Genomic DNA, 57159 nt, shown 5'->3' with positions numbered 1-57159 from the left:
CCCCCAAACCCCTTTTACCCCCCCAAACCCCCCATTTTCCCCCCCAATTCCCCCCCAAACCCCTTTTAAACCCCCCCAACCCCCCCCAAACCTCCCCCAATTCCCCTCCAAACCCCTTTAACCCCCCCAAACCCCCCATTTTCCCCCCCAATTCCCCCCAAACCCCTTTTAACCCCCCCAAACCCCCCCATAACCCCCCACATATCCCCCCCAAACCCCTTTTACCCCCCCCAAACCCCCCATTTTCCCCCCCAATTCCCCCCCAAACCCCTTTTACCCCACCAAACCTCCCCCCTTCTCCCCCCAAACCCCCCCATAACCCCCCCCAAACCCCTTTTACCCCCCCATACTCCCCCAACCCCCCATTTCCCCCCCCAATCCCCCCCCAAACCCCTTTAACCCCCCCAACCCCCCCCAAACCTCCCCCAATTCCCCCCCAAACCCCTTTTACCCCCCCAAACCCCCCATTTTCCCCCCCAATTCCCCCCCAAACCCCTTTTAACCCCCCCAACCCCTCCCAAACCTCCCCCAATTCCCCCATAACCCCCCTCCATATCCCCCCCAAACCCCTTTTACCCCCCCCAAACCTCCCCCAATCCCTCCCCAAACCCCTTTTAACCCCCCCATACCCCCCCCAAACCCTTTTACCCCCCAAACCCCCCATTTTCCCCCCCATACCCCCCCCAAACCCCTTTTAACCCCCCCCAACACCCCCCAAACCTCCCCCAATCCCCCCCCATACCCCCCCAAACCCCCCATTTCCCCCCCCAATTCCCCCCCAAACCCCTTTTATGCCCCCCAAACCCCCCATAACCCCCCCAAACCCCTTTAACCCCCCCACTCCCCCCAAACCTCCCCCAATTCCCCCCCAAACCCCTTTTAACCCCCCCAAACCCCCCCATAACCCCCCCCATATCCCCCCCAAACCCCTTTTACCCCCCCCAAACCTCCCCCAATCCCTCCCCAAACCCCTTTTACCCCCCCATACCCCCCCTCACACCCCTTTTACCCCCCCATACCCCCCCTCAAACCACTTTTATGCACCCCAAACGCCTTTTACCCCCAAAACCTCCCCCCGTCTCCTTCCCAAACCCATTTACCCCCCCCAAACCCCCCCCAATTCCCCCCCAATCCCCCCCCATACTCCCCCAAACCCCCCATTTCCCCCCCCAATTCCCCCCCAAACCCCTTTTACCCCCCCAAACCCCCCATGTTCCCCCCCCATAACCCCCCCAACCCCCCCAACCCCCCCTATTTCCCCCCCCAACCCCCCCCCAAACCCCCCATAACCCCCCCCACCCCCTTTTTCCCCCCCCCCCCCCACTTTTTCTCTCCCCAGCTCCGCGACCTGCTGGCCCCGGCGGGCTCCCCCCCGCTGCGCATCCTCCAACCCCGGGGGGGCCCCCCCGAAGTGCCAGGCCTCACCCGCCTCCCCCTGGGCCCCCCCCCGGCCCCCTCCCTCCTCGTCGCCTCCCTGGGGGCCCTGCGCCGCGCCGCCCCCACCCTCCTCAACCCCTCCTCCAGCCGGGGCCACCTGGTGCTGTGGGTGCGCCGGGAGCCCCCCCCCCAAAAAAAAAACCCCTCCCGGGGGTCCCACCTTGACCTTGGCCGACCTGGCGGGCTTGGAAGACCCCCGGCGCAGCGGGGCTGGGGGGGCTCGCCTGCGCGAGGGGGGGGCCACCAACGCCTCGCTGGGGGTGCTGCGCAGGGTGCTGGGGGCCCTGCGGCGGGGGGGGCGCCCCCCCCTGCGGGAGAGCCGCCTCACCCGCTTGCTGGGGGGGGGTCCCGAGCTCTCCGGGCCCCCCCCTCTCCTCCTCCTCCTCCTCGCCCTCTGCCCCCACCCCTCGGGGCTCCCCCAGGCCCGCCGAGCCCTCAGCTTCGCCCGGGGGGCTCGCCGGGTGCCCCCCCCCGCTGCAGATGGGGGGGGGGGGCAGGGAGGGGGTGAGTTGATTGGGGTTGGGGGGGGGGGTTGGGGAGGTGAGGGTTATGGGGAGGGGGTTTGGGGGGGTTGGGGTGGGGTTTGGGGGGGTTTGGGGGGGGTTTGGGGGGGTTTGGGGGGTTGGGGGGGGTTTGGGGGGATTTGGGGTTTGGGGGGATTTGGGGGGGTTTGGGGGGTTGGGAGGGGGTTTGGGGGGGGTTGGGGGGGTTTGGGGGGGTTGGGGTGGGATTTGGGGGGGGTTGGGGTGGATTTGGGAGGATTTGGGGGGGTTTGGGGGGCTTTGGGAGGGGGTTTGGGGGGATTTGGGGTGGGATTTGGGGGGGGTTGGGGGGGTTGGGGTGGGATTTGGGGGGGGTTGGGGGGGTTGGGGTGGGGTTTGGGGGGGTTATGGGGGGGACTGGGGGGGTTGAGGGGTTATGGGGGGGTAGGGGGGTTAGTGGGGGGCTATGGGGGGGGGATTGGGGGCTTACTGGGGGGTTACTGGGGGGGTTATGGGGTTACTGGGGGGGTTATGGGGGGGTTGGGGGCTGTGGGGGGGGCTTATAGGGGGTGGGGGGCTTATGGGGAGGGATATGGGGGGCACTGGGGGGGGCTGGGGGGGCACTGGGGACAAGGGGGAGGGCTGGGGGGGACACATGAAGGGGAAGGGGGGAGATGTGGGACAGGGGGGGACATGGGGGGGCTATTTGGGACCCCCTGACCCCCCCCCTCAGGTGCCACCGTGGCCAGCGACGCCCCCGAGTCCAGGTAGGGACACGGGGACACGAGGGGGGGACACACGGGGGGGGGGGTCCCGGTCCCCCTGTGCCACCCCCTGCCCTGTGTCCCCCCCCCCAGGACCCCCCCCCTCCACGCCCCCCCCGGAGGACCAGGCCCTGCAGCGCTGGCTGGAGGACGCTGAGAACACCCTGCAGGTGACACGGGGGGGGACAGGGGGACACGGGGGGGGGACACAACACCAGCACCCACCTTGGGGGGCACCCATGGGTGCTCAACGCCCCCCCCCCCCCTTTATTTCCCCCCCCCCAGAGGCTGAAGAAGCGGCGCCCACCCCCCTCCCCTCCTCCTCCTCCTCCTCCTCCTTCTCCTCCGGGTAAGGTGGCCCCAAAAAAAAAGCCCCCCCTCCCCCTAAATGTCCCCCCCGTCCCTAAATGTCCCCAAATGTCCCCAAATGTCCCCCCTCCCCCTAAATGTCCCCCCCCAAATGTCCCCCCCCTCCCTAAATATCCCTACGTCCCTAAATGTCCCAAGATGTACCCCCCATCCCTAAATGTCCCCAAATGTCCCCCCCATCCCTAAATGTCCCCAAATGTCCCCCCGTCCCTAAATGTCCCCAAATGTCCCCCCCATCCCTAAATGTCCCCAAATGTCCCCCCATCCCTAAATGTCCCCAAATGTCCCCCCGTCCCCAAATGTCCCCCCCTCTCCCCAAATGTCCCCTCCATTCCCAAATGTCCCCAAAGTTTCCCCCTATCCCTAAATGTCCCCAAACATCCCCAAATGTCCCCCCCTGTCCCTAAATGTCCCCAAATGTCCCCCCTGTCCCCCCCTCCCCCCAAATGTCCCCAAACGTCCCCCCATCCCTAAATGTCCCCAAATGTCCCCCCCTTCCCCAAATGTCCCCAAATGTCCCCTCCCTCCCCCCAAATGTCCCCCACTGTCCCCAAATGTCCCCAAATGCCCCCCCCGTCCCACTTTGCCCCCCAGGCGCCCCCTCCCCATCCTCCCTGGTGGTGCTGCGGCGGCGGCAGAAGGTGAGTCCCTCGAGGGGGGGCCGTGACCCGGACGGATGGGGTCCGTTGGTGTCCCCCCCCCCCCTCAGCGTCCCCCCGCTGTCCCCAGGGCTGTCCCCAGTGGGAGGCGGTGGCCGCCCCCCGGCTGGAGGCGGGGGTCCGGGCCCACGTCCTGCGGGCGCTCAACGGGGGGGACCCGGCGCAGCTGCGGGGGCTGGGGCCACGCCGGGGGGGGCGCGTCCGAGCCTGGCGCCAGGAGCACGGCCCCTTCCGCACGGTCAGTGCCTGTCACCTCCCCCCTGTCACCTCCCCCCTGTCACCTCCCCCCCTGTGTCTTCTTGTCACCTTGTGTCACCCCCGGGTGTCCCATGGCACCCCCTGCCACCCCCGGGTGTCCCCTGCCATGTCCCATGTAACCCCGTGTCACTCTGTGCCACCCCTGGGTGTCCCCTCCTATGTCCCACATCACTGTCACCTCCCAGGGTCCCCATGCATGTCCTATGCCACCCCTGGGTGTCCCCTGACATGCCCCATGTCACCCCATGCCACCCCTGGGTGTCCCCAGGCACATCCCATGTCACCCTGTGCCACCCTTGGGTGTCCCCTCCTATGTCCCACGTCACTGTGTCACCTCCCAGGGTCCCCATGCGTGTCCTGTGCCACCCCTGGGTGTCCCCAGGTGTGCCCTGTGTCACCCTGTGCCACCCCTGGGTGCCCCCGAGTGTGTCCCCTGTCACCCCGTGTCACCCTGTGCCACCCCCGGGTGATCCCTGCCATGTCCCACGTCACTGTGTCACTTCCCAGTGTCCCCATGCATGTCCTATCCCACCCCTGGGTGTCCCCTGCCATGTCCTGTGCCACCCCTGGGTGTCCCCAGGCACATCCCATGTCACCCTGTGCCACCCCTGGGTGTCCCGTCCTATGTCCCACGTCACTGTGTCACCTCCCAGGGTCCCCATGCATGTCCTGTGCCACCCCTGGGTGTCCCCAGGCACGCCTCATGTCACCCTGTGCCACCCCCAGGTGTCCCCATGCACGTCCTGTGCCACCCCTGGGTGCCCCTGGGTGTGTCCCCTGTCACCCTGTGCCACCCCCAGGTGTCCCCTCCTATGTCCCACATCACTGTCACCTCCCAGTGTCCCCATGCGTGTCCCACGTCACCCCTGGGTGCCCCTCAACGTGCCCCATGTCACCCTGTGCCACCCCTGGGTGTCCCCCAACATGCCCCATGTCACCCCATGCCACCCCTGGGTGTCCCCAGGCACATCCCATGTCACCCTGTGCCACCCCCGGGTGTCCCCATGCATGTCCTGTGACACCCCTGGGTGCCCCCGGGCGTGTCCCATGTCACCCTGTGCCACCCCCGGTTGTCCCCATGCATGTCCTGTGCCACCCCTGGGTGTCCCCTGACATGCCCCATGTCACCCTGTGCCACCCCCTGGTGTCCCCTCCTATGTCCCACGTCACTGTGTCACCTCCCAGCGTCCCCATGCGTGTCCTGTGCCACCCCTGGGAGTCCCCATGTCACCCCGTGTCACCCTGTGCCACCCCCGGGTGTCCCCTCCTATGTCCCATGTCACTGTGTCACCTCCCAGCGTCCCCATACATGTCCTACCCCACCCCTGGGTGTCCCCTGTCGCCCCGCGCCACCCCACCGGCACACCCAGTGTCCCCTCCCCGTCCCCAGGGCCACCCATGGGTGCCACTGTCCCCGCAGGTGGAGGACCTGGTGGCAGTGCCCGGCTTCAATGCGGCGCAGGTGGCCACGCTGCTGCAGGTGAGCGGGGACACGGGGGGGGTGGGGGACACCCGGGGGACCCCCGGGGGGTGACACGGGGGTGACGCGCTGTCCCTCTCCGCAGGCCAATGTCACCGCTGCCCTGGGGACGGCCCCGTTGGGCCCCGCCCCCCAATAAACATCCGCGAGACCCCACCCCGCCTGGCTGCGTCACCTGGGGGGCGGGGACAAAGGGAGGGGACCCCCAAGTCACCGAGGTGCCACCAAGGTGACCCCAGGACAAGGAGGTGACCCCCAAGTCACCAAGGTGACCCCAAGGTGACCCCGAGCCACCAAGGTGACCCCCAAGTCACCAAGGTGACCCCAAGGTGACCCCAAGACAAGGAGGTGACCCCCAAGTCACCAAGGTGACCCCGAGCCATTGAGGTGACCCCCAAGTCACCAAGGTGCCACCAAGGTGACCCCAGGACAAGGAGGTGACCCCCCAAGCCAAGGAGGTGACCCTAAGCCACCAAGGTGACGCCCAAGTCACCAAGGTGTCCCCGAGCCACCAAGGTGACCCCAAGCCATTGAGGTGACCCCCCAAGCCACCAAGGTGTCCCCAAGCTGAGGAGGTGACCCCTGAGCCACCAAGGAGATGTCCCCAAGCCAAGGAAGTGACTCTGAGCCACCAAGGTGTCCCCCACACACCAAGATGACCCCAAGCCACCAAGGTGGTCACCGAGGGGACCCCTGAGCCAAGGAGGTGACCTCCTAAGCCACCGAGGTGTCCCCAAGCCACCAAGGTGACCCCAGGACACGGTGGTGACCCCAAGCCATTGAGGTGACCTCCCCCAAGCCAAAGGAGTGTCCCCGAGCCACCAAGGTGTCCCCAAGCTGAGGATGTGACCCTGAACAACCAAGGTGACCCCTGAGCTACCAAGGAGATGACCCCAAGCCACCAAGGTGACCCCCAAGTCACCAAGGTGTCCCCAAGACAAGGAGGTGACCCTGAGGTTCCAAGGACAAGGAGGTGACCCCCCAAGCCACCAAGGTGTCCCCAAGCCACCAAGGTATCCCCGAGCCAAGGAGGTGACCTCCAAGACACCAAGATGTCCCCAAGCCACCAAGGTGGTCACCAAGGGGACCCCTGAGACAAGGAGGTGACCCCAAGCTGAGGAGGTGACCCTGAGGTTCCAAGGTAACACAAAGGAGATGTCCCCAAGCCACCAAGGTGTCCCCAAGCTGAGGAGGTGACCCTGAACCACCAGGGTGACCCCTGAGCCACCAAGGTGACCCCAGGACAAGGAGGTGACCCCCAAGTCACCAAGGTGACCCCAAGCTATTGAGGTGACCCCCAAGTCACCAAGATGTCCCCGAGCCACCAAGGTGTCCCCAAGCTGAGGAGGTGACCCTGAGCCACCAAGGTGTCCCCCACACACCAAGATGACCCCAAGCCACCAAGGTGGTCACCAAGCGGACCTCTGAGACAAGGAGGTGACCCTCCAAGCCACCAAGGTGTCCCCAAGTCTAGGAGGTGACCCTGAGGTTCCAAGGTAACACAAAGGAGATGTCCCCAAGCCACCAAGGTGTCCCTGAGCCAAGGAGGTGACCTCCAAGACACCGAGGTGACCCCAAGCCATTGAGGTGACTCCCCCAAGCCATAGAATTGTCCCCGAGCCACCAAGGTGTCCCCAAGCTGAGGAGGTGACCCTGAACCACCAAGGTGACCCCCACACACCAAGATGACCCCAAGCCACCAAGCAGGTCACAAAGGGGACCCCTGAGCCAAGGAGGTGACCTCCTAAGCCACCGAGGTGTCCCCAAGCTGAAGAGGTGTCCCCGAGCCACCAAGGTGACCCCAGGACAAGGAGGTGACCCCAAGCCATTGAGGTGACCCCCCCAAGCCAAAGGAGTGTCCCCGAGCCACCAAGGTGACCCCAAGCCAGAGAGATGACCTCAAGCTGCCAATGTGACCCCAGGACCAGGAGGTGACCCCACAAGCCAGAGAGGTGTCCCCAAGCCACCAAGGTGTCCCCAAGTCAAGGAGGTGACCCAAAGCCACCAAGGTGACCCCAAGCCACTGAGGTGACCCCCCAAGCCAAAGGAGCGTCCCCAAGCCAAGGAGGTGACCCAAAACCACCAAGCTGACCCCAAGCCATCGAGGTGACCACCAAGTCACCAAGGTGTCCTCAAGACAAGGAGGTGTCCCCGAGCCACCAAGGTGACCCCAAGCCATTGAGGTGATGCCCCAAGCCACCAAGATGTCCCCGAGCCACCAAGGTGGTCACCAAGGGGACCCCTGAGACAAGGAGGTGATCCCAAGCCACCAAGGTGTCCCCATGCCAAGGAGGTGACCCCAAGCCATTGAGGTGACCCCCCCAAGCCAAAGAATTGTCCCCAAGCTGAGGAGGTGACCCTGAACCACCAGGGTGACCCCTGAGCCACCAAGGAGATGTCCCCAAGCCACCAAGGTACACCTGAGCTAAGGAGGTGACCTCCAGGACATTGAGGTGTCCCCAAGCCAAAGAGGTGACCCAAAGCCACCAAGGTGACCCCAGGACAAGGAGGTGACCCCAAGCCATTGAGGTGACCCCCCCAAGCCAAAGGAGTGTCCCTGAGCCACCAAGGTGACCCCAAGCCACCAAGGTGTCCCCAAGCCACCAAGGTGTCCCCAAGCTGAGGAGGTGACCCCAAGCCACCAAGGTGTCCCCAAGCCAAGGAGGTAACCCCAAGCACCAAGATGACCCCAACCCACCGAGGTGACCCCAAGCCACCAAGGTGTCCCCAGGCCACCAAGTTGGGCCCAACCACGAGATACCGAGATGAGCCCAGGCCCCCAAGGTGACCTCCGAACTACCAAGGTGACCACAAGAGGTCAAGGTGACCATGGGCCACCAAAATGGCCTCTGAGCCACCAAGGTGACCACAAGAGCCACCAAGGTGACCGCAGGAGATCAAGGTGACCAAGATGGATAAGGAGATGGCTCCGAGCCACCGAGGTCGCCACGAGCCACCGTGGTGGTCCTCAACCCACCAAGGTGACCGCGTGCCACCAAGCGACCAGAAGCCACCGAGGTGACCCGAGCCATGCGATAAGTCCTTCCAGAAGCTTCTCCACACCCCCCACCCCATGCCGCGGAAGACTCCCCGCGCCCAGAGGACCTCCTCTCCATCCTACGCCCACCTCGGCGCCCGCGGGCCGCTTCCTCCTGCAAGAGGACCCCTGAGGGACCGAGACTCGGGCGTCGGAGCTCCTCCGCCTTGGGGGGGCTCCAGCATCTCCTGCTGCTCACCGCGTGGGCCAAAAGCTTCCGTTCCTCGAGTTGCCTCATGCAGAAGACCACTCGTTGGGACCTCACGCCCAAGACCTCGCCCGTTGGGACCTCTTTGTGTAGAAGACGTCGCCCATTGGGCCATCATCGTGCAGAAGACCTCGCCCATTGGGCCATCGTCATGAAGAAGACCTCGCCCATTGGGCCATCGTGCAGAAGACCTCGCCCATTGGGCCATCATCGTGCAGAAGACCTCACCCATTGGGCCATCATCATGCAGAAGACCTCGCCCATTGGGCCATCGTGCAGAAGACCTCGCCCATTGGGCCATCGTCGTGCAGAAGACCTCGCCCATTGGGCCATCGTCATGAAGAAGACCTCGCCCATTGGGCCATCGTGCAGAAGACCTCGCCCATTGGGCCATCGTCATGAAGAAGACCTCGCCCATTGGGCCATCGTCATGAAGAAGACCTCGCCCATTGGGCCATCGTCGTGCAGAAGACATCGCCCTCCTCAGCAGGTGCCGGTGGGACTCCATTTCTGGGCTTCTCCACCCAAATATCGGGTGCTGCAGTTCAGGATCTTGGCACCAGAAAGCTCCCGGAGCTGCAGAAATCGGCTCATTTTGGGGAGGAAAATGCTTTCCTCTGCACTCCCGCACGGCCTTTGCTCGTTTTTTTTTTTCCTTTTTCCCCTTTCCCTTTTTAAAAAATATATGATAATAATTTTCCCTTAATAATTATTTTCCCTTAATAATAATTTTCCCTTAATAATTATTTTCCCTTAATAATTATTTTCCCTTAATAATTATTTGTAATATTTGCATACTTATTATTAATTAAACTGTCCCCACGTGTACCCCTGAGCTGTTTCTTTCCTTTCCTTCTTCCCCTCCTCTTCTGGGCGAGAGCGGCTGTGGCGGTTGTCGCATCGCTTGGTGGTCCTCAAAGTACCGGCGCTGCTCCCAGGAAGATCAACGCGGACTTGGCAGCTGCTGAGACTGTAAAAGCGGGTCGAAGAAACTCTCCGAGGCTCAATTTTAGGAATTTTAGGAAGTTTTCGCAAGCAGAAATTTCATTCGTTGCAGTAAGGAGCCTCCTCTTCCCCAGGGTGAACGCCCCCAGCTCTCAGCCTCCGTCCCGGATCACCTCCTCGTCCTGCGTGTGCCTCACCGTTGCCTTCAGGAGGATTCGTTTGCCAGATCCTTGCACCAGATGGCCTCTGCTGGCCTGCTCCTTAATTTTGACCCACATTTCATAATTTTACGCCCGCTCCTGGCTGTTTCTCGAAGGGAATTCGTCGAGCACCGTGAAGAAAAGTGAAATATCCTTGCGAAAAAGTGGAATATCCTTGCGAAAAAGTGGAATATCCTTGACCTAAGCGAATATCCTTGACCACCCAAAATTCCAGCCCGTTCCAGTGCCTAACAACCCTTTCGGTAAAGAAGTTCTTCCTACCATCCAAACTCAACCTCCCCTGGCAGTTAACTCTCTATTAACGCTCCTGATGCATCCCCAAACACCCGTTGTGTTGGATGAGGTAGAGAATCCTGGCTTATGAAGAGGCCTCCATCCCTTTGGGGTGTTCCTGCTCTGGTGTGGCCTTATCCATGAGGCACGGTCCCACCAGTGGTGTACTTGCTGCAGTGTGCACTTATCCGTGGCCACAGTCACTTCATGCCACCTCACCTGCTCCTCTGTGGCCTTTTTCAGACTCGTAGACTCACGGACTCAAAGACTCAGACTCTCAGACTCAAAGACTCAAAGATTCATAGACTTGAAGACTCGGGCTCAAAGACTCAAAGACTCATGGACTCAGACTCAAAGACTCAAAGATTCATAGACCCAAAGACTCAAAGACTCAGACTTTCATAGACTCGAAGACTCACAGACTCACAGACTCAGACTCAAAGGCTCAAAGACTCACAGACTCAAAGACTCAGAGATTCATAGACTCAAAGACTCACAGACTCTTAGATTCAAAGACAAAGACTCAGACTCGAAAACTCAAAGACTCACAGACTCAAAGATTCAAAAAGACTCAGACTCAAAGATTCATAGACTTGAAGACTCATAGACTCAGACTCACAGACTCACAGACAAAGACTCAAAGGCTAAAAGACTCAAAGATTCATAGACCCAAAGACTCACTCAGACTCATAGACTTGTAGACTTGTAGACTCAGACTCAAAGACACTCATAGACCCAGACTCTTAGACTCTTAGACTTGTAGACTCAGACTCATAGACTCAAAGACTCAGACACAGAGACTCAAAGACTCATAGACTTAAAGGCTCACTCAGACTCATAGACTTGTAGACCTGTAGACTCAGACTGACAGACTCAAAGACTCAAAAAGACTCAGAGACTCAAACTCAAAGTCTCAGACTCATAGACTCATAGGCTCAAAGACTCAAAGGCTAGTAGACTCAAAGACTCGGAGACTTGTAGACTCATTGTTAGTAGACGCATAGACTCATAGTTGACTCATGGTAAACTCAAAGACTCAGACTCATAGAGTCTCAAAGACTCTTAGACTTAAAGGCTCAGACTGACTCATAGACAGGTAGACCTGTAGACTCAGACTCAAAGGCAAAGACTCATAGACCCAGACTCGTAGACTTGTAGACTCAGACTGACAGACTCAAAGACTCAGAGACTCAAACTCAAAGACTCAGACTCACAGACTCAAAGACTCAGACACAAAGACTCAGACTCAAAGACTCAGAGACTCACAGACTCAAAGATTCATAGACTCAAAGACTCGTAGACTTGTAGACTCATCGTTAGCAGACGCACAGACTCATAGTAGACTCAAAGACTCACCGACTCAGAGACTCAGAGCCCTTCAGGGTTGTACCTTCTGCACTCTGGACATATCCACAGATGCAGACCCGTTGGGGTGTCCATGCCCCCATGTAGATTCGCCCACAGGCCACAGTCCCTCAAATTGACGCTGGATTTCCAGCCTGTTCAACACAGCAGTGCAGGGACAGCAGGAACGGCCATGCACCAGCCCGAGTACGTGGCCATAGCTCCAGCACAGTTTTTCTGTGATAACCTAACCGAGAGGACGCGTGCTGGAGACATCCATTCCCCAAGAACAGTGCCCCACAGGAAGAACTGCACGCAGCCTGTGGGATCGGTTCAGGAAGGATGTCTCTGGGAGGGACCCCACGCTGGGGTGAGGGAAGAGAGCGAGGATGAAGGAGCATCACCAGCGAAGCAGTATGGACTGACGGCATTCCCCATTCCTCTGCGTTGCTTGGGAGGAGAAGGTGGAAGAGGAAGGTGGGAGGAAGGTGGTTTGGGTTTGCCTTTGGTTCTCACTGCTCCAGTCTGTTATCGATAGGCAATAAATTACATTAATCTCCCCAAATTACATTAATCTCACATCAGGTGAGCCTGTTTTGCCTGTTATAGTACCATGAGTACGAACGATCTCCCTGTCTTCATCTCAACCCATGAGTCTTTATTTTCTATTTTTCTTTTTTTGGTATTTCCTCCCCATTTTGAGGACGGTGAGTAAGAGAACGGCATGGTGGTGCTCCCTACCTACCAGTGTTAAACCACTACACACAAATAGAAAGTGTGAGTGAACTAGGACTGCTCAAGACAGCACCACGAGCCCTGAAGGACATCCGCCTGAACAGTTTTTGAGGGTTAATGGGATTTAAGATGAGAAAGGCATTAACATTCCTAGTCCTTGGCTAGCTCTGTCCTAAACCAGGCAGATGAACTGGACCCTGGAATTCCCTGTGAGTGTGCACTTTTGTGCTAGCTTAAAAACAAACAAACAAACAAAACAAAACAAAACAAAACAAAACAAAAGAACAAAAAAAGACATTCACCCTGTAAAGTGATTGAAATGCTTGGAATCTGCCCGTTGCTGTTGTATTTCTGAGGGCTGGGAGCCTTGTGGGGTCATCCCTAATCCAATTCACTGGAAAATGCCGTTGTTGTCTCATACTTCATGAGATACTCGTGAAGACGAAGATCTCATGCAGATGAAGATGTCCTGAAGATGAAGATCTCATACTTCATGTGATGCTACATCAAGGCTTGGTGGATGCAGGACAAAATCAATTTCAAATCGGCCAGTGCCCTACTCTTGTACACATTCGCTAAGATTTGCTTCCCTCAATCTTCTGAGTCGGAAATCTCCGGACTCTGAGGTGCAAATGTTTGTGAGGGAGGCAATCATTTTACCATTTCTTTTGGAATTTCTCAGTCTATTGAGTATTCTTGTCCCATTGTGAAATGTGCCCTCTTCATGAAAACAGAGAAAAATAATAATATAATCACTTCTGCCCCACTCCTGAACATTACTTTTGGGGCTTCCTTCCCTGAGAGGTTTCAGGCATTAATTGTTCAGGCTTTCTTGCCATGACTAATCTAATTCCCACAGGAATCTGCAGCCAGCACTTATGCAGACCATGGAAAGCACTGCTCCATTCTCATGGGATTGAGCACAGCTTGTCAGACCTGAAGGAGAGCCACGGTTATATTGGCGATGAGAGTGTAAGCCCCTTTTTGTTCTAATACTCCAAGCCCCATCACCCTGAACCTGCATTTGCTCCTCCGTGTTTCTCCTGCTGGGTGCTGTGCAATAAGTAACTCAGCTGAAGAGTGAGCTCTGCTGCTGGTACAACAGAAACGAGGAATGAGGCATCATCTTTTCCTCTCTCTCTCAGTCTGTCTCTGTATTTTGCCTCTCCGTTTCCAGAATTGAACCTCTCATCAGGAATTCAGTCGTGACAGCTTTCAGGAAGGCACCCAAACTACGTTCATGATGAAGGCAACCATGAAGCAACCCATGTCTAAGCAGGGGTATTTCCCTTGCAAATGCAACGTTTGGTCACTTTGAGCACGCATAACCGAAAATCCAGCTGTAGAAAACGCAGGGTGACAATAACTAGTCATATGTAGGTGTTTGATGGCAATTCTGACCGATGGTAACAGAGGCACTGAAGCAGCTTGGCAGCAAGGACTCGTCTGCTCCGTCCTTTTGAAGTGAAAAGCTGTAACAAGTATCGGTGACTGCTAGATGGGGAGGAACGGAGATGTGACTGCTAAGAAAAGATCTTTATTTAAAAGGAATGAGTTGGATTTTCGGAGAGCTGACAGCAAACGTGTGGGGAACAATGGGGAATGCCACCACTGTGACAGAGTTCATCCTGGTGGGGTTTCCTAACAGCCTTGAGGTAGAGATTGTCTTCTTCGTGGTGTTCCTGTTTGTTTATTTAGTCACTGTCCTGGCAAATGCTCTTATCATCGTACTCGTATACGTAGACTGCCATCTCCATTCTCCCATGTACTACTTCCTCAGCAACTTCTCCTTCATCGAGATCTCCACAACCTCCACTCTGGTGCCGAAAATGCTGGCAAATGTTCTGTCAGAGAAGAAAACCATCTCCTTTGCGGGCTGCTTCAGCCAGCTCTACTTTTACTTCTCCCTCGTTGCAGCAGAGTTCCTCCTCTTTGCCATCATGTCCTATGACCGGTACGTGGCAATATGCCACCCGCTGAGGTATCCCACCATCATGACGGGAAGGGTGTGCAACCAGCTTGTCCTCTCCGCGTGGGTGGGTGGCTTGCTCGTGATCCTGCCATCAGCGGTGCTCAGAGCCGGGCTGCCCTACTGTGGTCCCAATGTCATCGAGCACTACTTCTGTGACAGCGCGCCTCTCCTGCGCCTCGCCTGTACGGACATTTGGGTTGTTGAGTTGACTGATTTGGTGGTGTCTTCAGTCCTGCTCCTCGGTTCCCTGGCACTGACTGCAGCGTCCTACGTCCGGATCATTTCAACCATACTCTGGATCCCGTCCAACCAGGGCAGGCAGAAAGCATCTGCCACTTGCGCTTCACATTTCGTCGTGGTTTCCCTGGGCTTTGGCATCTCCATCTTCATCTACCTCAGGCCGCCCCAGATGAACTCTGCGCACCTCAACAAAATCCTCTCTGTTCTCTCCAGCATCGTCACACCTCTTTTAAACCCGTTCATATTCAGTCTAAGGAACGAGCAGATGAAGGAAGCCTTGAAACGTACTTTGTGCAAGCTCCTGGGGATGACTAAGCAGGTGGGAAATCCATGAGTATCCGCCTGGCCAGCAGGAAGTCCCTCCTGGAAAAATCTCCCCTGGCCCTTTTTGTTGAAGTCTCTCTCTCTTTCTCTCTCTTTTTTATTTATTTATTTATTTATTTATTTATTTTATTTTTATTTTTTTTTTCTGACAGACTGTTGGGGAGCATATCTTATGCAGGATTGGATTGGGAAAAAAAAAATAAAAAGGCAATTTTATTCTACTGGATAGTGACACCTCCATCAATGTAATTAATTAACCTTTGGAGTGAATGTTGTGCCTGATGCAGAGCAGATGGGGGACTCTCAAGAATGGAGAAAAAGAAGAAAGTGTTAAAGAGACAAGGAAAAGAGCTGGAGAAACTGAATGTCCTACTGGAAGAACTCTGAGCTGTGAAAACAACATCACTCAGCCTGTCCTGCTACACAAACGAATCCTGAGATGAAAAACGGACAGGAGCTCTGAAAGCATAGCGGCCAAGAAGAGAAAAATAATTAAAAAAAATAATAAATAACAAGACTCAACTCCAGAGATACAGTGGCTTCAAATATCAAAAGTAATCAGAACTAGGAAATATATAAAAACTATAAATAATTAATAATAATAATAATAATAATAATAATAATAATAATAATAAAGGAATGGATCAACCTAAAGTAATTAGTGACTAACTTAAAGTAATCTTAGAGTGATTTCATCTCTTATAGACAAGTTTTTGAGACATTCTCCAAGCCCACAATAACCTAATGGCCACCAGAGTTCTTTGAGGGGCTTGAGTGTGGTTTTGGTTGGTAGGTTTTGAGTGGTTTTCTTTCTTCTTTGTCTATTTGTTTGTTTTTAAAGTTGTTTTCCAAGTGATCCTCTGTCTGATCCCCCTGATCAGGCAGCGTCAGCTAGAGCAGGTGTGGTGGTTTTACCCAGCTGGGCAGCTGAACTCCACCACAACTGCTCTCTCACTGCCCCTCCTCAAAGGGAAAGGGGGAGAAAATATGATGAAAACGGCTCAAGGGTTGAGATTAGGACAGGGAGATTGCAACAGTTATTGCCACAGGCAAAACAGAATCAAGGCCTTGTGGCCTCCTTGCAACCCAGTGGGGAGGCCAGCAGGTGTCATAGCATTGTCCTTCACACAGCATCACACGCCCCACATCCCACTGCCCCAGGAAGAGCCCTGAGCCATGGGTGAGGGACAGGACCTCCCTGCCCAGGGGCTGGGGGCCAGGGCTTGGCCTTTCTGCTTCACCAAACAAACCAAGGCCTTTACTCAGCGTCAGAGTCTCATGCCCAGTGCCTTTGCCTACCTGCAATCATGGCCTCCAATTGTGTGCTCTAACAAGTCCATGGGGAGGCTTTGTCAGTAATGACCCTCACTGGGGCCCATTAATGCTCCCAGACACTTCAAAGTTTCCTTCTGACTTGAACTTCTCCTGCAGTTACATCATTCTCTTCTCACTACCTGAGGTTCACGGACTCAGCACCAAGTGCACCATGGGGCTCATTACCATTCAGCCATTTTCATCCGGTCTTCCAGACTTGTAGAGTTAATTAGTGAGGTTTCAAGAATGCAGTTAAAGAGGAAGTTTTCAATGTCCACTTTACGGAAAGCATTTTCTTTATTTAAGATTAGTTTCCATTAGTTTTATGTTTTCCAAAGAAGTGCTAGCATCATTCTCTAGTTGTCATGGATCCAATGTGCGTCCAAAGGAGGTCTATATAGCTGAAATATTTGTTTTCAGTGTTTATAAAATATATATGAAAAAGAAACAAACACCACCAAAATGAAAAGAAATAAACAGAAACCAGGGCCCACAATGGTGAGCCAACTCCAAGTTGCCTCCAACGAGGTGCACCATCCACAAGGGATGACGGTACAAGGAATTTTTGACATAGAGAGATAGGAAAAGTAAAAGAGAAATACAGAGTTGACTACTGGGATGATGAGAGGGACTACTGAAATGCAGGCAAGCTCAACATCCCCAAAATCCCTAGGAGCAACTGGGTATATGAGAAGCATTTGAATGACCAAAGAGCAAGAGCAAGTGGAGGGGAACTCTGCAGAAGAGCAGAAAATGCACACGTCCACACACTCTGCTGGAAAGGTGACTTCCAGCATGGGCTGTTTCGTAAGACCAGGTGGAAATACCTCAAAGACTGAGGAGATGAAGTGCAGTGCATGAGAGAAATTCTGGCAATGCCAGTGCAGGGGAAGATCAGTGTTTGTCTCCCACTGTAACAGGCATCCTGAAATATGATAATTTTGATGTCATGGGACACCTCTCACATTGTATTAGATCTGTTCAGCTATTTCAGCTGACTGTAACGTGCTGATTGAGGTGAAATGTTTGAAATGCTTTAAAAACATGTAGGTAACATTCAGACCTTAAGCAATAAAATGATAATTTTCTGTCCTGCATGGAGCCCTGATGCCACAAAACCCTCCCTGCCCAGGACTGCTCATGCCACCCCTCACTCCTGGCACAGAGAAAATCTGTGACTTCTGACATCTCCTGCCTGTTAGAGCAGAAAAACCAGAGTTAAAATTGTTCCCTGAAATGATCCATCTTTGAATGGGTAAATTTGTGCCAATCATACCTGTACTGGTATGGCCTTTCTTGGTGGAAATATTCACATTTTCTGTCTGTATAGTGAGATATATATTTGTACAGCCCCAGCTGTAACCCTTCCTGGGAGTTGGCTACAAAACGACTGTTATTTGGTTGCTAGTTGTGTGTGATTTTTCCTGTGCATTGCATTCTGTGTTCCATGGCAATTGTCCCTGTTGCGGTCAGTAAGAGCTTGACCCAGCCCTGAATGCGTGGTGCCTTGGCAGCACGGCTGTGGGACCATCTGTGGGGCAGTGGGGCGATAAGGTCTCCCTTGAGCCTGATCACACAGGAGGTCCTGTCCGTGCTTTGGTGAGCATTTCTTTTCATCCCCTAAATCGCAAAATGTCACAGACACTAGCGCAGACAAGGCGCTGCATTCAAGAGAAGCGACACAAGCAGTCTGGCTGTGCTCTTTATTTTCCATTCAGGGGTGGAAAGCGGGAGAGCTTCCCAGCCCCTTTGCTCTGAGCTCCGCTGCTGCCGTCCGCATTCCCAGCACCTTCCCCTCCGTTGCGGTACCAGCATCTAGCGCTAGGGAGTCAAAAGGAAAAGAGGATGATCAGGTTGTGTACAGGCTGAAGGCAGAGAAATCCTGCAGGCTTAGCTCGGGCCGTGCACGTAGGGGTCTGCTTCCCCTGCAGCTTCAAGGTTGCCGTCAGGTGCGACGGATGCCTCGTGCCCAAGCTCGTGACAAGGTCCCCAGGGGTGCAGCTCATCAGCCTGGGGCTGAGGCAGGGGGAGCGGAGGGCCCCGGAACGGCCTCTCTGTCCCAGTGCTGCCCCCAGGGAAGGACGGGCCTTGCAGCAGCGGGAAGCACCGTCCCTGTCTGGAGATACTTACCAGGGGAGCCACAGCTGCTCTTGCCGCAGCCGCTTTTCCTCCGCAACAGTTTCGAACATCTTTTGTCGACGGTGATGCGGCTCCAGCCTTTTCAAAACTTGCAGTGCTCGTGGGGAAAGGTGGCTGCAACAGCAGGAGGAAGGGATCCCTCAGCCTCTGCCAGACGCCCCTTCTGCCTCTCCCCTCTTCCAGACCCTGCACCCACCCTGCCACGTGCACCCACCCTTTCGCCCTGTGATGAGTTTTAGGCCTTGGCGGTAACCAAGGTCCTGCCCGCTTTAGGAGAAAGCCAAGGGTGTCACAGGCAACCCCAGGACCCAGGGACCGGGCTGCTGGACATCTCCTGACATCGCTCAGCAGCTACTCGAGTGCCCCAGCACGTGAACGCAGCCGGCACACACTTACTCGAGCCTGTCCAGCTGGGCTGGTGCTCTCCACTCCTCTTCTGGGGTAGGGGTCGGAGCCTTCCTCCACCTCCTCCTGACCTCCTTGCTCTTGGGCTGGGCTGGGGGATGGGGAACCCAATCGTGTTGAGTGGTGACCTGGTGCAAGGAGAAGAGGCTCTCATCAGACAGGACTGGACACACGGGTGCTGTTTCCCAGAGGACCCCCGGAAAGGACCCTGCAGCAGGAGCTGGGAAGCAGGCGACTCGGCACTGCCGGCCCACGTCTGGCTGCTGCTTTGACCCCTCGCTTTCTGCTGACAGCCTCTCTTGCCCGCACAGGGAGGAGCGGGCAAAGCCCTGCCCTGCGCCCTGGTGCCCGTCCTGCTCCCACCACCCTGGGACCTGCCCCCCTCGGAGCCCTGGCGGGGAGGAGCGCTGCTGTTCTCAGCGGTGTTGGTCACTGCCAGTACCTGGGGTATCTCTTGGTCCTCCCCCCGAGACCAGGCTTCCCAAGCAGCCATTTCTGCCCGGGCTTGCTGTATTCGCTCTCGGTACAAGGGCCAAGAGCTCTTTCTTTGGTCCCACTGCGAGGACAGGTTCCAGGCCTCCTGGAGGAAAACAAACAGAAAACACAACAGCAGACAGGATTGGTCTCAGCTGTTGGACCGAAGACCTCTGCCATCACAGACCCAGAAAGCCCTCATTCCTTTTCCATCCCCCTGGTCCAAATGAAGCGGCTCATGGCAACACGGGAGGCAGCAAGAGGCAGGGAAAGTGTCTCCCGAGGAAGAGGAGAAGGAGGTAACAAGCGTGAAAATGAACGCAGCCCAAGGGTCTGGCTTGGGATCGCTCCACACAAAGAGGCTTTAGTACAGTGCCAAACCGCGTGGTCATTGCAGCAAGGCAGAGCAGGTACCTGCGCCAATCTGCGAGAGGCTTCGGGAGCAGGGAGCGCAGTGCTGGTGGACTCGGCTCGAGGAGCTGGTTCCTGCCCGTCTGTCTTCGTCCTGGGGGAGCTGCCTGGACACGGGGGGAGCACACTGCAAACAGACACCGGGAGGCTGCGTGAGCCCGGGGGAATTCGGTCTCCAGTCCGCGCTCGCAAGCTGCGTCAGCCTCTGCAGCAGACGGCAGTTCCGCAGCGAATGGGTGTGGGACTGGCCGTGTTCGCTTCAGCAGAGACGGAGAGAGCCAACCGCCAAGCTGTGGCACCAGCTGCCTTCAGGAAGGCTCGGGATGCCCGTATCCAGGCCCTTTGTGGTGGCAGGAGGAGAGGAGCAGTGTCTTGTGCAAGGACAGGATCCTAGAGACACCAGTACGGCCCACCCGGGCTTATGGGTGGAAAGCAGATTATCTTATCTATATTATTATTAGCTGGGGAGCCAGCGACATCGGAGAACGCCATCAGGGAAGGAGGGCAGGCATGCCACCTCCCTCCCTCGGCACTCTCTTGTGCCTGCCATGAAGTCTGGGATGTCGTTTGGAAAAAATGCCTGAAAGAAACGTTTCCACCTGCTATCACAGCTCCTTAGGCTGGAAGAAGCTGCGGGGGAGCTGGAAGAAACTGCAGGGGACGTTTGCTCCCACAGACAAAAAGATGGACTCCGTTGCAATGTGGGGGTCTCCTGAAGGGACAAGAGCTTCTGCAACAAGGCTCTGCATCCAGCTCCCCCAAGGATCAGGGCCCTGCTGGAAAATGAAGCTGGCGTGCCAGTCTCAGGCAAACGTGCTGCACGCTTGCCATCCGTGGAGAGAGCGGCTGCCTCCGGGACGGGTGTCAGGAGCCTTTCTGGTGGGTCCAAAGGGGACATCTCTCCTGTGTGGCTGCAAGTGGCTCCTTCCTCCTTTCCCCCAAGGGTCTCACCTGGTGGAAGGCTTCTTCTCCAGATCTTGCTGCCTCGTGTCTGGCTCCCAGCTTCTCACCGTGGGGAGGGAAAGCTTCCGCAGCTTGCCAGTACGGAACAATGAAACTAGGAAAGGAGGAAGCTCTTCAGAGCAGCCGCATGGGCACTGCCTTTTAAGCTGGTTGCAGTCAGCCAGCGTGGGGCAGGGACCACCCCCAGACAGCACGGACCCTTACCTCTTCTCATCCTGTACTCTCCTGCAGCTTCCTGCTGCGAGCTGGACGGCACTTTGGCCTCTGGCCTTGTCCTCACAGTCAGATGAAACCTGGCAAACAAAAGAGGACACGGGCTTGAAGAAGGCTGGCCTCCTACCCGTTGCAGCTTGCTGGCAGTAATCCTCCTGGTGTTGCACGGGGCATGGCATCCCTTTTACGTCACGTTCACGCATGGGGTTTGTTGTCAAGCTTCCCGCAACACCAGAAAAGGTAGCCTAAATTCCCAGCAGCACGGGCACAAGAAGCACAACCGCAATGCCCCTCCTCTCCAGGTGAAGACACTCGTAGCCAAAAGTCAGCAGGAGTTAACCAGGACCCAGTCTCTCCAGGATTTAGCCCCGACTGGATGCTGAGCGTGGAGACCCGACCGCGCACCTTCCAAAGGAGGAGGTGGGAAGCCAAGGGCTGCGGAGGAAATGCACTCACCTTGGGAACATCTGCATCCCACGAGCGGTGGTCTCTCCACTCGAGGCAGTCGGGTGTGTCCGCCATATTCTCTGCAAAGAGACACAGACCTGCTGGTTGGGGTTCTGAGGCAGTTTTCTCAGGGCCCTCATTGACAGGAAGCAAACCTGTCTCCCAAGCCAAAAGAAAGCCTTCTCTCCAAAACCCTCCTCCAAAGCCTCTTCCATCAACCTTTGTTCTGCTCTGGAGGAGCATGGCAGAATATCGAGGCTGTACAGTAACGCTGCCAGGCCTTTTGCAGGGGCCAGCATCCAGACGCTCAGAAGAGCTCATGGAGAAAGCAGCTAAAGGGGCAGGCGTGGGGAAAGGCACCTGACTGGCCTGCCGTGTCCAGGCTGGCCAACAGCGGTCGGATTGATCACCCTTCCACAGGATTCCCAAAGAAGCTGAAGTAGCCCTCAAAACATCACCAACTTACACTGTGGAGCACTGCAAAGAGGTCCGCAGCGCTCTCCAGACGTTTAACACAGTCCGGATAAAACTTCATGCACAGGAAATCATCTTCGCACGTCAAAACACCGATGTCCCTGAAGGCAAAGGGGACGTGCTCCTTGTTCCTCAGGAGGCAACAGTACAAGACGATGGTCTCCTTCACACACTCCTGCACCATGTACAGTGGTAAGGAGGTGGCTTCTGCTAGCTGCAGGTAGTTCAGCTGCTTCACCTTGATGTCATCTGCAAGGAGAAGCAACATCCTCAGCAACAAATCCTTACGGACATGGGGCAGGAAGAGGGGGGCTGCTGCCTTCTCACCAGGGAGGATCTCAGGGGGACAGTACATGTCCTCCACCCACGCCTCATCAATGTCCAGCTGGAAGAACGGTTTGCGAATCAAGAACTGCTTTTGCTTCACATGGAATTCCTCTTGGAGAACCGCAAAGGTCCCGAGTCCCGCAACCTGAATAGCCTGCACACAGACAAGACAGAAAGGCTGACGAGGGAGTTCTTGAGAGACGGGAAAAGGGATGACTGTCAGAGCAGGGGGACACTGCTCTGTGCCCTGCCCGCTCCTGAGGGACAATGGGGCAAGGTGGGGCACTTTGGAAAGCTTTGGAGAAGAGCCGCATCCTCCGTTTCTTTCGTCACCCCCCTCCCAGAATTTGCCACCATCCCTTGGCTAGGGAACAGCCCAGAGGTTTCCAGCACACGGCTTAGGCCTGGGACTGATTATCCTAGGCACGGACCCAGGATATTCCCCCATCTCTCTGCTCGCCCTCTCCACTCAGGCCGCAGGGAAGAGTGAAGCCCTAGGGTGCGCCAAACCCCCGAGAAGCAGAGCAGATCTGGCCTTGGTTTCTCTCCCAGCTGGCCAGCAAGCTGCTCCGGGCACCCTGGGCAGTCTCAGTGTAGGGTAGGAATTGCTCTGCAGGGCCCAGGACACCAGCCCACCTTATCCTGCTCCAGCGCTTCCAGAATTTGTGCAGATACAGCATCCCAGACAGCCTCAGTCTCTGGAAAGCAAGGAAAAGACAGGTCAGGCTCCAGGCCAGCCAGCTCACCACGTCTTGGCAAGCACCGCACCCAGGCGAGGACACATGCAGGCATACGCGAGCCCCCCCAAAAAACACCATGCGGGCATTCCTGGGACATTCCTGAGAGGCCTCTGGGAGCTGCAGGCCACACCAGTCTCTGGGACACCAGAGGTCCTTCCTCCCAGAGCCAGATCCCAAAGAGGCAGCAGCTCCCAGGGAAACCTGACCCTGGATTGTTCCCATCACGAGGAGGCTGAGCCATGCCCAGAGGAGCCCTGGGGCTCAGAACAGGACCCATCATCAGGACCCAGGGGTCCTGGCTGCCACATTGTACCCTGAGCCCAGCGGGACCCTCAGGCAGGGCTCTCGCAGCAGCCACCAGCTCTGTCCAGCACCACCACCACCCCCCAGCCCTGGACCTGCAGCTTTGGACAGCTGACAGCCCCTGGGCCACCCTGTGGGAAGGGACTCCTGACACCCTTACCTTTGGGGGAGAGGCGTAGGAGCACTGGGAACTGGGAAACCATATCAGGGTCAATGGTCACCCTCCAGCAGCCCTCCATCTCGCTTGCTGCTGGCCCTCAGCTCAGGACAAGGGATGCCCGCCCTGGCTCCTCAACCACAGCTCCTCTGCAAGGTGCGCCTGCTCCTCCGCCCGTCAGCGAGGGTCGCCCAGTGCAAGCTTGCTGCCTGCTAACCACACTCCTGGCCACAGAAGGACAGCGGTGGGGAGCACCCAAGCAGTGCCCAGCACGGACCAGGCCTTGCAGGGAAGTGCCAGCACTGCCGCTGCTCCAGTGCTTATATGCTGGTGATGCAGTCCATCCTTTTGTGACATCATCACGTGTCCTAATAAGCCTTATGACGTCAGCAGCATGGAGATGGCACAGCTCACGAGACAGACGAGAGATTTCCCTTCCTGTCCTGAGAAACAGTCACCTCCCTTCTGCCCAGTTCATTCCTAGTGGTTCCTGGCCCATCCACCAGGAGCATCTCCAAATGCTGACAAAGGCCACGGAATAAAGGAAGTGGAGTGCTGGAGAAGTCCCTGCTGTGTTCCTGCCCCAACACGCCTCTGCTTTTCCAGGAAGGTGGGGTTTGAGGCTTGTCCTAGGGCTGGGCCTTTTGCAAAAGACAGAGTAAAACCTGTCTTCAGAGCACTGAAGTTTCTTGACACGCTTTGCCTGAGTCTTGAGAGTATGATTCATTCTGTCCACTCTGCCACTAGACTGGGGTCTGTCTGTAAGGGCTATGCGGATCCCAACCAATCCCTAATAGTCTGCTTCTTTCAGTAACTGCCTTGGCTATCAATTGTGGACCTCTGTCCGATGGCGTTCCCAAAGGTGCCCCAAATCTCGGAATTCTTTCTTTTACCACAGCTTGTACTACTTCTCTCGCCTTCCTGGTACGACACGGAAAGGCCTCAGGCCAGCCTGCAGACGAGTCCACGAGGACTAACAAATACTTCAGCCCCCCTTTTCTAGGCAGTTCGCTAAAGTCAATCTGCCAATACTCTCCAGGTGCCTGCCCCTCAGCAGTGGATTTTTGTGTGTTTAGTGGATTATTTCTCCAACATATGTCACGCCTTTCTGTGACTGAGCGAGGAGCCTCCACCATGTTCCTGCGTATAAATGAGAGGGGTTTTGCCTCTCGGCAGAAGCCGTCCCCAGGCTCTCAGCATATTTAAGCAGCTACAGCTGCTTTTCTTTGTCTGAGACCCAGTCTCAGCTGATGAGGAAGTAATGGGACCAGCAAACCTTTCTGGCTGCAGCAGCTCGGGCCTGGCTGCCCTGGCCCTGGGGCAGGAGGAGCTGCCTGAAGACCCCCAGGGATGGCACGGAGGGGCTGCAAAGGGACTGCAGGCATTTACCTCCGACCACAAGGTCACCCTGACTGGCTCTGCTCTGACCCTCACCCACAAGGGCTCCCCCACTCTGCTGCCCATCCCATAGAGGAGCTCCAAGCATCCAGACAGATCCTTCACATGGAGGGCAACCCCCTGTTGATCACCCCCGCCTGTCTCTTCTGGACAATCTGCCCCCATCCAGCACAGCACCCCAAGCTGAGGGACCTGTCCCCCCACACCTCAGCAGCTCTGCCATCAATGTCCCAGCCCTGTGACAGCAGGCGGGGATCCAGCTCCTCCTGCCTGTGCCCCAGGCTGAGGGCATTGGGGCACATCTGGGCTGCAGCACCTCAGCTGTGGCACAAGGGCCAAACTCAGGCTTGTCCCAGACCTTGTGCCAAGAGCCTGGGCATGAAGAGGCTTTCCTTCAGAGCAGATATGCTGCCGTGGATGGCAGATGGCCATACGAAGATGAAATGAGGGGTCTGAAGCACAGTATGCCCTGGTGTTCCTGAGGCCAGAAGGAAACAGGCCTGGGCTGTGCTGCCCTGACAGCAGAGGGCCTTTGTGGTGTTGGTGCAGCCCTGAGGGCCCGTGCTGGAGCTGGGGCTGATCTCCAGGCAGGAGAAGGGGCTGCTGATTTCCCTTGATTTCCTCCATATCCATTAATGATCCTGGAGCTGAGAAAAGGAGCTCACCTGCAGGAGCCCATGTTATGCACACCTAAACTGAGTGCAGAGGAATCCCAGGTCCGGTGGGTTTGTGGCAGGCATGGGAGGGATCTGAGTCCCATTCCAGCCCCAGGACAAAAACCCAGCATGAGATGTTTTAACTGACTCTGCTGAATCCTTTCCTTAAGCAGGGAGTTAAGGGAATTACTTCCATGACCATGTCTGGGTGTCCCACCATCAGCTGATGTGAGAAGAGGTGATTGGTACAGATAATTGGTTTTGTGCTAGAAGAAATGATCCTGCTGTCAAGAAGTGTGTGTGCCAGGTGAGGGAGGAGAGCCCAGGGATCCCTTCAGGCTGTTTGCCAGCAGGTTCCCCTGCAGCCCCAGGGCCACGTGCAGGGAGCCTGGTGGGGGGCAGAGCAAGGGAGGCCTTGGGCTGGGCCTCTGCTGCTGAGCTGGGCCGGGCTCCTGGGCCCAAGGGGAGCTCGTGGCAAGCGGGCAGCGCTGCAGAGAGACAGCTCTGCCCAGGAGCAGCTCCTCTGCACAGCGCAGCAGGGCTGGGGGCACTGCCTGCAGAGACACAGTGCTTAAAGGCAGGCAGCAGTGGCAGGATGCACGGAGCTCACTGCGGGAGAAGACTTCGCAGCCCTGCACCCGGTAAGTCTGTGGCTGGAGGGCAATGCAGCCGCAGTTCCTGGAGGCAGGAGAAGCCGGGGGTGCAGGCAGGGGTGTCCAGGGCTGTGGTGCAGAGCAGGGTCCCTGCTGTGCCCCAGGGGCTGTGTGCCGGGGCAGGGCCTCTGCCGCCTGCCAGGCTCAGCACTCAGCCTGCCCGGGGAGCTGCCCAGGGTGAATTTCAAAGGGAACTCTCATATTTCCTTAGCCTCTGCTTTCAGTTTTCTCTTCTTTTAGCTCACTGGGAATAGAAATAGAAGCTGTTATTTCCAAGAAGAGACTGAGACTTACTCGACAGAAGAAGGAAGGTTACAAGGACCCCCAGCAAGTCCCTTTCCTGCCCCTCAGCCCATAGAAAGCTCCACCACCCCTTGCACAGTGTCAGCAGGGTCTGTGTGACCTGGTTTCTGGGACGTGCCCCCAGCGAGCTGCCCCTGGGCAGAGCCCTGCTGCCAGGAGGTGTCTGCAGGGCAGAGCTGAGCACCCAGCTCTGATGGGGTGGGATGGGGGCTGTGAGCTGCAGGCAGGAGGCGTGGGGACAGAGACCCAGCTGCAGGCAGGGCCAGCTGCAGGCAGCACAGAAGCTCTCTGTGGGAGTGAGAGGGAGCTGCTCTCACTATATGATGAGTTGGGCGAGGGCTTTGGAGATGCGCACTTTGAACCTGGATTCCTCTGCTCTCAGTAGCATTAAGGGTCAAGTCAGAGGAACACCTAAGTGTGACCAACCTCCCGAGGTGTCTGCATGGGGCAGCTGAGACCAGGACTGATTGATACACCTTCTGTCCTCACTCTGCCCTGAGGGACAGTCCCTTTGCCTTGCAGGAGCCCCAGGATTTCACTTGGTGGGCAGTACACCAAGGATTTCTACCTTAAAGAACTTCTCAGGTGTGTAGGACAAGTACAAAAAAAATACACAAAACATTATGCACGAAACCCTGCAAGTGAGTGAATTTCTGCAACAATGATGAAAAGTTCCTTTATATATTATGTCTCCACAAATGTTGTTTTTATTTCCTTTTAGACCGGCCTCAAGGTCAAGAGACATCAGATGTCCAACAGCAGCTCCATCACCGAGTTCCTCCTCCTGCCATTCGCAGACACGCGGGAGCTGCAGCTCCTGCACTTCGCGCTCTTCCTGGGCATCTACCTGGCTGCCCTCTTGGGCAACGGCCTCATCCTCACCACCATAGCCTGTGACCACCGCCTCCACACCCCCATGTACTTCTTCCTCCTCAACCTCGCCCTCCTCGACCTGGGCTGCATCTCCACCACTGTCCCCAAAGCCATGGCCAATTCCCTCTGGGACACCCGGGCCATTTCCTACTCAGGATGTGTTGCACAGGTCTTTCTGTTTCTTTTCTTGATATCAGCAGAGTTTTTTCTTCTCACCATCATGTCCTATGACCGCTACGTTGCCATCTGCAAGCCCCTGCACTACGGGACCCTCCTGGGCAGCAGAGCTTGTGCCCAGATGGCAGCAGCTGCCTGGGGCAGTGGGGCTCTCTATGCTCTGCTGCACACAGCCAATACATTTTCCCTGCCCCTCTGCCAAGGTAATGTCATGGACCAGTTCTTCTGTGAAATCCCCTCAATGCTCAGGCTTTCCTGCTCAGACTCTTACCTCAGGGAAATTGAGCTTCTCACATTTAGTGTTTTTCTCTTTCTGGGGTGTTTTGTTTTCATTCTTTTCTCCTACGTGCAGATCTTCAGGGCCGTTTTGAGGATGCCCTCTGAGCAGGGCCGGCACAAAGCCTTTTCCACGTGCCTCCCTCACCTGACCGTGGTCTTCCTGTTTCTCAGCACTGCCGTGTTTGCCTACCTGAAGCCCCCCTCCATCTCCTCACCTTCCCTGAACCTGGTGATGGCAGTTCTGTACTCGGTGGTTCCTCCAGCAGTGAACCCCCTCATCTACAGCATGAGGAACCAGGAGCTGAAGAATGCCATTAGGAAAGTGATTTCAGGGAGATATTTAAGGATGTGCTGAGGAAACTGGCTGGACCTTTCTGCAGCTATAAACTGCTTCTTTTCTTCTTCCTCAGATGAATTACAGTTTATGTAATGATAGGACAAGCTTAACTTCTGGAGGGATTTTATCCTGTTTTTCATTTTCCCCTTGTGATATTATTTTCCACAAAGAAATGCTGTTCTTCATCCCCTTGTACCAACATATCTTTTGTGACCCTGAGGCTCTGCATAAATGAGGAGCCAGACTGTCTGTGTATTTAAATGAAATAAATGAACCTACAGCAACTTTTTTGCCTGAGACCCACTCTCAGCTGATCCGGAAGCAAACCCCTTTCTGGCTGCTGCAGCTCGGGGCAGGCTGCCCTGGCCCTGGGGCAGCAGGGAATTCCTGAGGACCCCCAGGGATGGCACGAAGGGTCTGCAGGCCTCTTGGGGATCTGCTGTTGAGGAGAGCAGGGGACGCAACAGGGGACACTGACCTCTGTATGCGTCTGCTTTGGATGTTCCCCTCTGTGGCACTGAGCCCTCTGTGCCCCCAGGAGCTGCTGTGCCCTTCAGAGGGGCTGGAGCTGTGGTGGCAGTGCCCAGAGCCCTGCAGCAACCTGCGGTGGGTCTTGGGGTCACCCCAGCCTGGGCTGCTGGGCTGGGCTGGGATGATGGCAGGGAGGTGGGCAGAGAGCAGAGAGTTGGGAGAATTGGAGGGAAGCTGGGAAAGGCTGGAATGGCTGTTTGGCCATTGGTCCTATCTCTGCCCACCAAGGGCATATGAGATGCTGCTGTCCCTCACAGCCCTGCCTGTACTCTCTCCCCTCTCCCACTGTGCTCTGTCACACCCAGCACTTTCTCATGCCTCATCCCACAGGCTCCCACCCCATGTCCAGCTGGCATCACTGCAGGGCAGCCCTCCCCAGGGCCCAGGCATCTGCCTGCAGCTTCCACAGCTGCTGCTCCTGATGGCCTCCTGAGGCCTGCCTGCTCCTGGCCCATCGCACTGTTGTGAGGAGGTGACCTCAGCAGCAGCAGCCCAGACATGGTGGCTCGACAGAGCTGTCCCCTGCCTGAGCTGCCCCCCATGTCCCGTGGGGTTTGTGATGCACTCGATGACATCGCCGTGTCTGCCTGCCTGCCACCAGGCGGTCAGGTCACTGCAGTAGGAATGGCATCACAACCCACCTCCCAGCCGTGTCACTGGGACCTTCCTCCACCTCTCCCCAGCTCCCAGCACCGCTGGGTTGGTTTCCGTACTTGCTGAGGGCAGACACTATTCCCTCATCAAGGTCATCAGTGAAGATGTTGGACCCAGCACCGACCCCTGGGGAAGACGGCTAGCCACAGGCCTCCAGCCAGACTCTGCACCACCAATCACCATCTGCATCACCAATGGCATCCAGAACAAGCTGTACCAACACCTTTCCAGGGACAGAGGTGAGACTGACTGGCCTGTAGTTTCCCGGATCCTCTTTCTTGTCTGTCTTGAAGACTGGAGTGACATTGGCTATCCTCCAGTCTTCAGGCACCTCTCCTGTTCTCCAGGACCTTTCAAAGATGATAGAGGGTGGTTCAGCGATCACCTCTGCCAACTCCCTTAGCACACGTGGATGCATCCCATCGGGACCCATTGATTTGTGTGCATTGAGCCCACTCAGACGCTCCCGAACCACTCTCTCATCAAGCAGGGGAGAGCCCTCCATTTCCCAGACCCTTTCTCCTCCCTCCAGGGTTGAGGAGTCTTGGGGGAGAGTCCTTGAAGCAAAGACTGAAGCAAAGAAAGCATTCAGTATCTCTGCCTTCTTGGCATCTCCCATTACCAGCACATCCCCTCGTTCAGCAGGGGACCCACGTTATCTCTAGTCTTCCTTTTACGTACTTAAAAAAAAAAAAAAAAAAAAAAACACCTTCTTATTATCCTTTATCTCTTTTGCAAGCTGCACCTCCAGGTGGGCTTTAGCCTTCCTCATCGCATCCCTGCAGGCCCTGACAACACTCTTATACTCCTCCCCAGAGGACAGGCCCTTTTTCCATGTTTCTTAGACCTTCCTCTTCTTTTTGATCTTATCGATGAGCTCCTTGGTCATCCACGCAGGTCTCCTGCCCCCCTTCCCTGATTTCCTACTCTTAGGGAGGCATTGATCCTGAGCTTGCAAGAAGTGCTGTTTAAATGTTGCCCAGCTCTTACAAGCACCCTTGCCTTCTAGCAATCGAGCCCATGAGATACCCCCAAGTAGGTCCCGGTAGAGGTCAAAGTTGGCTCTTCGAAAGTCCAGGGTAGCAATCCTGCATTTTGCCTTACTTCTTCCACCAAGTTCCATCTTGAACTCCACTATCTCATGGCCGCTGCATCCCAAGCTGCCCCCAACCTCCACATCCCTAACAAGCCCATCCCTGTTGGTAAGGACAAGGTCCAGGAGCACCCCCTGCCTTGTTGGCTCCTCCACCACCCGCATCAGAAAATTGTCCTCAACACATTGTAGGAACCATTTGGACTGCGCGTGCCTGGCCGAGTTGCTTACCCAACAGATGTCTGGATAATTGAAGTCCCCCATGAGAACCAGCACCTGGGAGCGTGAGGCTACTTCCAGCTGTTTGTAGAAGGCCTCATCGACCTCCTCCTCCTGATCTGGTGACCTGTAGGATACCCCCACAACAGTGTCACCCATACCAGCCCACCCCTTAATTCTCACCCACAAGCCCTCCACTTGTCCATCACCTGCCTCCAGGTGGAGCTGAGTACATTCTCATTGCTTCCTCACATAAAGGGCAACTCTTTCCCCTCACTTCCCCAGCCCGTCTTTCCTAAAAAGCACGTAGCCCTCCATGACAGCGTTCCAGTCATGCAAACTGTCCCACCGCATCTCACTGATTGTAATGAGATCATGGCCCTGTGACCATACACATATCTCAAGCTCACCCTGTTTATTTCCCATGCTTCATGCATCAGCATTTTAGGGAAGTAGCAGGCGCAGTTACCCCTAGAGAAGATTCTGGATGGGGTATCGGGAACATTACCTTTTCTGAGGAGCCCTGGGGCGATCCTATGGGACAACTCAGAGGTTTTTCCCTACTATCTTCAACAGTGACAGCAGTGACAACATCCCCCAGCCCTTCTCTGTCACTTCTAACTCCCCACCCTTGCCCCATCAAACCTAGTTTAAAGCCCTGGTAATAAGTCCAGAGAGTTTGCTCCCTGTTATAAATGAGGTCTCAACTCAATCTGAATTTTGTAATATTTCTAAAACAAATATTTCTAAAAGGTATAAAAGGCAAGTGAACAGCGCTGGGTGTGCGGGGAGTCCACGCCCCACCAAAACGCACACACAAACATCAAACATTCTAAATATACAGAACATTGCTTTACATACTAAACACAAGTATGCCTATACATACGTACAATCCGGAAAGGTAACAAACAATCCTTTAAGTTCCATAACTTACTAAAATCAAGTTCGCCTATACGTATGTAAAATCAGAAAAGGTAACAAACAATCCTCCAAGTTCCACGACTCAACAGGCTCCATTTTTCACTCCTTTTCTTGATTACATACAAGGCTCCATTTTCCATTCCCTTTGAACAATATGTCTCGCTTTAAGTCGTCAAGCAACTCGGTCTTCAGGCCTTATGTATCCTGTTCTTCCCGGATCGAAGAAAAGCATATCCATCTCCTTTTCAAGGCCAACAGGCCTGGGTCAAAAGGCACTTTCATGTCACCCGGGGGGCGTAACAGCAAAAGCCTTCGATGGCTGTAGCAGCAGAGGGGCCCATGGCGTAGCAATCAGATCAGTAAAGGAGCCCGCAGCTCCCTCACTATCTGGCAGACCACACGTTTCTGACTGTGGTCCCACAGGGCTCTTTAAGGCCTCAGAGATTGCTCGCCATGTGCTGAGCAATCCCACTGCAACCTTGTCGTTTTTAGTTGCAGACTCCCACAACTTGACCTCAGTTTGGTCCCATATTTCAGGCTCATAAACTGTCAGATTGTTAATAACGAGAATGAGCTGTAAGGCTACCAGGACAGTCTTTGTTCCTAAGGACGTATGATTCCCCATAATGCGCAACTGCTTACCAGCGAGAGGCAGTTGTGTGCATGGGTCTGATTCTCTCAGCTCCAGCTTCTCTCCAGCTCCAGTGCGCCCATTTCCAGCGACTTTCTGGACGAGCTTCTCTGAGCAGTTTGCTGAGTCTGGCCAAACCTGTCTTCGTGAGGCAATCAAAGTGCCTGTTCCCGTCCTGGTCTCCATTCTGCCAGCCTGTTCCTCTTTGCTTCTTTTTCCTGCTTCCTTATTGAAGTAACTTCATTATGCTGCTTTTTTTTTTTTTTTTTTTTTTTTTTTTTTTTTTTTATCTTGAGGGCAGGCTCCCCTCTTATACCCTTGTTTCCACAGCAGTTCTTTTCAACACAACTTTTCATTGGTCAAACAATTTTGAATGTAACAGCAACAGCAAACACCCAGAAACTTCCATGCCTTAACGGCTGGAGAACAAGAAACCAGCTGGAGAACAAGAAACCGGAGACTGCATGGAGTCTCCTGAATCACCCTTCTTTGTTCCCTCTAAACTCTTTTATATTCCTGATGGCCTCGTCGTTAAGAGTCTAATGTTATCTCAACCACGGGGCTTTCCAACCCCCATGGCCACATTCCCAAATCTCGCCCTTCTTTATTAACATCAACCATTTTCTCAACATGAATTACCACTCCATATATAACACTCCCCAATCTACTTGTACCCCACTTGCTGAGCTGAAGTCTGTCAGGAGCCCACATACCTGACTTCTCAAAGGCCTGCCCAAGATCAAAATACCTAAAGCCTTGCTCCGGACACCACCCCCTCAGCTAGCCATTTACCTGTCCCGTTCTTCTCCTTCTTTCTGGGTCCCAGTCACCCATCGAGCAGACAGATGAGAACGCTGCCAGAACGCCGGATCCCTTCAACATCCTTCCCAAAGTCCTTTTTAATGTTACTCATTTTTCTTGTTGCAGCTTCCTGGCACCCAGCCTGAACGACAATAAGAGAATAGTAGTCCTCTGGTTTAATGAGTTGTGGCAGAGCCTTCCTAACGTCTCTGACACATGCTTCAGGCAGACAACACACCTCTCTGGAGAGGTTATCCAGGCGGCAGACAGGAGCCTCAGTGCCCCCCAGCAAGGAGTCTCCAATCAGTAAGACTCTCCACCCTTTTTTTTGTGGCACTGGTTTTGATGCAGCACCCCGGCCAGCCCCGCTCCCTATGCTTGGTACTTCCCTCATCCTTGACATGCTTCTTGGGGCCCGGGTTACAACTCTTGTCCAGACCATCATCCTTTTCCTTTCTCTTGCCCAAGAGCCTCAAATCTATCACCCAAGGACACTGTGGGAGTTGGTGGCACCATGGGTGTTGGGGGCAGACGCCTCCTTCCGCTTCGAGCTGAGAGGAGGGTCCAGCCCCTTTCCTCTTGTGGGTGATTGAGCCCTCTGTCCTGCAGCTGAGCAGCTGGATCAACTACTACCCCTTGCAGGGACTTCGGAGGGGGCTGCTGGGCTTCAGAAGGGGCAGGTTGACACCTCCTAGCCGTCTCCCTCAGACACTCCAAGGAGCCCCTCAGGCTGCTGCTTTCTCACTGCAGCCCAGCCATCTGCTCAAGCAGTTCCATGAGCAGGGCACATCTGCACCCATGACAGCCCTCTCTTCCCTCAGGACCCAGGGGCCTCCAGATTCTGGAGCTCCCTGCGGTCTCCAGTCTGGACTGCCACTTCACCCCTCAGGGGATCCACCTGGGTGCCCACATGATCCCAGAGAGGCCGTGTCCCCTCATTTTGTGTTGCTGCCCTGGCCCAGACACTGTGATGGGTGCCCACCGTGGTGAGTTATAAGTTTAAAAGGCAGGGATCCCCAAGGAGAGGAAAGGAAGAGAAACGGAGGTGGGAAAGGGAGGAGAGGATCCTCCCCACGCTCCTCCCTGCCCTGCCTGAACTGCCCCACGCAAACTGCCTGCACTAACTGCCAAAGTCTGTCCTGGGTCGCTCCCTAGGGACTGCTTTTATACCATCAGGGGGTTGGCTGTTGTCACCCCTTGCTCTGCCTTCAGCACATCAGCGCCTGCTTTTCCAACCTTAATGATTCTGTGGGGCTGCGGCCCATGGAGAGCCCCCACAGCAGCAGGCACCAGGCCAGAGCTGCAGCCTGCAGAGAGAGGCTCACACAGGAGCAGGGGCAGGACCCCACGCTGAAGGTGGGACAGAGAGTGACCGTGAAGGAGCATCATGAGAAAGCATCATGGCCTGACTGCAGCCCCCATTCCCTGTTTCCCTGCACTGCTCATTAGGAGGAGGTGGAAGAGGTAGATAGGGGGAAGGTGTTTTTACCTTGCTTTTAGTTTCTCATGGATCCAGCCTGTTAGCAATGCTCGACAAATCATCGTAATCTCTCTACAAAGTGTGTTAAGCCCGTAACAGCAATTGATAAGTGATCTGCCTGTTCCTTGAATCAACACTGGAGACCTCTTTGACTCTATTTTCTCTGTCTGTTATTTTCAGAAGCCAGAGTGAAAGAGTGGTATATTAGCTCCCCATCAGTGAGAAACCACCACACTGCTCATACCTATTGCTGGTACCAGCTTTGAAAGAAGAGGCAGGACTTCAGGCAGTGCATTGGAGAGATGCTGTTTAATTAAGGAGATGCTAAGAGAGAGTCAGTGCTGATGTACAGTGCTGGCGCGCAGGGAGGCAAAGGATGTGCAGAGTAAACAGAGCAGTTTAATACTCAGGAGATGCAGGATGAATAAAATAGCTTTCTAGGAGTGTAATAAATGGAAATGACACTGAAGATTATTATAACATAATGAGAATGAAAGTAATTATCAGGCCTGCAAGGGAAAAAAAAAAAGGAAGTCATTTGTGGAGAAAGAGGAAAAAAATTATGAATCTTAAAAAAAATCCACGGAATCAGTTTCCTAATAGCACTCCTGAGCTCCTTGTTTCTCATGCTGTAGATGAGGGGGTTCACTGTTGGGGGTACCACTGAGTACAGAACTGCCACCACCAAGTCCAAGGATGGGGAGGAGATGGAGGGAGGCTTCAGGTAGGCAAACATGGCAGTGCTGAGAAACAGGGAGACCACGACCAGGTGAGGGAGGCACGTGGAGAAGGCTTTGAGCCGGCCTTCCTCAGAGGGCATCCTCAACACGGCCCTGAAGACCTGCACATAGGAAAAAAGAATGAAAAAAAAGCACATGGATGCTAAAGGGACACCAATCATAAGTACCCAAACATTCCTGAGGTAGGACTGTGAGCAGGAGAGCTTGAGGATCTGGGGGACTTCACAGAAGAACTGGTCCACAGCATTTCCTCCGCAGAGGGGCAGGGAAAATGTATTGGCTGTGTGCAGCAGAGCATAGAGAGCCCCACTGCCCCAGGCAGCTGCTGCCATCTGGGCACAAGCTCTGCTGCCCAGGAGGGTCCCGTAGTGCAGGGGCTTGCAGATGGCAACGTAGCGGTCGTAGGACATGATGGTGAGAAGAAAAATCTCTGCTGATATCAAGAAAATAAACAGAAAGACCTGTGCAACACATCCTGTGTAGGAGATGGCCCTGGTGTCCCAGAGGGAATTGGCCATGGCTTTGGGGACAGTGGTGGAGATGCAGCCCAGGTCGAGGAGGGTGAGGTTGAGGAGGAAGAAGTACATGGGGGTGTGGAGGCGGTGGTCACAGGCTACGGCGGTGAGGATGAGGCCGTTGCCCAGGAGGGCAGCCAGGTAGATGCCCAGGAAGAGCGCAAAGTGCAGGAGCTGCAACTCCCGAGTGCCTGCGAATGGCAGGAGGACGAACTCTGTGATGGAGCTGCTGTTGGGCATTTGATTCCTCTGGGCACGGGGACCAGTCTGAGGAGGAAAATACAGAAAAATGTTAGGCTGTATTCTGTGAGCAAAATGTCTTTTATTTCTTTTTTAAACCTCAAAAGTGATGCTGTCCTTTCAGGAAAACCTCTGCTGCAGCTGCCTTGCTAGAGTTGTGGTTGGTGCTACCAGAGGTTGCTGCTGGGAGCAGGGACCTCTGGAAGTCCTTGGTGTTTCTGCTGCACTCCAAATGAAATCTTGTGTGTTCAGAGATGGAAGTGCTCTATCCCTTAGAGCAGAGTGAGGGCAGCCATCCTGTCCCTCAGTCCTGGTCACAGCTGCCCCCGGCTCGCACCGCTTTGGTTTAGAAGATATCATGCTCAGGTGTTCCCCTGAGAAGAATTGGGACAGAACAGAGGAACCCAGTTTTGAAATGCAAAACTCCAATCTCCTCACCTCTTGAGGACAATCTCAGTTCTCCACACCTAGCAAGGGTTACAGAGGATCACTGCAGCTACCACATATTGATATCCAGCAGCATTAACACGCCCTTAGCCTGTAGGTGTGTTCTCCATGCATAGCACAGAGCTGCTATGGCAGAGCTGTGCCCTGGAGGGGGGCAGCGTGCAGCCCAGTAGAACCCTTGCAGGAAAAGTTTTGAATGCTCTAAAAATGGGGAGACCTGAAGACAGAGTGATCTCATTCACAGCCCCACACACAGCATTTCCACAACCCTACTTGTCATGAGGGGACATGGAGGCTTTTCCTCCTTTAATGTATCTGCATTATGTAACATGCAGCATCCGTACCTTAGCTTCATCTGAGTTATCCCCTATACCACTGACTCCAAAGGCATGTCATGAACAAATTCCCATGCAAATATCTCTAGTGGTCTATGCTGGGGAAGGGGAAGAGACCAAGGGTTGTACTGTGGAAGGCATCAGCAGTGCAGGGATGGCACGGAGCTGCCCAAATCGCTCTGCCACTGACTTTTTGGGAGCAGCTCCCTCTCACTCCCTGCCCATGGCTCTGCTGCCTGCAGCTGGCCCTGCCTGCAGCTGGGTCTCTGTCCCCACGCCTCCTGCCTGCAGCTCACAGCCCCCATCCCACCCCATCAGAGCTGGGTGCTCAGCTCTGCCCTGCAGACACCTCCTGGCAGCAGGGCTCTGCCCAGGGGCAGCTCGCTGGGGGCACGTCCTAGAGCCCAGGTCACACAGACACTGCTGACACTGTGCAAGGGGTGGTGGAGCTTTCTATGGGCTGAGGGGCAGGAAAGGGACTTGCTGGGGGTCCTTGGAAACTTCCTTCTTCTGTCGAGTAAGTCTCAGTCTCTTCTTGGAAATAACAGCTTCTATTTCTATTCCCAGTGAGCTAAAAGAAGAGAAAACTGAAAGCAGAGGCTAAGGAAATATGAGAGTTCCCTTTGAAATTCGCCCTGGGCAGCTCCCTGGGCAGGCTGAGTGCTGAGCCTGGCAGGCGGCAGAGGCCCTGCCCCGCCACACAGCCCCTGGGGCACAGCAGGGACCCTGCTCTGCACCACAGCCCTGGACACCCCTGCCTGCACCCCCGGCTTCTCCTGTTTCCAGGAACTGTGGCTGCATTGCCCTCCAGCCACAGACTTACCGGCTGCAGGGCTGGGAAGTATACTCCCGCAGGGAGCTCCGTGCATCCTGCCACTGCTGCCTGCCTTTAAGCACTGTGTCTCTGCAGGCAGTATCCCCAGACCTCCTGCGCTGTGCAGAGGAGCTGCTCCTGGGCAGAGCTGTCTCTCTGCAGCGCTGCCCGCTTGCCAGGAGCTCCCCTTGGGCCCAGGAGCCCGGCCCAGCTCAGCAGCAGAGGCCCAGCCCAAGGCCTCCCTTGCTCTGCCCCCCACCAGGCTCCCTGCACATGGCCCTGGGGCTGCAAGGGAACCTGCTGACAAACAGCCTGAAGGGATCCCTGGGCTTCCCTTCCTCACCTGGCACACACACTTCTTGACAGCAGGATCATTTCTCCTAGCACAAAAAACAATTATCTGTACCAATCACCTCTTCTCCTCCCAGTTGATTGTGGGACACCGAGGCATGGTCATGGAAGTAACTCCTTTAACCCCCTGCATAAGGAAGGGATTCAGCAGAGTCACTCGAGGCATCTCATGCTGGGTTTTTGTCCTGGGGCTGGAATGGGACTCAGATCCCTCCCATGCCTGCCACAAACCCATGGGACCTGGGATTCCTCTGCACTCAGTTTAGGTGTGCATAATATGGGCAGCTGCAGGTGAGCTCCTTGTCTCATCTCCAGGATCATTAATGGAGATGGAGGAAATCAGGGGGTTGCAAACACCTGGTGACATGTCAGGGGGCAGCGGTACGTGCAGGCATCTGCAAGCTCTAATGGAGGAACCCTGAGGGACAGGGCAGCACCTGGGGACATCCCCTTGGAGGCTGGTGAGGAATGCCTTTGGCCAGCTGGAATGACAGCAAATGCACCCATTTAGGACAACTAAACCTGTCCCTCCTCAGTAGGCTCAGGGCAGCCTGTAGAGGCATCCACCTGACCCGATGGAGAACTGTGCCACAGGGAGAGCTGAGTCTCTCTCTCCCTCTAGTTTTCCCTCCATCTCCAGGGACTGTAACAGCACTTGTCTCATGGACATCCCTACAGTATCTAATGAAATTTGGGGCAGCTGCTCCATTTAAAGGCAATTCCAGGCCTGCAGTGCTACCTGAGATGCCAACGCTGCCCAGCACCACTGGAGCATGCAGCTGACATGGGCAGCACAGGACCCACAGGACAGCTCTGGCCATTCACAGCTGGTACTTAACGGGCACCCCTGAGGGCATCTCTGACAGACCTGGTGCTTATGAGCAAGTGACCGCTTCCCGGGGCTGCAGCGAGCCAAGGTCTGTCCTTCCTGTATCCAGCAGAGGCAGGCAGTGCATGGATATGAGGCACGTCACACTGGGGTTTCCACTTGTGTCCTTTGGTTTGCAAACACTGCTGCTGCTTCTTATCATAGAATCATAGAATATCCTGAGTTGGAAGGGACCCTTAAGGATCATCAAGTCCAACTCTTGACACCGCACAGGTCTACCCAAAAGTTCAGACCATGTGACTAAGTGCACAGTCCAATCTCTTCTTAAATTCAGACAGGCTCGGTGCAGTGACCACTTCCCTGGGGAGCCTGTTCCAGTGTGCAACCACCCTCTCTGTGAAGAACCCCCTCCTGACGTCAAGCCTAAATTTCCTCTGCCTCAGCTTAACCCCGTTCCCGCGGGTCCTGTCACTAGTGTTAATGGAGAAAAGGTCTCCTGCCTCTCGACACCCCCTTACCCCCTTATCCCCATCCCTTACTCAGTCAAGACACAGCCCAGTGATTTTTTTCTGTGTTCCTGTATCACAGGATGCCCATAGCCAAGGACATTTTCAGCAGCCCCTTCTCCTGCCTGGAGATCAGCCCCAGCTCCAGCACGGGCCCTCAGGGCTGCACCAACGCCACAAAGGCCCTCTGCTGTCAGGGCAGAACAGCCCAGGCCTGTTTCCTTCTGGCCTCAGGAACATCAGGCCTTGTCCTTCTTGGGACCCCTTAAGTCATCCTTTTGTGCCCATCTACCACCCACGGCAGCTTGTCTCTGCTCTGAAGGAAAGCCTCTTCATGCCCAGGCTCTTGGCACAAGCTCCAGCTTCTCTCCAGCTCCAGCGCACCTGTTTCCAGCGACTTTCTGGACGAGCTTCTCTGAGCAGTTTGCTGAATCTGGCCGAACCTGTCTTCGTGAGGCAATCAAAGTGCCTGTTCCTGTCCTGGTCTCCATTCTGCCAGCCTGTTCCTCTTCGCTTCTTTTTCCTGCTTCTTTATTGATGTAACTTCATCATGTTGCCTTTTTTTTTTTTTATCTTGAGGGCAGGCTCCCCTCTTATACCCTTGTCTCCACAGCATTTCTTTTCAACACAACTTTTCATTGGTCAAACAATTTTGAATGTAGCAACAACAGCAAACACCCAGAAACTTCCATGCCTTAACAGCTGGAGAACAAGAAAACAGCTGGAGAACAAGAAACCGGAGACTGCCTGGAGTCTCCTGAAGCACCCTTCTTTGTTCCCTCTAAACTCTTTTATATTCCTGATGGCCTCGTCGTTAAGAGTCTAATGTTATCTCAACCACGGGGCTTTCCAACCCCCATGGCCACATTTCCAAATCTTGCCCTTCTTTATTAACATCAACCATTTTCTCAACACGAATTACCACTCCCCAATATACTTATACCCCACTTGCTGAGCTGAAGTCTGTCAGGAGCCCACATACCTGACTTCTCAAAGGCCTGCCCAAGATCAAAATACCTAAAGCCTTGCTCCGGACACCACCCCCTCAGCTAGCCATTTACCTGTCCCGTTCTTCTCCTTCTTTCTGGGTCCCAGTCACCCATCGAGCAGACAGATGAGAACGCTGCCAGAACGCCGGATCCCTTCAACATCCTTCCCAAAGTCCTTTTTAATGTTACTCATTTTTCTTGTTGCAGCTTCCTGGCACCCAGCCTGAACGACAATAAGAGAATAGTAGTCCTCTGGTTTAATGAGTTGTGGCAGAGCCTTCCTAACGTCTCTGACACATGCTTCAGGCAGACAACACACCTCTCTGGAGAGGTTATCCAGGCGGCAGACAGGAGCCTCAGTGCCCCCCAGCAAGGAGTTTCCAATCAGTAAGACCCTCCACCCTTTTTTTGTGGCACTCGTTCTGATGCAGCACCCCGTCCAGCCCCGCTCCCTATGCTTGGTACTTCCCTCATCCTTGACATGCTTCTTGGGGCCCGGGTTACAACTATTGTCCGGACCATCATCCTTTTCCTTTCTCCTGCCCAAGAGCCTCAAATCTATCACCCAAGGACACTGTGGGAGTTGGTGGCACCATGGGTGTTGGGGGCAGATGCCTCCTTCCGCTTCGAGCTGAGAGGAGGGTCCAGCCCCTTTCCTCTTGTGGGTGATTGAGCCCTCTGTCCTGCAGCTGAGCAGCTGGATCAACTACTACCCCTTGCAGGGACTTTGGAGGGGGCTGCTGGGCTTCAGAAGGGGCAGGTTGACACCTCCTAGCCGTCTCCCTCAGACACTCCAAGGAGCCCCTCAGGCTGCTGCTTTCTCACTGCAGCCCAGCCATCTGCTCAAGCAGTTCCATGAGCAGGGCACATCTGCACCCATGACCGCCCTCTCTTCCCTCAGGACCCAGGGGCCTCCAGATTCTGGAGCTCCCTGCAGTCTCCAGTCTGGACTGCCACTTCACCCCTCAGGGGATCCACCTGGGTGCCCACATGATCTCAGAGAGGCCGTGTCCCCTCATTTTGTGTTGCTGCCCTGGCCCAGACACTGTGATGGGTGCCCACCATGGTGAATTATAAGTTTAAAAGGCAGGGATCCCCAAGGAGAGGAAAGGAAGAGAAACGGAGGTGGGAAAGGGAGGAGAGGATCCTCCCCACGCTCCTCCCTGCCCTGCCTGAACTGCCCCACGCAAACTGCCTGCGCTAACTGCCAAAGTCTGTCCTGGGTCGCTCCCTAGGGACTGCTTTTATACCATCAGGGGGTTGGCTGTTGTCACCCCTTGCTCTGCCTTCAGCACATCAGCGCCTGCTTTTCCAACCTTAATGATTCTATGGGGCTGCGGCCCATGGAGAGCCCCCACAGCAGCAGGCACCAGGCCAGAGCTGCAGCCTGCAGAGAGGGGCTCACACAGGAGCAGGGGCAGGACCCCACGCTGAAGGTGGGACAGAGAGTGACCGTGAAGGAGCATCATGAGAAAGCATCATGGCCTGACTGCAGCCCCCATTCCCTGTTTCCCTGCACTGCTCATTAGGTGGAGGTGGAAGAGGTAGATAGGGGGAAAGTGTTTTTACCTTGCTTTTAGTTTCTCATGGATCCAGCCTGTTAGCAATGCTCGACAAATTTTCGTAATCTCTCTACAAAGTGTGTTAAGCCCGTAACAGCAATTGATAAGTGATCTGCCTGTTCCTTGAATCAACACTGGAGACCTCTTTGACTCTATTTTCTCTGTCTGTTATTTTCAGAAGCCAGAGTGAAAGAGTGGTATATTAGCTCCCCATCAGTGAGAAACCACCACACTGCTCATACCTATTGCTGGTACCAGCTTTGAAAGAAGAGGCAGGACTTCAGGCTGTGCATTGGAGAGATGCTGTTTAATTAAGGAGATGCTAAGAGAGAGTCAGTACTGATGTACAGTGCTGGCGCGCAGGGAGGCAAAGGATGTGCAGAGTAAAAAGAGCAGTTTAATACTCAGGAGATGCAGGATGAATAAAATAGCTTTCTAGGAGTGTAATAAATGGAAATGACACTGAAGATTATTATAACATAATGAGAATGAAAGTAATTATCAGGCCTGCAAGGGAAAAAAAAAAAAGGAAGTCATTTGTGGAGAAAGAGGAAAAAATTATGAATCTTAAAAAAAATCCACGTAATCAGTTTCCTAATAGCACTCCTGAGCTCATTGTTTCTCATGCTGTAGATGAGGGGGTTCACTGTTGGGGGTACCACTGAGTACAGAACTGCCATCATCAGGTTCAGGGAAGGTGAGGAGATGGAGGGAGGCTTCAGGTAGGCAAACATGCCAGTGCTGAGAAACAGGGAGACCACAAAGAGGTGAGGGAGGCACGTGGAAAAGGCTTTGTGCTGTCCATGCTCAGAGGGCGTCCTCAACACGGCCCTGAAGATCTGCACGTAGGAGAAAAGAATGAAAACAAAACACCCCAGAAAGAGAAAAACACTAAATGTGAGAAGCTCAATTTCCCTGAGGTAAGAGTCTGAGCAGGAAAGCCTGAGCATTGAGGGGATTTCACAGAAGAACTGGTCCACAGCATTTCCTCCGCAGAGGGGCAGGGAAAATGTATTGGCTGTGTGCAGCAGAGCACAGAGAGCCCCACTGCCCCAGGCAGCTGCTGCCATCTGGGCACAAGCTCTGCTGCCCAGGAGGGTCCCGTAGTGCAGGGGCTTGCAGATGGCAACATAGCGGTCATAGGCCATGATGGTGAGAAAATAATACTCTGCTGACATCAAAAAGAAGAAGAAGAAGACATGTGCAGCACATCCTGTGTAGGAGATGGCCCTGGTGTCCCAGAGGGAATTGGCCATGGCTTTGGGGACAGTGGTGGAGATGCAGCCCAGGTCGAGGAGGGCGAGGTTGAGGAGGAGGAAGTACATGGGGGTGTGGAGGCGGTGGTCGCAGACTACGGCAGTGAGGATGAGACCATTGCCCAGGAGGGCAGCCAGGTAGATGCCCAGGAAGAGCCCAAAGTGCAGGAGCTGCAGCTCCCGAGTGTCTGCAAATGGCAGGAGGAGGAACTCGGTGATGGAGCTGCTGTTGGACATTTCATGTCTCTTGACCTTGAGGCCAGTCTAAAAGGAAATAAAAACAACATTTGTGTAGACATGATATATAAAGGAACTTTTCATCATTGTTGCAGAAATTCACTCACTTGTAGAATAGGGCTTGGTGTATTGTGTATTTTTTTGTGTATTTTTTTTGTCCTACACACCTGAGAAGTCCTTAAAGGTAGAAATCCTTGGTGTACTGCCCACCAAGTGAAATCCTGGGGCTCCTGCAAGGCAAAGGGACTGTCCCTCAGGGCAGAGTGAGGACAGAAGGTGTATCAATCAGTCCTGGTCTCAGCTGCCCCATGCAGACACCTCGGGAGGTTGGTCACACTTAGGTGTTCCTCTGACTTGACCCTTAATGCTACTGAGAGCAGAGGAATCCAGGTTCAAAGTGCGCATCTCCAAAGCCCTCGCCCAACTCATCATATAGTGAGAGCAGCTCCCTCTCACTCCCACAGAGAGCTTCTGTGCTGCCTGCAGCTGGCCCTGCCTGCAGCTGGGTCTCTGTCCCCACGCCTCCTGCCTGCAGCTCACAGCCCCCATCCCACCCCATCAGAGCTGGGTGCTCAGCTCTGCCCTGCAGACACCTCCTGGCAGCAGGGCTCTGCCCAGGGGCAGCTCGCTGGGGGCACGTCCTAGAGCCCAGGGCACACAGACACTGCTGACACTGTGCAAGGGGTGGTGGAGCTTTCTATGGGCTGAGGGGCAGGAAAGGGACTTGCTGGGGGTCCTTGTAACCTTCCTTCTTCTGTCGAGTAAGTCTCAGTCTCTTCTTGGAAATAACAGCTTCTATTTCTATTCCCAGTGAGCTAAAAGAAGAGAAAACTGAAAGCAGAGGCTAAGGAAATATGAGAGTTCCCTTTGAAATTCGCCCTGGGCAGCTCCCCGGGCAGGCTGAGTGCTGAGCCTGGCAGGCGGCAGAGGCCCTGCCCCGCCACACAGCCCCTGGGGCACAGCAGGGACCCTGCTCTGCACCACAGCCCTGGACACCCCTGCCTGCACCCCCGGCTTCTCCTGCCTCCAGCCAGACACTTACCGGGTGCAGGGCTGGGAAGTCTTCTCCCGCAGGGAGCTCCGTGCATCCTGCCACTTCTGCCTGCCTTTAAGCACTGTGTCTCTGCAGGCAGTGCCCCCAGCCCTGCTGCGCTGGGCAGAGGAGCTGCTCCTGGGCAGAGCTGTCTCTCTGCAGCGCTGCCCGCTTGCCAGGAGCTCCCCTTGGGCCCAGGAGCCCGGCCCAGCTCAGCAGCAGAGGCCCAGCCCAAGGCCTCCCTTGCTCTGCCCCCCACCAGGCTCCCTGCACATGGCCCTGGGGCTGCAGGGGAACCTGCTGGCAAACAGCCTGAAGGGATCCCTGGGCTTCCCTCCCTCCCCTGGCACACACACTTCTTGACAGCAGGATCATTTCTCCTAGCACAAAAAACAATTATCTGTACCAATCACCTCTTCTCATCCCAGTTGATTGTGGGACACCCAGATAAGGTCATAGAAGTAGCTCCCTTAACTCCCTGCTTAAGGAAGGGATTCAGCAGAGTCAGTTAAAACATCTCATGCTGGGTTTTTGTCCTGGGGCTGGAATGGGACTCAGATCCCTCCCATGCCTGCCACAAACCCACGGGACCTGGGATTCCTCTGCACTCAGTTTAGGTGTGCATAACATGGGCAGCTGCAGGTGAGCTCCTTTTCTCAGCTCCAGGATCATTAATGGAAATGGAGGACATCAAGGGAAATCAGCAGCCCCTTCTCCTGCCTGGAGATCAGCCCCAGCTCCAGCACGGGCCCTCAGGGCTGCACCAACACCACAAAGGCCCTCTGCTGTCAGGGCAGCACAGCCCAGGCCTGTTTCCTTCTGGCCTCAGGAACACCAGGGCATACTGTGCTTCAGACCCCTCATTTCATCTTCGTATGGCCATCTGCCATCCACGGCAGTATATCTGCTGTGAAGGAAAGCCTCTTCATGCCCAGGCTCTTGGCACAAGGTCTGGGACAAGTCTGAGTTTGGCCCTTGTGCCACAGCTGTGGTGCTGCAGCCCAGATGTGCCCCAATGCCCTCAGCCTGGGGCACAGGCAGGAGGAGCTGGATCCCCGCCTGCTGTCACAGGGCTGGGACATTGATGGCAGAGCTGCTGAGGTGTGGGGGGACAGGTCCCTCAGCTTGGGGTGCTGTGCTGGATGGGGGCAGATTGTCCAGAAGAGACAGGCAGGGGTGATCAACAGGGGGTTGCCCTCCATGTGAAGGATCTGTCTGGATGCTTGGAGCTCCTCTATGGGATGGGCAGCAGTGTGGGGGAGCCCTTGTGGGTGAGGATCAGAGCAGAGCCAGTCAGGGTGACCTTGTGGTCGGACGTAAATGCCTGCAGTCCCTTTGCAGCCCCTCTGTGCCATCCCTGGGGGTTTTCAGGCAGCTCCTCCTGCCTCAGGGCCAGGGCAGCCAGGCCCGAGCTGCTGCAGCCAGAAAGGTTTGCTGGTCCCTTTACTTCCTCATCAGCTGAGACTGGGTCTCAGACAAAGAAAAGCAGCTGTAGCTGCTTAAATATGCTGAGAGCCTGGGGACGGCTTCTGCCGAGAGGCAAAACCCCTCTCATTTATACGCAGGAACATGGTGGAGGCTCCTTGCTCAGTCACAGAAAGGCGTGACATGTGTTGGAGAAATAATCCACTAAACACACAAAAATCCACTGCTGAGGGGCAGGCACCTGGAGAGTATTGGCAGATTGACTTTAGCGAACGGCCTAGAAAAGGGGGGCTGAAGTATTTGTTAGTCCTCGTGGACTTGTCTGCAGGCTGGCCTGAGGCCTTTCCGTGTCGTACCAGGAAGGCGAGAGAAGTAGTACAAGCTGTGGTAAAAGAAAGAATTCTGAGATTTGGGGCACCTTTGGGAACGCCATCGGACAGAGGTCCACAATTGATAGCCAAGGCAGTTACTGAAAGAAGCAGACTATTAGGGATTGGTTCGGATCCGCATAGCCCTTACAGACAGACCCCAGTCTAGTGGCAGAGTGGACAGAATGAATCATACTCTCAAGACTCAGGCAAAGCGTGTCAAGAAACTTCAGTGCTCTGAAGACAGGTTTTACCCTGTCTTTTGCAAAAGGCCCAGCCCTAGGACAAGCCTCAAACCCCACCTTCCTGGAAAAGCAGAGGCGTGTTGGGGCAGGAACACAGCAGGGACTTCTCCAGCACTCCACTTCCTTTATTCCGTGGCCTTTGTCAGCATTTGGAGATGCTCCTGCTGGATGGGCCAGGAACCGCTAGGAATGAACTGGGCAGAAGGGAGGTGACTGTTTCTCAGGACAGGAAGGGAAATCTCTCATCTGTCTCGTGAGCTGTGCCATCTCCATGCTGCTGACGTCATAAGGCTTATTAGGACACGTGATGATGTCACAAAGGGATGGCACTGCATCACCAGCATATCGTCACTGGAGCAGCGGCAGTGCTGGCACTTCCCTGCAAGGCCTGGTCCGTGCTGGGCACTGCTTGGGTGCTCCCCAGCGCTGTCCTTCTGTGGCCAGGAGTGTGGTTAGCAGGCAGCAAGCTTGCACTGGGCGACCCTCACTGATGGGCGGAGGAGCAGGGGCACCTTGCAGAGGAGCTGTGGTTGAGGAGCCAGGGCGGGCATCCCTTGTCCTGAGCTGAGGGCCAGCAGAGAGATGGAGGGCTGCTGGAGGGTGACCATCACCCCTGATATGGTTTCCCAGTTCCCAGTGCTCCTACACCTCTCCCCCAAAGGTAAGGGTGTCAGGAGTCCCTTCCCACAGGGTAGCCCAGGGGCTGTCAGCTGTCCAAAGCTGCAGGTCCTGGGCTGGGGGGTGGTGGTGGTGCTGGACAGAGCTGGTGGCTGCTGCGAGAGCCCTGCCTGAGGGTCCCGCTGGGCTCAGGGGACAATGTGGCAGCCAGGACCCCTGGTTCCTGATGATGGGTCCTGTTCTGAGCCCCAGGGCTCCTCTGGGCATAGCTCAGCCTCCTGGTGATGGGGACAATCCAGGGCCAGGTTTCCCTGGGAGCTGCTGCCTCTTTGGGATCTGGCTCTGGGAGGAAGGACCTCTGGTGTCCCAGAGACTGGTGTGGCTTGCAGCTCCCACAGGCCTCTCAGGAATGTCCCAGGAATGCCCGCATGGTGTTTTTTGGGGGGTCTCGCGTATGCCTGCATGTGTCCTTGCCTGGGTGCTTGCCAAGAGGTGGTGAGCTGGCTGGCCTGGAGCCTGACCTGACTTTTCCTTGCTTTCCAGAGACTGAGGCTATCTGGGATGCTGTATCTGCACAAATTCTGGAAGCGCTGGAGCAGGATAAGGTGGGCTGGTGTCCTGGGCCCTGCAGAGCAATCCCTACCCGAGCAGCACAGCAGTGCACTGAGACTGCCCAGGGTGCCCGGAGCAGCTTGCTGTCCAGCTGGGAGAGAAACCAAGGCCAGATCTGCTCTGCTTCTCGGGGCTTTGGCACACCCTAGGGCTTCACTCTTCCCTGCGGCCTGAGTGGAGAGGGCGAGCAGAGAGATGGGGGAATATCCTGGGTCCGTGCCTAGGATAATCTGTCCCAGGCCTAAGCCGTGTGCTTAGGCCTAGGCCTAGGGAATCAGTCCCAGGCCTAAGCCGTGTGCTGGAAACCTCTGGGCTGTTCCCTAGCCAAGGGATGGTGGCAAATCCTGGGAGGAGTTGATGAAAGAAACGGAGGATGCGGCTCTTCTCCAAAGCTTTCCAAAGTGCCCCACCTTGCCCCATTGTCCCTCAGGAGCGGGCAGGGCACAGAGCAATGTCCCCCTGCTCTGACAGTCATCCATTTTCCCGTCTCTCAAGAACTCCCTCGTCAGCCTTTCTGTCTTCTCTGTGTGCAGGCTCTTCAGGTTGCGGGACTCGGGACCTTTGCGGTTCTCCAAGAGCAATTCCACGTCAAGCAAAAGCGCACTTTGGAGACAGGAGACTTTGGGGCTGGAGCTCCCTGGCACCTGACGGGATGTGAAAGTCCTAGTCTGTGTGACTTTTTGCCATTCAGGGGATGAAAAGAAATGCTCACCAAAGCACAGACAGGACCTCCTGTGTGATCAGGCTCAAGGGAGACCTTATCGCCCCACTGCCCCACAGATGGTCCCACAGCCGTGCTGCCAAGGCACCACGCAATCAGGGCTGGGTCAAGCTCTTACTGACCGCAACAGGGACAATTGCCATGGAACACAGAATGCAATGCACAGGAAAAATCACACACAACTAGCAACCAAATAACAGTCGTTTTGTAGCCAACTCCCAGGAAGGGTTACAGCTGGGGCTATACAAATATATATCTCACTATACAGACAGAAAATGTGAATATTTCCACCAAGAAGGACCCTACCAGTACAGGTATGATTGGCACAAATTTAGTCATTCAAAAATGGATCATTTCAGGGAACAATTTTAACTCTGGTTTTTCTCCTCTAACAGGCAGGAGATGTCAGAAGTCACAGATTTTCTCTGTGCCAGGAGTGAGGGGTGGCATGAGCAGTCCTGGGCAGGGAGGGTTTTGTGGCATCAGGGCTCCATGCAGGACAGAAAATTATCATTTTATTGCTTAAGGTCTGAATGTTACCTACATGTTTTTAAAGCATTTCAAACATTTCACCTCAATCAGCACATTACAGTCAGCTGAAATAGCTGAACAGATCTAATACAATGTGAGAGGTGTCCCATGACATCAAAATTATCATATTTCAGGATGCCTGTTACAGTGGGAGACAAATACTGATCTTCCCCTGTACTGGCATTGCCAGAATTTCTCTCATGCACTGCACTTCATCTCCTCAGTCTTTGAGGTATTTCCACCTGGCCTTATGAAACAGCCCATGCTGGAAGTCACCTTTCCAGCAGAGTGTGTGGACGTGTGCATTTTCTGCTCTTCTGCAGAGTTCCCCTCCACTTGCTCTTGCTCTTTGGTCATTCAAATGCTTCTCATATACCCAGTTGCTCCTAGGGATTTTGGGGAGGTTGAGCTTGCCTGCATTTCAGTAGTCCCTCTCATCATCCCAGTAGTCAACTCTGTATTTCTCTTTTACTTTTCCTATCTCTCTATGTCAAAAATTTCTTGTACAGTCATCCCTTGTGGATGGTGCACCTCGTTGGAGGCAACTTGGAGTTGGCTCACCATTGTGGGCTCTGGTTTCTGTTTATTTCTTTTCATTTTGGTGGTGTTTGTTTCTTTTTCATATATATTTTATAAACACTGAAAACAAATATTTCAGCTATATAGACCTCCTTTGGACGCACATTGGATCCATGACAACTAGAGAATGATGCTAGCACTTCTTTGGAAAACATAAAACGAATGGAAACTAATCTTAAATAAAGAAAATGCTTTCCGTAAAGTGGACATTGAAAACTTCCTCTTTAACTGCATTCTTGAAACCTCACTAATTAACTCTACAAGTCTGGAAGACCGGATGAAAATGGCTGAATGGTAATGAGCCCCATGGTGCACTTGGTGCTGAGTCCGTGAACCTCAGGTAGTGAGAGGAGAATGATGTAACTGCAGGAGAAGTTCAAGTCAGAAGGAAACTTTGAAGTGTCTGGGAGCATTAATGGGCCCCAGTGAGGGTCATTACTGACAAAGCCTCCCCATGGACTTGTTAGAGCACACAATTGGAGGCCATGATTGCAGGTAGGCAAAGGCACTGGGCATGAGACTCTGATGCTGAGTAAAGGCCGTGGTTTGTTTGGTGAAGCAGAAAGGCCAAGCCCTGGCCCCCAGCCCCTGGGCAGGGAGGTCCTGTCCCTCACCCATGGCTCAGGGCTCTTCCTGGGGCAGTGGGATGTGGGGTGTGTGATGCTGTGTGAAGGACAATGCTATGACACCTGCTGGCCTCCCCACTGGGTTGCAAGGAGGCAACAAGGCCCCAGTGTCATGAGCACAGCATGTGTCCTCGTGAGCCTCAGTAGCAGAGACAACTGCCATAGCCAAAGGGACAAAGACCATGGTGCTGCTGGGGCCTTGCAGCCTTGCCAGTACACTCTTCTCCACCACAGGCTGTCCTGCACTGTCCAATTCTTGCCCTATTCTCCCTGCAGGCTCTAGGCACCCACTTCACTTCTCCACTTTGCTCTCACCCTGGCATTTCCTTACTTTCACTGCTATCTGCCCACCCTCCCTGGCTGTTCTGTGAAACACAGTGGCATGGGCTGACCACAGACTCCTTCTTGGTGATGTGAGGCACCACAGCACTACCCTTTCGGTGACATTTCCTCCTCCCCATGCCCACTCTTCACCTTACAAGCAGCACTTTATCCCACTTTGGACTCTCTCCTGCTATTTGGGATTATCGTGGGTCCGTGCCTAGGATAATCAGTCCCAGGCCTAAGCCGTGTGTTTAGGCCTAGGCCTAAGAAATCAGTCCCAGGCCTAAGCCGTGTGTTTAGGCCTAGGCCTAGGGAATCAGTCCCAGGCCTAAGCCGTGTGTTTAAGCCTAGGCCTAGGGAATCAGTCCCAGGCCTAAGCCGTGTGTTTAAGCCTAGGCCTAAGGAATCAGTCCCAGGCCTATGCTGTGTGCTGGAAACCTCTGGGCTGTTCCCTAGCCAAGGGATGGTGGCAAATCCTGGGAGGGGTTGATGAAAGAAACGGAGGATGCGGCTGTTCTCCAAAGCTTTCCAAAGTGCCCCACCTTGCCCCATTGTCCCTCAGGAGCGGGCAGGGCACAGAGCAGTGTCCCCCTGCTCTGACAGTCATCCCTTTTCCCGTCTCTCAAGAACTCCCTCCTCAGCCTTTCTGTCTTCTCTGTGTGCAGGCTCTTCAGGTTGCGGGACTCGGGACCTTTGCGGTTCTCCAAGAGCTATTCCATGTCAAGCAAAAGCAGACTTTGGAGACAGGAGACTTTGGGGCTGGAGCTCCCTGGCACCTGACGGGATGTGAAAGTCCTGTCTGAAAACAAAGGGATCCCCTGGATGGCTGCCTCTCCCCTTTCTGAAGCCGACAGTCTGTCCTTCCTTTGGAGAGCGCTGACACCAAGACACCTTGCCCGGAGGGGGAATACCTGTGCAGAACACCTAGGGCCCTCCGCTCCCCCTGCCTCAGCCCCAGGCTGATGAGCTGCACCCCTGGGGACCTTGTCATGAGCTTGGGCACGAGGCATCCGTCGCACCTGACGGCAACCTTGAAGCTTCATGGGAAGCAGACCCCTACGTGCACGGCCCGAGCTAAGCCTGCAGGATTTCTCTGCCTTCAGCCTGTACACAACCTGATCATCCTCTTTTCCTTTTGACTCCCTAGCGCTAGATGCTGGTACCGCAATGGAGGGGAAGGTGCTGGGAATGCGGACGGCAGCAGCGGAGCTCAGAGCAAAGGGGCTGGGAAGCTCTCCCGCTTTCCACCCCTGAATGGAAAATAAAGAGCACAGCCAGACTGCTTGTGTCGCTTCACTTGAATGCAGCGCCTTGTCTGCGCTAGTCTGTGTGACTTTTTGCCATTCAGGGGATGAAAAGAAATGCTCACCAAAGCACGGACAGGACCTCCTGTGTGATCAGGCTTGTTATAAGTTGCCCCCTTAATTAATTTTCAGAGAGCATTGCATTAATAATAGAAAGGAATTTCTTGAGTAAGCAACAGCAAGCAAAACAGCGCTGGGCGGCCGGGGAGTCTCGGCTCCGCCAATGGCGCGCACCTCACCCCCGCCAGGGTCCCTTTTTATATCTTGGTAATTCCGGGATTATGCAGCACATCCTGGTATATTCTGCGACTGCGCGCACTGTTGCTAGGGGGTCGTCTCTGTCCCTCTGGTGGTCGTGAAGATGAAGGCCGTAGTCTTCCTCAGCGTTGTGGTTCAACTTCTTTCTTTATTTGGTCCTGTTGTCCCAGCGTGAGACAGGAAGGCAGGATGTTGATACACTAGTTTAGCAACTTATCAGGAGATGGTTCCGTGAACTTTGCAGCAGTGGTTTTTTAACAAAAGAGGCAACTGAGATGCAGAAGGAGAGAAGGGGAGGGGGTTCTCTTTTTTGTTACATTAAGCAAAAGAATTTTCATAGTGCCTAGCCAAGTATTATACAGCTCCTTACTTCAGCAGGGAGCTTTCGCAACTCCCGCTCCTCAAACTCCCGCTCCTCCTTGTTTTTATAATACAAAAGACTATGAACAAACATTTATTGTGTATTACACCTCTGGGGGTCGCCCGTACCGAAGGCTCGTAGTCTTCCTCCCAGGCTTTGTCCTTCGGTCGTTCTTCAGCTTCCCCCCTCTCCTGATTTAGGAGGCTCTGGGCCGAATGTCAGAAAGTTGTGTCTCGTGCAGTAGTCAGCAGTTATCTCAAAAAAGCCTCCCCCCCATTCTCGTATCTCCCAGACCCGAGTCTCAAGGTTTACCCTTCAAACCCTCTCTCAACACCATTCTTTTGCAAGATCAGCACTCTGTTTCTCTTGGACTTGTGCTTATCCAAGGGTATGTAAGACAGAAGGCCACATTTCATCATGAGGCCCTAGCAGTGTTCCGTGTTGGCACGAAGCAGATGAACTTTTCTCCCAAGAAGGGATGAGGCACAAAGCCTTCGTCCTGTCAGCCCCATCTCACAGTCACAGCCAGGCACAAGCGCTCCCCCTCCTCCCTCCCGCTCCTCCCTCAGGGCTCGCCTCTCCCCAGGCTGGGCTCCGATTGGCTGCCAGAGCCGCCAGTCAAAGCGAGCCCCGCCCTGTTCCGGCTGGCTGGGGCTCGCTGCCATGGCAACCGTGCGACCGCCTGAGCAGGCGGGGCGGGCGCCGCCATCTTAGGGGTGCTGGGCGGGCCGGGGCTGAGGGGGGGACCTGGCCGGTGTGCCCGGGGCCCCCCTGCCCGGCCCCGGTGTTGCGTTGCTCGCTCCCTGTGCCTCAGCACCTCGTCTTCCCTTTGCTTTGTGGTGTCCAGTGCACGAGAAGCCCGGCAGGGGCAGAAAGGCGGCCATTTCATTGCAGAAGCAATAGGGCTGGGTGCTCCTGCCATGCTCCTTGTGGCTTGACAGAGCGGCACACTGCCACAGGCACGGGGACAGCCTGGCAGCCTTGTGCCTGGCTGTGACTGTGAGATGGGGCTGACAGGACGAAGGCTTTGTGCCTCATCCCTTCTTGGGAAAAAAGCTCATCTGCTTCGTGCCAACATGCAACACTGCTAGCACAGGCACAAGCCAGCAAGGCCCTGCGGCCTGAGTGGAGAGGGCGAGCAGAGAGATGGGGGACTATCCTGGGTCCGTGCCTAGGATAATCAGTGCCAGGCCTAAACCGTGTGCTTAGGCCTAGGCCTAGGGAATCAGTCCCAGGCCTAAGCCGTGTGTTTAGGCCTAGGCCTAAGGGAATCAGTCCCAGGCCTAAGCCGTGTGCTTAGGCCTAGGCCTAGGGAATCAGTCCCAGGCCTAAGCTGTGTGCTGGAAACCTCTGGGCTGTTCCCTAGCCAAGGGATGGTGGCAAATCCTGGGAGGGGGGTGACGAAAGAAACGGAGGATGCGGCTCTTCTCCAAAGCTTTCCAAAGTGCCCCACCTTGCCCCATTGTCCCTCAGGAGCGGGCAGGGCACAGAGCAGTGTCCCCCTGCTCTGACAGTCATCCCTTTTCCCGTCTCTCAAGAACTCCCTCGTCAGCCTTTCTGTCTTGTCTGTGTGCAGGCTCTTCAGGTTGCGGGACTCGCGACCTTTGCGGTTCTCCAAGAGCAATTCCACGTCAAGCAAAAGCGGACTTTGGAGACAGGAGACTTTGGGGCTGGAGCTCCCTGGCACCTGACGGGATGTGAAAGTCCTAGTCTGTGTGACTTTTTGCCATTCAGGGGATGAAAAGAAATGCTCACCAAAGCACAGACAGGACCTCCTGTGTGATGATTCAAAGATCGAAGCCGAAATTCCTTTAAGTGGTATATTCTTTATTGCAGCGCTGGATGCACGGGGGATCTCTCCACCTATCGTGCATACCTAAAGCGGAAAGCAGTCTTGAATTTATACAATCAATCTATCAATATTCTACAAGCACCTATACATATGCATTACCTATCCCCGCCTTCCCTCGCTTCTTATGCTAATTAGCCTTTTGGCACCTTGCGCCTGCGTAGAGCCTTCCAAGAATTGTGGGCAGGGGTCTTTGGGACGTGGGCAGGGGTCTTTGGGAGGAAGACCCCGAGTCTTCCTCACAGTGTACTTTTCACCTTTGGTCAGGAATCTGCTGAATTGGCATGTTTCTTAATTGCGAGAGCTGGTTGTTGCCAATTCTTCCGTTTGTTGTATCTTTATAATGAATTCCAATGTCCAGTTTTGAGATTTATAGTCCTTACATTTGTTTCTCTGTCCGTCTGCCGCTTCCTTATCATGAGTTCCAGTGTCTTGTTTCGAGATATACAGTCCATGTCTGGGGATTGTCCTTGCCTCCCCAGTGCCTCCCCAATACCTCCTTAATCAATCCCCCCTTTTCTTTTCCCATGCAAATTCTTTTGCATCAGATACTTTCATTATTTACAGTAACACAACAAAGCAGGCATCTAAACAACATGCACACAAATATTCCTAATACTACTAATGCGATTAGAGCAATGAACACTTGTTTCAACCATTGAAAATTGGGCAACCAGGAGGTTAACTTATTCCATATTTCACTAAAACTCCACGAAAGATCATCTTTACTGATATCATGTAGGACCCTTGTCTGCTTCCATATTTCTTCCAGGTCGGTAGAGATCCTTCCACTCTGATCTACATACACACAACAACTTGTGTTTATTACTGTACAGACTCCCCCTTGAGCGGCCAGTAACAAGTCTAGGGCCATCCGATTTTGTAATACTACCTGTGATAAACTAGATATCTCTTCTTGTTGAGCCTTTATAGCATCCAGAGTTTTGTTTTCTAACTTCTCTATAATTGCAGAAATATTAACTATTGCCTTTTCCAATTCACTCACTCCTAACCATGGGATAAACCATCAAACAAAACTATGAAAAGCGGTGTGTCTCTCTATCAATGGATTGTTAATTTTTCGTCTGATTCTCCGCATATGATTTCTCAAGTAGGCTCGAGGCACTACATCGTGTACTGTCATATTGGGGACTACCGCTCCAAGAGTGCAAGTTCCCTTCCAATTCTCGGGCAAGATCTTACAGGCTGTATCATTGCATAGCCAATACCACCCTTTTCCTTCTGGTACTGGCCAGCTGGTTGAATTTGCCCAACTGCTAGTTGTACTAATATCAATTTTTCGATTACAAGATGTCTGATTCCCCACATAAGTAGTACCTGTATTTATACAATCCTGTTTTCCCATACCCTTAGGCGGGTTACACCTTTGTACACATACATAGTAAGATTCCAACAGCACGAAGCTACTCACTTCTAGTTCCAAAACTTCTTCATATTTTCGACCCCAAGATGTGTTTTCCCACAAATTAGTCCAAGATAAGTTTGCAGGCAACGGAATCCCGATTAACGATACACCCTTATTCCCATGCTGTGGCAGATGGGTGCATACCCAACAGTTCGTCTTATTAGTTACTTGAGAAATTGTTTGTATTAAGGTCAGGTGTAAGTTCTCATCCCAAGTTGCCCACCCCGAATCCGAGAACCGCACCCCTGCAATCATTAGAATCTGGAAAACCGTAATTTTGTTGGTCCAATTGGAGTGGTGGTCTATATCCTCGCTGGGACCTTCTTCACCCTTGAATTGTGGATCCAAGCTGCTTGCTTCTCAATCTTAATGGCGGTGTGTGTTGTCAGTAATACTTGGTATGGTCCAATCCACTTTCCTTCCATTTTTCCTGTAGGGGTTGTCCTGAAAAAGTCTTTATATATATATAATTCCCGAGCTTAAAGGGGTGGATTGGTTGATCCAACCCTCTAGCCCTGGTCCCTAAAACAAATTTATGTACTTTATTTAATTGTTTCTGAAGTTCAGTTATATAAGCATATAAATATTCTGATCCTAACTGCGTTAGGTCCTCTCCACTAAATAGAAATTGCTATGGCCTTCCATATAAGATTTTGAAGGGACTCAAATTCCCTTTTATTCTAGGTTGAACTCTAATTCCAAGTAATGCTAAAGGGAGGGATTGAGGCCATGACAAATTAGCTTCTTATCCAATTTTAGCTATTTATTGTTTAATTAAATGGTTCATTTTTTCTACCTGTCCACTTGCCTGTGGTCTATAAGGAGTATGCAGTTGCCAATCTATCTTTAGAATCTTACTTATCTGTTGTACCAGTTGCGCACAAAAATGTGAACCTCTATCAGAAGACATTGCTACTAGAATCCCAAAGCATGGTATTATTTCATTTAACAAGACTTTAACCACTTCTCTTGCTTTGTTTGTTCGACAGGGAAAGGCTTCAGGCCTTCCTGAAAACGTGTCAGTCAGAACCAGTAATAATGATACCCCCCTTTTCTAGGGAGTTCTGAAAAATCAATTTGCCACTGTTGCCCCGAATAATTTCCTTTACCGATTATTCCAAATTTTATTCTATTCTTGGTATTGGGGTTATTGTGTAAGCAAATGCTACATTGTTGAGTTACTTGTTTTATCATATCGTCCCACTAATGTCTGACTCAGGCTCTTATGCAGTGTGCCAGCTCCCCAATGCGTTTTATTGTGTTCTGTAAGAACTATGGGCCATGTCAAACTAGAGGGTATTACTATGTGGTTATCTTTTAAATATACTCATCCATCTGGTTTCATTTTACCTTTCAAATCTTCAATTAATTTTAAGTCTTCTTTTGTATAATTTGGATATAGTTTGGATTTTACCGTCTGGTATCAAAGACAATGCCTTCACCTCAGTTATTTCAGCTGCCTGCTTAGCCTCTGCCAATCGATTTCCAATTTCAAAATCGGTGTTCCCCTTTTGGTGTCCCTGACAATGCACGATAGCTACCTTTTCTGGTTGTTTTACAGCCTCTAACAATTTTAAATTTTCTTCAGCATACTTTATGTGTTTTCACTGAGCGGTCAGCAATCCATGTTCTTTCCAAATTGCTCCATGAGCATGTACCACGCCGAATGTATATTTAGAATCTGTCCAAATATTTACCCTTTTTCCCGCTGCCAGTTCCAATGCTCTCGTGAGAGCAACTATCTCCGCCTTTTGAGCTGATGTTCCAGGGGGTAAAGGCTTAGACTCGATTACCTGCTGAGTAGTTGTTATAGCATATCCAGCTTTATGTTGTCTTTGCATAACAAAACTGCTCCCATCCGTGAACCAAGTTTCTTCCGCATCTTCCATGGGCTCCTCCTTAAGGTCTGGTCGGCTGGAATACGCAGTCTCTATAGT

At 54.2% G+C, this 57159-nt stretch overlaps 5 protein-coding genes across 5 annotated transcripts; 2 read left to right on the top strand and 3 right to left on the bottom strand.

The window, feature by feature from the left end:
• Positions 1–13807: 13807 nt before the first annotated feature.
• LOC116501585 (olfactory receptor 6M1-like) lies at positions 13808–14758 on the top strand. Its single transcript, XM_032207184.1, has one exon. The coding sequence runs from the start codon at positions 13808–13810 to the stop codon at positions 14756–14758; it is 951 nt and encodes a 316-aa protein (XP_032063075.1).
• Positions 14759–17765: 3007 nt separating this feature from the next.
• On the bottom strand, positions 17766–21140 carry LOC116501584. Its single transcript, XM_032207182.1, has 6 exons — positions 21124–21140; positions 20443–20548; positions 19049–19186; positions 18598–18734; positions 18193–18315; positions 17766–17883 (listed from the first exon to the last, which is right to left on the bottom strand). Exons 1-6 carry the CDS (start codon positions 21138–21140, stop codon positions 17766–17768), a joined length of 639 nt encoding a protein of 212 aa, XP_032063073.1.
• Positions 21141–26873: 5733 nt separating this feature from the next.
• Positions 26874–27809, top strand: LOC116501586 (olfactory receptor 14C36-like). The gene has a single exon (XM_032207185.1). It carries the CDS (start codon positions 26874–26876, stop codon positions 27807–27809), a length of 936 nt encoding a protein of 311 aa, XP_032063076.1.
• A 4940-nt stretch (positions 27810–32749) lies between these two features.
• Positions 32750–35616, bottom strand: LOC116501583 (olfactory receptor 14A16-like). Its single transcript, XM_032207181.1, has 2 exons — positions 34706–35616; positions 32750–32783 (listed from the first exon to the last, which is right to left on the bottom strand). Exons 1-2 carry the CDS (start codon positions 35614–35616, stop codon positions 32750–32752), a joined length of 945 nt encoding a protein of 314 aa, XP_032063072.1.
• Positions 35617–36851: 1235 nt separating this feature from the next.
• Positions 36852–42942, bottom strand: LOC116501582 (olfactory receptor 14A16-like). The gene is made up of 2 exons (XM_032207180.1): positions 42032–42942; positions 36852–36969 (listed from the first exon to the last, which is right to left on the bottom strand). The coding sequence occupies exons 1-2, from the start codon at positions 42940–42942 to the stop codon at positions 36852–36854; spliced, it is 1029 nt and encodes a 342-aa protein (XP_032063071.1).
• Positions 42943–57159: the final 14217 nt, after the last annotated feature.

This window comes from Aythya fuligula, unplaced genomic scaffold, assembly GCF_009819795.1.
Source record: "Aythya fuligula isolate bAytFul2 unplaced genomic scaffold, bAytFul2.pri scaffold_46_arrow_ctg1_1, whole genome shotgun sequence".
NCBI classification, from domain to species: Eukaryota; Metazoa; Chordata; class Aves; order Anseriformes; family Anatidae; genus Aythya; species Aythya fuligula.
The sequence above is the reverse complement of the archived record's forward strand: the minus strand, read 5'-3'. Positions and strand labels throughout refer to the sequence as shown.

What these genes read in the sequence shown, in the direction of transcription:
- LOC116501586 (XM_032207185.1), top strand. Translation starts at nt 26,874, where the DNA reads ATGTCCAACAGCAGCTCCATCACCGAGTTCCTCCTCCTGCCATTCGCA.
- LOC116501584 (XM_032207182.1), bottom strand. An exon ending in GAGAAGAAGCCTTCCACCAG is followed by an intron (nt 19,187 to 20,442) that starts GTGAGACCCTTG and finishes GTTTTCCTCCAG; the next exon opens with GAGGCCTGGAACCTGTCCTC. An exon ending in GCCCAGCTGGACAGGCTCGA is followed by an intron (nt 18,316 to 18,597) that starts GTAAGTGTGTGC and finishes CTGCTGTTGCAG; the next exon opens with CCACCTTTCCCCACGAGCAC.
- LOC116501582 (XM_032207180.1), bottom strand. Translation starts at nt 42,942, where the DNA reads ATGTCCAACAGCAGCTCCATCACCGAGTTCCTCCTCCTGCCATTTGCA. An exon ending in GCTATTAGGAAACTGATTAC is followed by an intron (nt 36,970 to 42,031) that starts GTGGATTTTTTT and finishes CTCTTCTTTTAG; the next exon opens with CTCACTGGGAATAGAAATAG.
- LOC116501585 (XM_032207184.1), top strand. Translation starts at nt 13,808, where the DNA reads ATGGGGAATGCCACCACTGTGACAGAGTTCATCCTGGTGGGGTTTCCT.
- LOC116501583 (XM_032207181.1), bottom strand. Translation starts at nt 35,616, where the DNA reads ATGCCCAACAGCAGCTCCATCACAGAGTTCGTCCTCCTGCCATTCGCA. An exon ending in GCTATTAGGAAACTGATTCC is followed by an intron (nt 32,784 to 34,705) that starts GTGGATTTTTTT and finishes ATTGTCGTTCAG; the next exon opens with GCTGGGTGCCAGGAAGCTGC.